The 71,441-nt window shown below is 40.9% G+C and overlaps 3 protein-coding genes across 6 annotated transcripts; 2 read left to right on the top strand and 1 right to left on the bottom strand.

Annotated features, from left to right (window-relative positions):
* The first annotated feature begins 20,508 nt into the window (after positions 1 to 20,508).
* Positions 20,509 to 29,260, top strand: LOC133557128 (phenylethanolamine N-methyltransferase). Its single transcript, XM_061907373.1, has 4 exons — positions 20,509 to 20,682; positions 26,957 to 27,167; positions 27,236 to 27,695; positions 27,781 to 29,260. The coding sequence occupies exons 1-3, from the start codon at positions 20,511 to 20,513 to the stop codon at positions 27,672 to 27,674; spliced, it is 822 nt and encodes a 273-aa protein (XP_061763357.1). The 5' UTR covers positions 20,509 to 20,510; the 3' UTR covers positions 27,675 to 27,695; positions 27,781 to 29,260.
* A 4,506-nt stretch (positions 29,261 to 33,766) lies between these two features.
* Positions 33,767 to 57,019, bottom strand: LOC133558371 (protein phosphatase 1 regulatory subunit 1B-like). Its single transcript, XM_061909691.1, has 5 exons — positions 56,732 to 57,019; positions 43,944 to 44,027; positions 43,777 to 43,849; positions 34,178 to 34,267; positions 33,767 to 34,118 (listed from the first exon to the last, which is right to left on the bottom strand). Exons 1-5 carry the CDS (start codon positions 56,846 to 56,848, stop codon positions 34,012 to 34,014), a joined length of 471 nt encoding a protein of 156 aa, XP_061765675.1. The 5' UTR covers positions 56,849 to 57,019; the 3' UTR covers positions 33,767 to 34,011.
* Positions 57,020 to 57,122: 103 nt separating this feature from the next.
* LOC133558369 (neurogenic differentiation factor 2-like) lies at positions 57,123 to 69,696 on the top strand. Of its 4 annotated transcripts, XM_061909687.1 has the most exons (5): positions 57,144 to 57,258; positions 58,077 to 58,133; positions 65,177 to 65,555; positions 68,279 to 68,362; positions 68,438 to 69,696. In XM_061909687.1, exons 4-5 carry the CDS (start codon positions 68,292 to 68,294, stop codon positions 69,423 to 69,425), a joined length of 1,059 nt encoding a protein of 352 aa, XP_061765671.1. In that variant the 5' UTR covers positions 57,144 to 57,258; positions 58,077 to 58,133; positions 65,177 to 65,555; positions 68,279 to 68,291; the 3' UTR covers positions 69,426 to 69,696. The 4 variants fall into 4 exon arrangements, 3 of the variants coding, with proteins under 3 accessions (XP_061765673.1, XP_061765671.1, XP_061765674.1); XM_061909689.1 differs by lacking the exon at positions 58,077 to 58,133 and having other exon boundaries at positions 57,123 to 57,258; XR_009807938.1 differs by lacking the exons at positions 68,279 to 68,362; positions 68,438 to 69,696 and adding an exon at positions 65,698 to 67,301 and having other exon boundaries at positions 57,131 to 57,258.
* Positions 69,697 to 71,441: the final 1,745 nt, after the last annotated feature.

Below are 71,441 nucleotides of genomic sequence, written 5' to 3'. Positions count from 1 at the left end.
CCGAACCACCTCATCTGGCTCCTCTCGATGTGGAGGAGCAGCGGCTTGTAGATGGCAGAGCTTCTCACCCTATCTCTAAGGGAGAGCCCCGCCACACGGCGGAGGAAACTCATTTCGGCCGCTTGTACCCGTGATCTTGTCCTTTCGGTCATGACCCAAAGCTCATGACCATAGGTGAGGATGGGAACGTAGATCGACCGGTAAATTGAGAGCTTTGCCTTCCGGCTCAGCTCCTTCTTCACCACAACGGATCGATAAACGTCCGCATTACTGAAGACGCCGCACCGATCCGCCTGTCGATCTCACGATCCACTCTTCCCTCACTCGTGAACAAGACTCCTAGGTACTTGAACTCCTCCACTTGGGGCAGGGTCTCCTCCCCAACCCGGAGATGGCACACCACCCGTTTCCGGGAGAGAACCATGGACTCGGACTTGGAGGTGCTGATTCTCATTCCGGTCGCTTCACACTCGGCTGCAAACCAATTCAGTGAGAGCTGAAGATCCCGGCCAGATGCAGCAATCGGGACCACATCATCTGCAAAAAGCAAAGACCTAATCCTGCGGTTACCAAACCGGAACCCCTCAACTCTTTGACTGCTGACTCTTATTGTGGCAGTCCGCTCCCTGTACGATCAGTGTCAGAGCTTGGTCCGCTTTACCGGCAGTAAGTCGGACACGTTTCCAGTGAGGGTTGAACTCCGCCAAGGCTGCCCTTTGTCACCGATTCTGTTCATAACTTTTATGGACAGAATTTCTAGGCTTTGCCACACATATTTCATTTAAAAAGTCAAAAACATGCTTAGTTTTCTCTTTCAAAACCAAACAGGTAAATCTGGTCATTGCTTGTTTCATTGACCGTTTGTGTTATGTTCTGGTATGTCGGCAGACGGCGTGACCCCAGGATGCAGAGACCAGCAGCGACATGCAGGTAAGAAGTCTTTTTTTTTTTTTGGTATGGAGTAATTTTCTGGGTGTAGTTTTAGTTCCTGTCTGGCGCTCTTATTTTGTGGCTTTTCACTTCCTGTTTTCCCATTTCCTGCAGCAGCTTTGCACCTCATCCCCTAACCTGTTTTTTTAGACTTAGACAAACTTTATTGATCCACAAGGGCAATTGTTCCACACAGTCGCTCAGTTACAAAGAATTGAAAGGATAATGCAGTTATAAAGGTATATTGATGTTTGTAATTAGCACCGTATAAGTTGAGCTTGCGACACCATTTGGTGGTCAGGACGTTATTCACTTGTCACTGTCGACGATTCTTTCGACGCTGAGCTCAGGTACGCACATACTTTGTGGACGCCCTCTACTCCACATTCCTTGTAAGTGTTTTTGCTGTGTTCCAGCATTTCATTTTGTTTCCTTCAAAGTCTGCAGTCCCTGTTGCTCTCGCTTTTTTTTTGTTTGTGTAATCATTAAATACCCTTTTTTTTTTTTTTTTTAATCGTTCGTCTGCATTTAAAATCACTACACCCTTTGTCGTCCCCACGACGCGACACTAAACACATCGCAAGCAGGATGTGGACGCAAAAGAACTAAACCAACAAACAAGACAATAATGAACCAAAGTCTTCCATGAGGCGGATAAACCCTCCTGATTAGGGAGGCAAGTGAGTCCCCTGATCACTAAACAGGAGCATTGATTGATTGATATAATATTTAATCACATTCTTTTGTTAGTCCACAAGTATCAAAACGGAGGAAAAACACAATTTTAATTTAGGTGCTATCACACCAGTAATAAACGTGGAGGCAGCTGTAGAAATATACTGTATTTAAAAAAAAATATGTTTAACAAGTAAATTCAATGCAAGTGCAAAGTAAATATAATTCAGTGGCTGTCTGATCAATTGGCGTATCCATCTAAATGTTATGTACTAAAATCTGAGTTAAACTTCTTAAAATAGGTATAATCTACTATGTCAGATTTAGTTTGTTGGTTATTTAGAATGACAAAATACCAAAAACATCAACTAGTTTGAACTTTAAAAAAATATACATTATGTAAACATGACTAAGACGAATTAAATATTTGAAATCAAGGTAAAGAAAATATATTTATTCTTTTTTGCTAACAGGATAAACCCAGAAGGCACAAGACATTGATACAACATTGATTATACATACATGTCCTTTATAACCGACCTTGAAACAACGTTGCAAAATAAAAGGGTGGAGTGCCATCTCCGGGTTGGGGAGGAGACCCTGCCCCAAGTGGAGGAGTTCAAGTACCTAGGAGTCTTGTTCACGAGTGAGGGAAGAGTGGATCGTGAGATCGACAGGCGGATCGGTGCGGCGTCTTCAGTAATGCGGACTTTGTACCGATCCGTTGTGGTGAAGAAGGAGCTGAGCCGGAAGGCAAAGCTCTCAATTTACCGGTCGATCTACGTTCCCATCCTCACCTATGGTCACGAGCTTTGGGTCATGACCGAAAGGATAAGATCACGGGTACAAGCGGCCGAAATGAGTTTCCTCCGCCGTGTGGCGGGGCTCTCCCTTAGAGATAGGGTGAGAAGCTCTGCCATCCGGGAGGAACTCAAAGTAAAGCCGCTGCTCCTTCACATCGAGAGGAGCCAGATGAGGTGGTTCGGGCATCTGGTCAGGATGCCACCCGAACGCCTCCCTAGGGAGGTGTTTAGGGCACTTCCAGCTGGTAGGAGGGCACGGGGAAGACCCAGGACACGTTGGGAAGACTATGTCTCTCGGCTGGCCTGGGAACGCCTCGGGATACCCCGGGAAGAGCGAGACGAAGTGGCTGGGGAGAGGAAAGTCTGGGCTTCCCTGCTTAGGCTGTTGCCCCCACGACCCGACCTCGGATAAGCGGAAGATGATGGATGGATGGATGGATGGATAAACTGAGACAACAAAGTTGTATTTGTAAACTGAGACAACGTTGATGTCTAACGTTGGATCCACATTGATGGTTGGGGAAATGACCAAATTTTAACAGTCAAATCAACGCCACAACCTGACGTTGAATAAAAGCCGTCAAAAAGCATGTTGTTTTCACTTTGTATTTGTGTTGTGGACTATTGGTTGGGATATGACTAAAATTCCGTGATAAAATCAACGTCGGAACCCAACATTGATTAAACATCGTCAAAAAGCATGTTGTTTCAACGTTATGTTTGAGTTACTCAACGTCAGGACCTAATTCAATAAGTTCTCAGCTTTGTTTTAATGTATTGTGCCTGTCCAGGGTGTACACCGCCTTCCGCCCGATTGTAGCTGAGATAGGCGCCAGCGCCCCCTGCAACCCCAAAAGGGAATAAGCGGTAGAAAATGGATGGATGGATACATATAAATTATACTATACATATTTACAATACTGTGATGAAAATGAAATCATGTTTAATTATTTTAATCCAAACAAATAAATGAAATATCTAAAATCATTTAGTTTTTTTAATTGACTAACAAGATATTTTTTAACCATGACCGAAGAAAGGTGGAGTGCCATTTGGGAAGGAGATCCTGACCCTAGTGGAGCAGTTCAAGTACCTCGGGTTAAAATTGGGTTCTTGTTCTTTATGAACAAGACCCAACTGCTGGTTCAGAAAAGGACGAACCGCTTACTTGGGTTATTTTAACAACATTTGGTAAAAGAATTTCAACCCAACTTTTGCATTGACTTATTGAACCAAAAAGTTGAGTTAAGATAACTCAATGTTGGCTGATTCACAACCCAACTATTGGGTTGAATTTATTCAACACAAAAGTTGAGTCATGCTAACTTAATATTGGTTGATTCATAACCCAACTATTGGGTTGAATTTATTAAACATAAAAGCTCACTACAATGTTGGGTTATTCCAAACCTAACTATTGGGTTGCGCAATTTAGCGCTCCTTGACCCACTAGTATAGTTGGTTAAAAATGATCAATTTTACTGCTGGTTTGTCCTACTCCTTCCCAATTACTGATCAAAATTATGTTTATTCCATGAAAATATACTCAAGAGCAAGATATGAGTCATTTTTTTTTTTTTTACAAGAATCGCCATGTATGGTCATAATAGTTTATGCTCAAATATTTTCATGTACATAAGATGTGTGATTGTAAATAATGTTTATGAGATTAATCCTTGATAAAATTCCCTTCAAGAAAAAAGTACCTTTTTAAATAAAAAAAAAGCCTTTTACCCAAAAATGCGCTCATAGTTTTGAAAATCCAGAAATGTAATTCAAATAATACCCTTATAACCGAAAATATTGATTGCTTTTCATAAAAATAACTCCAAAATTTAACCCAACACTCGCAACTCATAAATTGGGTTAGCAAAATAACCCAGCAGTTTTGAGTGTGTGAGATCGACAGGTGGATCGGTGCGGCGTCTGGTGTGATGCCGACCCTGTATCGGTCCGTCGTGGTGAAGAAGGAGCTGAGCCGGAAAGCAAAGCACTCAATTTACCGGTCGATGTATGTTCCCATCCTCACCTGTGGTCATGAGTTTTGGGTTATGACCGAAAGGACAAGATCACAGGTACAAGCGGCTGAAATTAGTTTCCACCGTTGGGTGGCAGGGTTCTCCCTTAGGGTGAGAAACTCTGTCGTCCAGAGCTCAGAGTAAAGCCGCTGCTCCACCACATCGAGAGGAGCCAGGTGAGGTGGTTCTGGCATTTAGTCAGAATGCCCCCGAAACGCCTCCCTCCCTTCTATCCTCCTTCAAAACCGCCCTAAAACAACTCCTCCAGGCAATTTCAACCCTTTACTAATACCCTCCTCCATTCACATCCCATCTCCCCGGATTTTAAATAACCCAATGTAAATAATCAAATGTATTTCTAATGTATATACTGGTTCTTATGCTATCTAAACTCACTATGTTCTATGCTCGCTGTCCATATCCTACTAAGTAAGATCTACACTGTTTCAATGTCCATTTCTCTGTTTATGCAATTGTTGATGACTGAAGTACTGATATCAACCAAAGCTCCTCATCCCACCCCCCAGATTGTAAATAATTTAACTAATTCAATGTATATACTATGATGATTAACTTGTGTGATGACTGTATTATGTTGATAGTATATATTTGTACCATGAATTGATTAACGTAGACCCCGACTTCAAAAAGTTGAAAAACTTATTCGGGTGTTACCATTTAGTGGTCAATTGTACGGAATATGTACTGTACTGTGCAATCTACTAATACAGGTTTCAAACAATCAATCAATCATTCAAAGCGTCCAATCGGTAGGAGACCACGGGAAAGATAAATATGACTATGTCTCCCAGCTGGCCTGGGAAAGCTTTGGATCACCTGCGGAATGCTAGACGAAGTAACTGGGGAAAGGAAAGTCTGGGCTTCTCTACTTACGCTGCTGCCCCCGCGACCGGATTTTGGATAAGCGGAAGAAGGGACCTTAAAATCCTCCACCGACATAATTCCTCAGGATTTAATTTTGTTGTAGCATCTACTGGTTGCCAAGCAACTTGGTTTGATCAAGAAAACTTGCCAGCGACCAGGTTGGATTACCTTGGTAACTGACTCTGAGTTTGACGTATCTGTCTTTTTTGGAAATGAAAACCGTGAATTTTCCTCACCTCAGCCTTCATTTTACCTAATCCGCTTTCTTGAATTCCCTCGTGATAATTTGAAGTGAATGTTGCACTCACAAGACCAACATGATTTCATATATTAGTTTATTTAACGGTTACATTGAGGTACACCACAATTTTACGCTTCAATTCATCATGAAAAGGAGTAGGAAGAACCAGAGCTTGGTAGTTACTGATAGAACGAATAACGCTATGAAATCAAACACTAATCAAACATTTCAACCCAGGAACCTCGACGACATCTTCATGGTGGTCTTAGTTTCCAACACTGGACTCATGTTGCTGCTGAACACTCCCTCCTGGACATGGTCGGCCGCTTTGCAGTTCTTTTGATGGACCTTCCTGCTGAGCTCTGGCAACTTCTGACCGATGGCCCCTGAGAGGATGCGCCGGAGGAGGCGTCTGGCTTCCGAATATTTCTCCGAGCGCTCCGCCTCAGTGAGTGTGGGTCTGGAAGATGACACAAGGCAGGTGCTGGGATTACTTTTTTACGCTTAATCCTAAAAGCGGGAGCTGGGCGCTAACCTCTGTGGGGCACACACACCCAGGCTGTGCCAATAAGCCGAGTAGCTCTGTCCACTCTGCCAGTCCTCCTCCGTCACGCTGCAGTCCAACGCTGTACTGCCAAAACTGCTCATTCTTGCTGCCTCTGTCAAGAACCATGTTTTCCTGCCTTAAGCATCTCTGTATCCTCCTGAAAACCAGCGTCCTCTGCAGTCGGCATTTGGTTTTTGTAAAACGGGGCATTTTTTCAATCTCTGACTGACGAAATAGACCGAAAACAAATGTTCACTACAGAGGACTATATTAAAAAAATCTAAGATTGGGTATGTATGCCTTTGCCTTTAATTTGGCCCGTGAGATGACAGGAGTTCATTGAAGAATGGCGGGAAGTAGAGATGCGCTGTTTGCGGTCTCATCCGCAGAGTCCGCGGATAAACCGGGGGTCGGGCGGGTGACATGACGAAAAAATAGAATTTAATTAGATTCGGGCGGGTGGCGGTTGAACCATCCGGAAATATTTGATATACATGGTTCTGGGATCGGTATCCTTTGCAATTCAAAGAGCCATTTAGGACCCATGTAACAAAGCGAAGATGTCGATAGGAGACGCTAATATTCTCTAGAATGACTGCCGGCAGTCGCCCAGATAATAAGTATTAGGGCGTGCTATGAAGCCATTGACTTTGTCGCCTTCTACAGCATCTACAGTCTGCTTGTCATTCCAGCATAATGTTTCTTCCGCAGCAACACGCACACGACTGCAAGGCATACTGGGTGACACAGAGTACACTAATGGTTGTGATATAAACAATTTTAACACTCTTAGTAATATGCGCCACGCTGTGAAGCCACACCAAACAAGATTGACAAACACATTTCGGGAGGACATCCTCTCTGTATCACAACATAAACGCAACTCCGTGCATCGGTAAGGTGGGCGGGGTTGGCGCGCGGGAGTGTAAAATATATTCAGGTGTGTCACGGATACAAAGGATTCTGGGTATTTGTTGTGTTGCGTTATGTTGTGTTACTGTGAGGATCTTCTCCCGAAATGTGTTTGTCAATCTTGTTTGGTGTGGCTTCACAGCATGGCGCATATTAGTAAGTGTTAAAGTTGTTTATATCACAACCATCAGTGTACTCGGTATCACCCAGTATGCCTTTCAATCTTGTACGTGTGATTGCGGAAGCTGCACACAGCATGTTGCCGAACTAACAATCGGTTCGTACATGTTTTTGAAGGTGTCAAAGGCAATGGCTTCACAGCACCCCCATATTTTTGTCATCAGGATGAACGCCAACTGGATATTCGCGAGAACGTTGGCGGTTCCAATTGTCTTCATTACTCTGTGAAACGGGTTTAAATAGCTCTGTGAGTGGCAAAGGTGGCCGACCTCTGATGTTTTCCAGCGGGCGGGTGGCGGGCGGTTGCGGTTCTGATAAAATGTTGGTGCGGGTGGATGACGACTTTGGTGATGCGGTTGCGGATGATATAATTGCCTATCCGTGCATCTCTAGCGGGAAGTATTCATATCTTATACAAATAGCTAGTGGTCTTAAAGCAGGGGTCCCCAAACCTTTTGACCTGGGGGCTGCTTTGGGTTATGTATACAGTATATATATATATATATATACAGTCGTGATCAAAAGTTTTGGCTGCTTATAACCGTGATGTTTTGAGTTTCCAATAATTTCTACAACTCTTATTTTTTTTGATAGAGTGATAGGAGCACATACTTGTTGGTCACAAAAAACATTCATGATGTTTGGTTCTTTTATGAATTTACAATGGGTTTGCTGAAAATGTGACCAAATCTGCTGGGTCAAAATTATACATACAGCAAAGTTAATATTTGGTTACATGTCCCATGGCAAGTTTCACTGGAATATGGAGCTTTTGGTAGCCATCCATAAGCTTCGGGTTGAATTTTTGACCACTCTTGTTTACAAAATTGGTGCAGTTCAACTAAATTTGTTGGTTTTCTGACATGGACTTGTTTTTTAAGCTTTGTCCACACATTTAAGTCAGGACTTTGGGAAGGCCATTCTAAAACCTTAATTCTAGCCTGATTTTGCCATTCCTTTACCACTTTTGATGTGTATTTAAGGTCATTGTCCTGTTGGAACACCCAACTTCTGGGCTGATGATTTTAGGTTTTACTGAAGAATTTGGAGGTAATCCTCCTTTTTCTTTGTCCCCTTTACTCTCTGTAAAGCACTAGTTGAATTGGCAGCAAAACAGGCCCAGAGCATAATACTACTACTACCGTGCTTGACGGTAGGAGGTGTTCCTGGGATTAAAAGCCTCACCTTTTCTCCTCCAAACATATTGCTGGGTATTGTGGCCAAACAGTTCAATATTTGTTTAATTTGACCACAGAAATTTCCTCCGGAAGGTCTTATCTTTGTCCATGTGATGTCAGATGAAAAAAAAATTGAGCTGTTATAGAATGGCCTTCCCAAAGTCCTGACTTAAACGTGTGGACAATGCTGAAGAAACAAGTCCATGTCAGAAAACCAACAAATTTAGCTGAATTGCACCAATTTTTTCAATAGTGGTCACAAATTCAACCAGAAGCTTGTGGATGGCTACCAAGAGCGCCGTATTGCAGTGAAACTTGCCAAAGGCCATGTAACCAAATATTAAATATTGCTGTAAGTACACTTTTGACCCAGCAGATTTGGTCACATTTTCAGTATCCCATAACAAATTCATAAAAGAACCAAACTTCATTAATGTTTTTTGGGAGAAACAGGTATGTGCTCCAATCACTCGATCACAAAAAAATAAAAGTTTTACAAATTATTACAAAATCAAGACAGCCATGACGATTAGACAAACTGCCTTTTTCTTACATTGAACAAAAACAAGTCATATGTCCACTGATGTTTAAAAACTTTACACTAGGAGTGTAATTTACGCTTCCCCAACGATTTCGCCATTTTTTTTCCCCTCGTGCACTAAGTGACTGAAAGAGTGCATACTTATCGCGCTCTCGCCCGACTGTGCCGCCCGAGTGTAATGTTATCGATGGAAAATCCATTTATAGACAACGTGATTTGCCTGAGCGGCTACGATACACAGTAACAAGCGGTAGAAAACGGATTGATGGATGGGCAAGAAAAGATAGATGAAAAAATTATAACTAAAAAAAAATATATACAGTATATATATATGTGCAGTATACTGTATATATTTTCATTTATTTATTTTTTTTACTCGACAACCCGCAGGCCGTAGTTTGGGACCCCAGTCCTAATGCTACCGTTTTGTTGCCATCTAGTGGACAACAAAATTACTTCAACCATTGACTGTTCTTGCTAGATCTGTGGCACAGCATTTACCTGCATGACACAAACTGAACAACCTTCCCTAGTCATCGTGCAGGAAAAAAAATCAACTAGCCAAAAAAATCAACTATCTGCTCATTGAACTTTGTTATAATTCTGAATATAATAAACAAAACAAAAACGTCCATTCAACAAAAAACAAAAAAAATCTAAATTACACCCATATAAATCCATTACAAGGGATGATGGGGAAAAATGCAAACCACTCTCTCCACATTTCTCCATGTTTGGCACATTTTAGCTGCTTGATATTTCTGATTGATTAAACAACTATAAGGAGGTTGTCACGGAAGTTAACAAGGTAGGAGTTGAATTTTCACTATAGCCAAGGTTACTGTGGTTTATTTTTTAGAAAGTGCTCAATATATAGCGGAATATTTGTTAGGTCGGGAAAAAACACAGTGGCTATTTCATCTTTACAATCTTGTTTTGCAGGTTTCCTTTCTCTTCGGGGGATTTTAGAAATATATAAGTTGTAAAAACTATATAATTATACAAACATAAATTATAAAATCCCCTGGAGAGCAGGGAAACCTGCTAAACAGGCTTGTAGGGATGAAATAGCCTCTGTGTTTTTTCCCGACCTAACGAATATATATATATATATATTTGTTACTTTACATGCAGTTGGCTTTCGGCCCCGGGCCAAATTTTTTGAGCGGCCCCCCCCTCAAAATGTTTGGACCCCCCTGATAAAGTGCATTATTTTGATGCCATTATCCGGCAGCTTCCTAAGCAATGGAAAAAGCGATTTAAAAAAGCGTGAGATGCAAGCGAGAACAACTTACTTGTCTTCTGTGTCCGTGGGTCCGGTTCGGCGGAATGGGACGGTATGAGAATTGGCCAGCGAGGGTGGACAAGAGGATTAGTGGCCGTGTTTACATAGTTGTGTGTCTGCAGTTATTTCGGTTACATGCTGCTGGTATGATGAGACGCAAGGAACACTTGTCTGCGCCATATGTTAACACTTTCGACACCTCTCGACGTGTAGAGCTAGAATTTTTAAGACAGGAGACGATACCATACAAAGTAAACTTGCATAGACTTAATAGTAGTCAGTGTAGAGGTAATATTGAAGTATAGATTCACTATCTACTGAAAATGACCTAACTATGGGGCAGAGTACTAATTCTCTGTTCCTGGGAATTAATACAGGTGCATAACAATACTATTTTTCAATATTTTTGTGCAAGTTTAAATACGTAAAAAAAAATTTAATTGTCAAAAAAATATATATAAATTGTTCTCAATTAACACTGTAGCTTTGTTATTTTTATCTTGTTTTGTTGTACTTCTGTGTCTCATTTGGAAGTACTGTACTGTATTATATAGTAGACTCTGCATGCTGTTGCAATGTCAAAACAATAAGCAGGAGTGTATAAGTATGAGTGTGTTGCCTTACCCTGGGAGTAGTAAAACTTGGTTGGTAGGGTGGCCGTGCCAGCAACTTGAGGGTTCCAGGTTCGATCCCCGCTTCCGCCATCCTAATCACTGCCGTTGTGTCCTTGGGCAAGATACTTTCCCCACCTGCTCCCAGTACCACCTACACTGGTTTAAATGTAACATAAATATTTCACTATGTAAGGTGCTTTGAGTCACTAGAGAAAAGCGCTATATAAATATAATTCACAAAAAAATAACTTTGCCATTAGGGTGAATGTGCCTGTCTTTTCCTTTGTTGACCCCTAAAATATTTTCATACTATTAGGGCCTGGTTGACTAAATTTCAAATACCACACGCTAGATAAAGTGGTTCTTAACCTGGGTTTGATCGAACCCTAAGGGTTCGATGAGTCGGGATCAGGGGTTCGGCGGAGGTCAAGACACACCCGACTCATCGTGTAAATAAAATCTTCTCCCTATCGGCGTATTACGGATACAGCAACAGCAGAAGTAATTTGTTGTGAGTTTATGCACTCTGTTGGTTTTGTTCTTTGAACAAGGTGATATTCATGCACGGTTCATTTTGTGCACCAGTAAAAAAAACATGGTAACACTTTAGTATGTGGAACATATTCACCATTAATCAGTTGCTTATTGACGTGCAAATTAGTAACATATTGGCTCTTAACTAGTCATTATTAATTACTTATTAATACCTTATTCGGCATGGCCTTGTTATAACCCTAACTCTCTAATCCTGGCCCTAACCCTAACCAAATAACTCTAAATTAAGTCTTTGTTACTTAGAATTAGGGCTGCAACAACTAATCGATAAAAATCGATTGTAAAAATAGTTGGCAATCAATTTAGTCATCAATTCGTTGGATCTATGCTATGCGCATGTGCGGAGGCTACTTTTTTTATTTAATAAAAAAATATATATATATTTTTTTAAATAAACCTTTATTTATAAACTGCAACATTTACAAACAGCTGAGAAAAAATAATCAAAATAAGTATGGTGCCAGTATGCTGTTTTTTAATAAAATACTGGAAAGGATAGAAATGCAGTTTGTCTCTTTTATCCGATTATTAATCGATTAATCGAAGTAATAATCGACAGATTAATCGATGATCAAATTAGTTGTTAGTTGCAGCCCTACTTAGAATATGTTCCCCTGGTGTCCAAAAAACTCTAAATTAAGTATTTGTTACTTAGAATATGTTCCCCATACTAAATTGTTACCAAAAACATACACCATATTTTTCGGACTATAAGTTGCTCCGGAGTATAAGTCGCACCCACGGCCAAACTATGAAAAAAACCTCGATTTATAGTCCGAAAAATACGGTAACTCTGTCTTGAATTTGAAAAAAACATTTCAATTGTATTTTTTCACTAAAGAAGGGTTCAGTGAATTCGCATATGAAACTGGTGGTGTTCGGTACCTCCAACAAGGTTAAGAAGCACTGCGCTAGATAAAAATAAAAATAATATAGCGGGTACTATTAGTGTGAGTGTTGCGTGTGATCTACTAACACTACATGTGCAATTGATAAGTGGTGCAGACTGCCTTATTTAAATGAGGATTTTTTGTGGCCACAGAGACACTTGATCCTTTCTCTGCTCCTACCTGATCTGCTGTGTTGAACCAGCAGCACACAGCTGTAATCTCTAACACCTGTTCTGAATTGCAATCTACAACAGAAACAAATGCACACTGACACTTCGCATGAGGCTGTGGATCGCATCACCAGTGCATTCGTGCGTCTGGAATGGCTTAAACGCTAAAAAAAAATGCATAACGAAGGACTAGTTTTCTTGTCGGAGATATAGGAGTAATATAATTCCTAATTAAAAAAACATACAACGTTTTAAAAACGCTAGTAAAACACCATAATGCATTATTTGAATTAGTTTTGATCAGCCCCTTAAGTCATCCAGCAGCAGTAAAATTATAAAATGAAATTGCTGAATAGACGATTAAAATTTGTAAAATTGCTAGTGTTAATCACTAGCATTTATTTGGCAAATCGATTATAAATGAGCATTGAGCGAGCACATTTTGAAAAGTGGAGCCATACTGTACCTTCTCCTTGCTTTGTTGGTATAAAAAATTGTAACATTGCCACAAAACAGTCCGAGTTAGTAAGCTCTGAGCGGTTGACTGCTTATTTCCTGGCCAAGTACCTGAGCCTGCAACCAGACGTGACGTCATGAGCATCAAAGGTATCCAAATATGGCCACGTTTTATTTTACGTATATCAAGTAGTACCGGCGGACTTTGATCAATGCCTATAAAACTACAGAATTCAGCCATTATTGTATTATTAGCTGGTATTTATAAAACCAATAGCGGGATGATGTCTGTGGCTGCATAAGTGCTGCGAGCACCGGGGAGCTGTGGTTCCCTGGGGGGAAAACATAAATCCCAACATGTACTGTCACATTGTGAAGCAGAACATGACCAACTCCAATATAATAAGGAACCCAAACACAGGTTAAGGCAGGCCTGGGCAATTATTTTGACTCAGAGGGCCAACTTTTGAGAAGAAAATGTATCTGGGGGCCGGTATGTCTAATTTTAGGAACACTAATACAAAACCTCACAATAATGTGTTATTGAATGCTAAAAATGTTTTGACAGACCGCCTTAAAAAACGGAATGGAATTTAAAATGTTTTCACTCAATGAGTCACCCAGAATGTACATGAAAATAAAGAATATGGGATTCACAATAGTAACTATGAATGATAAAACAGTGAATATTGACAACTTATGAACGTTATACCCCCTCTCGACAAACACAGCAAAATATGAATGCAAAGGGTAAAAAATAAACCCACCTACAATCTGATGTATCTGATATGTAACTAAGCATTAGAACGTTGTTGTAAAAATGTCCTTACTTGTCTGTCCCTGACACCCGCATTTCCAGGCTTGCTCTGGAAGTTTTTTGTGGAAACGCTCCCCACCCACACTGCTTGGTGCCTCGTCTGAGCTGCTGTGACTTAGATTACCATAGTAACAAGTATATCATGCAAAAGTGCAGACTCCAATCATTAAAATACTTTGTATAGTTCGGGGGTCGGCAAACCGCGGCTCTGGAGCCGCATGCAGCTCTTTAGCGCCGCCCAGGTGGCCTTCTCTGGGCTTTTTCAAAAATGTTTGAAAAATGTTTGAAAAATTTAAAAAGATGAGGCGGGAAAAAAGCATATTTTTTTGTCTTAATGTGGTTTCTGTAGGAGGAAAAACATGACAAAAACCTCCCTAATTGTTATAAAGCACACCATTTGTATTAGACATGCTTCACTGATTCGAGTATTTGGCGAGCACCGTTTTGTCCTACTAATTTTGGTGGTCCTGAACTCACCGTAGTTTGTTTACGTGTATAACTTCCTCCGACTTTTTGAGACGTCTCATTTTGTCCACCAAACTTTTAACATTGTGCATGAGTGCATAAAGGTGAGTTTTGTTGATGTTTTTGACTTGTGTGGAGTGTGTATGACTGCAAGCTAATCGGTGCTAACATGCTATTTAGTAGGGGTGTGGGAAAAAATCGATTCAACTACGAATCGAATACGTTGTGCGATTCCGAATCAATTCTCATTTTTAAAAAAATCTATTTTTTTATCTTTTCTTTTTTTATCAAGCCAACAAACTACTACACAGCAATACCATAACAATGCAATCCAATTCCAAAACCAAACCTGACCCAGCAACACTCAGAACTGCAATAAACAGAGCAATTGAGAGGAGACACAAGCGACACAGAACAAACCAAAAGTAGTGAAACAAAAATGAATATTATCAACAACAGTATCAATATTAGTTATAATTTCAGCATAGCAGTGATTAAAAATACCTCCATCCATCCATCCATCCATCATCTTCCGCTTATCCGAGGTCGGGTCGCGGGGGCAACAGCCTAAGCAGGGAAACCCAGACTTCCCTCTCCCCAGCCACTTCGTCTAGCTCTTCCCGGGGGATCCCGAGGCGTTCCCAGGCCAGCCGGGAGACATAGTCTTCCCAACGTGTCCTAGGTCTTCCCCGTGGCCTCCTACCGGTTGGACGTGCCCTAAACACCTCCCTAGGGAGGCGTTCGGGTGGCATCCTGACCAGATGCCCGAACCACCTCATCTGGCTCCTCTCGATGTGAAGGAGCAGCGGCTTTACTTTGAGTTCCTCCCGGATGGCAGAGCTTCTCACCCTATCTCTAAGGGAGAGCCCCGCCACACGGCGGAGGAAACTCATTTCGGCCGCTTGTACCCGTGATCTTATCCTTTCGGTCATGACCCAAAGCTCATGACCATAGGTGAGGATGGGAACGTAGATCGACCGGTAAATTGAGAGCTTTGCCTTCCGGCTCAGCTCCTTCTTCACCACAACGGACCGGTACAACGTCCGCATTACTGAAGACGCCGCACCGATCCGCCTGTCGATCTCACGATCCACTCTTCCCTCACTCGTGAACAAGACTCCTAGGTACTTGAACTCCTCCACTTGGGGCAGGGTCTCCTCCCCAACCCGGAGATGGCACTCCACCCTTTTCCGGGCGAGAACCATGGACTCGGACTTGGAGGTGCTGATTTTCATTCCGGTCGCTTCACACTCGGCTGCGAAACGATCCAGCGAGAGCTGAAGATCCCGGTCAGATGAAGCCATCAGGACCACATCATCTGCAAAAAGCAGAGACCTGATCCTGCGGTTACCAAACCGGAACCCCTCAACGCCTTGACTGCGCCTAGAAATTCTGTCCATAAAAGTTATGAACAGAATCGGTGACAAAGGACAGCCTTGGCGGAGTCCAACCCTCACTGGAAATGTGTTCGACTTACTGCCGGCAATGCGGACCAAGCTCTGGCACTGATCGTACAGGGAACGGACCGCCACAATAAGACAGTCCGATACCCCATACTCTCTGAGCACTCCCCACAGGACTTCCCGAGGGACACGGTCGAATGCCTTCTCCAAGTCCACAAAGCACATGTAGACTGGTTGGGCAAACTCCCATGCACCCTCAAGAACCCTGCCGAGAGTATAGAGCTGGTCCACAGTTCCACGACCAGGACGAAAACCACACTGTTCCTCCTGAATCCGAGGTTCGACTATCCGACGTAGCCTCCTCTCCAGTACACCTGAATAAACCTTACCGGGAAGGCTGAGGAGTGTGATCCCACGATAGTTGGAACACACCCTCCGGTCCCCCTTCTTAAAGAGAGGAACCACCACCCCGGTCTGCCAATCCAGAGGTACCGCCCCCGATGTCCACGCGATGCTGCAAAGTCTTGTCAACCAAGACAGCCCCACAGCATCCAGAGCCTTAAGGAACTCCGGGCGGATCTCGTCCACCCCTGGGGCCTTGCCACCGAGGAGCTTTTTAACTACCTCAGCGACCTCAGCCCCAGAAATAGGAGAGACCACCACAGATTCCCCAGGCACTGCTTCTTCATAGGAAGACGTGTTGGTGGGATTGAGGAGGTCTTCGAAGTATTCCTTCCACCTATCCACAACATCCGCAGTCGAGGTCAGCAGAACACCATCCGCACCATACACGGTGTTGATAGTGCACTGCTTCCCCTTTCTGAGGCGGCGGACGGTGGTCCAGAATCGCTTCGAAGCCGTCCGGAAGTCGTTTTCCATGGCTTCCCCGAACTCTTCCCATGTCCGAGTTTTTGCCTCCGCGACCGCTGAAGCTGCACACCGCTTGGCCCGTCGGTACCTGTCCACTGCCTCCGGAGTCCTATGAGCCAAAAGGACCCGATAGGACTCCTTCTTCAGCTTGACGGCATCCCTCACCGCTGGTGTCCACCAAGGGGTTTTAGGATTGCCGCCACGACAGGCACCAACTACCTTGCGGCCACAGCTCCGATCTGCCGCCTCGACAATAGAGGTGCGGAACATGGTCCACTCGGACTCAATGTCCAGCACCTCCCTCGTGACATGTTCAAAGTTCTTCCGGAGGTGGGAATTGAAACTTTGTCTGACAGGAGACTCTGCCAGACGTTCCCAGCAGACCCTCACAATGCGTTTGGGCCTCCCAGGTCTGTCCGGCATCCTCCCCCACCATCGCAGCCAACTCACCACCAGGTGGTGATCGGTAGAAAGCTCCGCCCCTCTCTTCACCCGAGTGTCCATAACATGAGGCCGCAAATCCGATGACACAACTACAAAGTCGATCATGGAACTGCGGCCTAGGGTGTCCTGGTGCCAAGTGCACATATGGACACCCTTATGTTTGAACATGGTGTTTGTTATGGACAAACTGTGACGAGCACAAAAGTCCAATAACAAAACACCACTCGGGTTCAGATCCGGGCGGCCATTCTTCCCAATCACGCCTCTCCAGGTTTCACTGTCGTTGCCAACGTGAGCGTTGAAGTCTCCCAGTAGGACAAGGGAATCACCCGGGGGAGCACTTTCCAGTACTCCCTCGAGCGTTCCCAAAAAGGGTGGGTACTCTGAACTGCTGTTTGGTGCATAAGCACAAACAACAGTCAGGACCCGTCCCCCCACCCGAAGGCGGAGGGAGGCTACCCTTTCGTCCACCGGGTTGAACTCCAACGTACAGGCTTTGAGCCGGGGGGAAACAAGAATTGCCACCCCAGCCCGTCGCCTCTCACTGCCGGCAACGCCAGAGTGGAAGAGGGTCCAATCCCTCTCGAGAGAAGTGGTTCCAGAGCCCTTGCTGTGCGTCGAAGTGAGTCCGACTATATCCAGCCGGAATTTCTCGACTTCGCGCACTAGCTCAGGCTCTTTCCCCCCCAGTGACGTGACGTTCCACGTCCCAAGAGCTAGCTTAAAAATACCTCATTTACATTATCATTAGACATTTATAAAAAAAATTTAAAAAAGAACTTAGTGTCACAGTGGCTTACACATGCATCGCATCTCATAAGCTTGACAACACATTGTGTCCAATGTTTTCACAAAGATAAAATAAGTCATATTTTTGGTTCGTTTAATAGTTAAAACAAATGTACATTATTGCAATCAGTTGATAAAACATTGTCCTTTATAATTAAAAAAGCCTTTTTTTTTTTTAAATCTACTACTCTGCTAGCATGTCAGCAGACTGGGGTAGATCCTGCTGAAATCCTATGTATTGAATGAATAGAGAATCGTTTTGAATCGAAAAAATATCGTTTTTGAATCAGGAATCGCGTTGAATCGAAAAAATCGATAGATTATCGAATCGCGACACCAAGAATCGATATTGAATCGAATCGTGGGACACCGAAAGATTCGCAACCCTACTATTTAGGCTAGCTATATGCACATATTGCATCATTATGCCTCATTTGTCGGTATATTTGAGCTCATTATAGTTTCCTTTACGTCCTCATAATTCAATTTATATCTCATGACACACTATCTGTATGTAAATCCAGACGGATTTGTTTTTGTATTTTTGGTCCAATATGGCTTTTTCAACATTTTGGGTTGCTGACCCCTGGTATAGTTCAAGACTTACGGTAATTTGAAAACATCACTGCACATCATAATGGCAGCTACAGTTTCGATCTTAAGGATCTAAAAAAATTATTTGGGAATGAAGGCGGGTCAGATTGAAAAGCTTAACGGGCCGGACCTTATTTTGCCCAGGTCTGGGTTAAGGTACTAGAATGGTCAAGTATGTCTCCTCAAGAACCGCAGCTCTCTAGTGTCGACAACACTCACCCTACATCATTATACACCCTACTAGCACCAAACCCTGCACCCCCCCAACCCCGACCACCTCAACCGGCGCGGGGGAAAGGGGGGGGGGGGGGTAGCGGGGGCTTTAATGTAACCTGAAAGAGTCAGGGTTGCATGGGATTCTGGGTATTTGTTATGTTGTGTTTATGTTGTGTTACAGTGCGGATGTTTTCCCGAAATGTGTTTGTCATTCTTGTTTGGTGTGGGTTCACAGTGTGGCGCATATTTGTAACAGTGTTAAAGTTGTTTAAACTGGCACCCTCAGTCTGACCTTTATGGCTGTTGAACAAGAATGCCTTGCAATCGCATATGTGCGTCTGCAGAAGCCACATACAACACGTGACCTGACTGGTAAGCTGTTTGTACAAGATATGTAGGGCATTAAAGACAGTGCCATCGTAGCACGCCCTTATATTTGTTGATTGAGTTTTACTCAGCAGACGTCCGAGGGAATAGTCACTCTGTAACCCGCGAGTCTCCCGGACAAATCGGGAGGAATTGTATGCGTGGTACTAATATGGGGCTTTCATGCAAAACTCACTGACCGCACTAATATCAAATCTTCATATTTAATTGCGGACCGCGTGTCTGAGACCCCTGGTTTATACATAGCACAAAAAATAAAAACCTCTGTATACAGTGTTATTTCATTATACATTTCAAGGTGGCAGTCCTGGGTTCAAATCCAGGCTCGGGATCTTTCTGTGTGGAGTTTGCATGTTCTCCCCGTGAATGCGTGGGTTCCCTCCGGGTACTCCGGCTTCCTCCCACCTCCAAAGACATGCACCTGGGGATAGGTTGATTGGCAACACTAAATTGGCCCTAGTGTGTGAATGTGAGTGTGAATGTTGTCTGTCTATCTGTGTTGGCCCTGCGATGAGGTGGCGACTTGTCCAGGGTGTACCCCGCCTTCCGCCCGATTGTAGCTGAGATAGGCGCCAGCGCCCCCCGCGACCCCAAAAGGGAATAAGCGGTAGAAAATGGATGGATGGATTTCAAGGTGGCTCCCATTATTTTCGTATAGCTCGATTGGTAGAGTGGCTATGCCAGCAACTTGAGGGTTGCAGGTTCGATTCCCGCTTCCGCCATCCTAGTCACTGCCGTTGTGTCCTTGGGCAAGACACTTTACCCACCTGCTCCCAGTGCCACCCCCACTGGTTTAAATGTAACTTAGATATTGGGTTTCACTGTGTAAAGCGCTTTGAGTCACTAGAGAAAAGCGCTATATAAGGGAGAAGAAAAAAAAGATGGGCGGCATAGCTCGGTTGGTAGAGTGGCCGTGCCAGCAACTTGAGGGTTGCGGGTTCAATTCCCGCTTGTGCCATCCTGGTTACTGCCGTTGTGTCCTTGGGCAAGACACTTTACCCACCTGCTCCCAGTGCCACCCACACTGGTTTAAATGTAACTTAGATATTGGGTGTCACTATGTAAAGCGCTTTGAGTCACTAGAGAAAAGCGCTATATAAATAAAATTCACTTCACAATTCACTTCACTTCTTTATTTCGTGAAACGGGTCAAAATGGCTCTTTGAGTGGTAAAGGTTGCCGACCCCTGGTCTACATTGTGACGCTACTACCACCGATAATGGCAATGGTGATGACAATAATGGCTGTGTGTTGGCTAATTCTCAGTGTATAGTGAACGTATACCTCTATACAAGTTGTACACTGACTACTATAAAGTTGACTCTATATGGTACTCTCCCTAAACTGAAATGTAAGGAAAAAAGCAGCAGTCTTTGAGAAGGACCTGTTTGTATGGGCAGGCAAAGACAAACAGGGGTAGTAGGATGGTGGAGATAGAGGCCTGGATGCAGGGCGAGGTTACCTGGAAAGCAATGAGGAGTCCATTAGTGTTGCTGAAAGCCCTCTAATCTGATGGCATCAGTGCTTGAGGGCAGAGAAAGAAAGCACAAACAAAGTTATCGCCCACAAAAAAGCACCCAGGCACCCCTGCAGATATGACTATATAAGGGGGCTCCTGATGCACCTGGAAGCTGAGAGGCGAACCATGGAAGGCAAGGCTACAGAAAATGGAGTGGCAGCCATGGCCGCCTGCTACCAGCGCTTTGACCCGTCGGCGTACCTGCAGTACAACTACACTCCACCGCGGGCTGACTTTGACCGGAAGGACAGCATTGTGCCCTGGAAACTGGCGTGCTTGCATAGAGCCTTCACAGAAGGTAAGAAAAGACAAGGCAAGAGTGCCTGGACACACGGGTCTTCTTGCAAGCAGAGTCTGTCGCCTTCAACACATACAAAGCATTATAGCTACAATCTCAGCGCATTTAGGAGGGGACAGAAAAAGAAAACAGAAAGAATAATAATGTCTGTTGGGACCTGGTTTGAGAACCTGTGACTAGATAGAACAAAACAAAAAAAGAGCACAAAAGGAAATGAAAAAGAACAACATACCTACTAGGGTGTAATATTGATTTGTTTGAGAGCGGACAAACGGAACAAAAGACAACAAGAATATAAATTCCGAGTTCTTGGTTGGGATTCATTCAAGAGGTAGACAGACAGCAATAATAGAGAATAAAACGGGATCAAATTCAACGAGAACTTCACCTGTAAGTGCTTGGTTTAGATTAATTCAAAAGGGGACATACAAAGACAGTAGAAAACAAAACACAAGAACGTCAACTGTGAGTTTTTGGTACTTTAGATTAGTTTAAGGGGGGACAGAGAGACGGACAATGAGAAAATAGAAAGCGAGAATAGTCAAGCACATCACCTGCAGGGCTTTGTTCAGCTTTAAGAGGGACAGACATAGAGAACAAAATGTCATCAAAGACAACTAGAACGTCACTGCAAGTGCTTGGTTTGAATAAATTTAAGAGGCAGACAGGCAGAGACAACGGAAAACAAAATGTGATTAACAAAAAACAAGAATGTCATCTGTGAGCGCTTGGTTTAAATAAACGTAAGAGGGGACAAGATGGACGATAGAGAACAGACAACTAGAACTTCACCTGTGAGTGCTTGGTTTAGATCAATTTAAGAGGTGGACATAGACAACAGAGATCAAAATATGATATCAAAAAACAGGAACGTCACCTGTAAGTGTTTTAAGAGGGGACAGACATACACTAGAGAAGAAAACGTTATAAAAGGCTACAAGCTGTAAGTGCTTGGTTTAGATCGATTTAAGAGGTGGAAAGTCAGACAATAGAACACAAAGTGATGAAAGACAACTTAAACGCCATCTGCAAGTGGTTGGTTTAGATCAATTTAAGAGGGGACAGACAGAGACAATAGAGGACAAAAGCAGATTAGTGGGAGAGTGGCCGTGCGCAACCTGAGGGTCCCTGGTTCAATCCCCACCTAGTACCAACCTTGTCACATCTGTTGTGTCGTCAGCAAGACACTTCACCCTTGCTCCTGATGGGTGCAGGTTTGCGCCTTGCATGGCAGCTCCCTCCATCAGTGTGTGAATGGGTAAATGTGGAAGTAGTGACAAAGCGCTTTGAGTACCTTGAAGGTAGAAAAGCGCTATACAAGTACAACCCATTTATCATTTAACATCACCTGTGAGTGCTTGGATCGATGAATAAGAGGGATCAGACAGACAGAAAGTAAGAGTAGGAGCTCTGTTTAGCTTCATTTAAGAGGGGACAGACATAGAGCTATCATTGGCTGTTTACATAGTGACTGTTGATGCATCGCCAAACAAAGTGTCAAGTGTTTTTTAAGGAATGCAAAAGTAGGCCTATAGCCTATTAAAGTATGTTAGTTAAATGTCCTACTTTGACATTTTAAAGTTATTTTATTCGCACATCCCATCACAAATCAAAGACTGTAATTCCAACAGTCCAGCTAAGTGCTTTTAAAAGCAGTAACCTTTGCCCCAATCTTGTGATTGTGTCTCATCCAGACTTGACTTTCCTTTGCTTTCTCATCGGTTTCAACATTCGTTAAGACAGTTTAGGTGCTAAACCAAAGGTGTCAAACTCATTTTTTAATTGAATGCCACTTGCAGTTAAGACTGCTCTTAGAGGGCCGCATCTGACTGTGAATTATATTATTACACAATTGTCTTAGCATTTGATTATTATATTTTTTTGTACGTACAATTTCCCCCCAAAAAAAGTTACATTTACGTTTTTTTTTACAGCATACTACTAAAAACAGTAACAATGGGTTTGTTTGTTTGTTTTTTCCGGTAAACTTCTACGTTTGTCATTTCCTCGATGTGTTACTGGAAGTGGAAAAACAGTACCGCAAAACTGTCCGCTCAGTTGCCAGATTTTTATCGTTAAAAGACACGGTAAAAAATCTGGGTATTATCTTCGACCCAACTCTCTCCTTTGAGTCACACATTAAAAGCGTTACTAAAACGGCCTTCTTTCATCTCCGTAATATCGCTAAAATTCGCTCCATTCTGTCCACTAAAGACGCTGAGATCATTATCCATGCGTTTGTTACGTCTCGCCTCGACTACTGTAACGTATTATTTTCGGGTCTCCCCATGTCTAGCATTAAAAGATTACAGTTGGTACAAAATGCGGCTGCTAGACTTTTGACAAGAACAAGAAAATTTGATCACATTACGCCTGTACTGGCTCACCTGCACTGGCTTCCTGTGCACTTAAGATGTGACTTTAAGGTTTTACTACTTACGTATAAAATACTACACGGTCTAGCTCCATCTTATCTTGCCGATTGTATTGTACCATATGTCCCGGCAAGAAATCTGCGTTCAAAGGACTCCGGCTTGTTAGTGATTCCCAAAGCCCAAAAAAAGTCTGCGGGCTATAGAGCGTTTTCCGTTCGGGCTCCAGTACTCTGGAATGCCCTCCCGGTAACAGTTCGAGATGCCACCTCAGTAGAAGCATTTAAGTCTCACCTTAAAACTCATTTGTATACTGTAGCCTTTAAATAGACTCCCTTTTTAGACCAGTTGATCTGCTGTTTCTTTTCTTTTTCTTCTATGTCCCACTCTCCCCTGTGGAGGGGGTCCGGTCCGATCCGGTGGCCATGTACTGCTTGCCTGTGTATCGGCTGGGGACATCTCTACGCTGCTGATCCGCCTCCGCTTGGGATGGTTTCCTGCTGGCTCCGCTGTGAACGGGACTCTCGCTGCTGAGTTGGACCCGCTTTGGACTGGACTCTCGCGACTGTGTTGGATCCATTGTGGATTGAACTTTCACAGTATCATGTTAGACCCGCTCGACATCCATTGCTTTCCTCCTCTCCAAGGTTCTCATAGTCATCATTGTCACAGACGTCCCACTGGGTGTGAGTTTTCCTTGCCCTTATGTGGGCCTACCGAGGATGTCGTGGTGGTTTGTGCAGCCCTTTGAGACACTAGTGATTTAGGGCTATATAAGTAAACATTGATTGATTGATTGATTGATTGATTGATTGAAAAAACAGTGATTCGATTTTTCCAATTTCATTTTCGATATGCTGTAAAAATATAATAATTTTAATCGCCACAATTTTACAGTGGCCCTTGATGTTGTTCTAGCTTGTGCAGCCCTTTAAGAAACTTGTGATTTATCCATCCATCCATCCATCATCTTCCGCTTATCCGAGGTCGGGTCGCGGGGGCAGCAGCCTAAGCAGGGAAACCCAGACTTCCCTCTCCCCAGCCACATCGTCTAGCTCTTCCCGGGGGATCCCGAGGCGTTCCCAGGCCAGCCGGGAGACATAGTCTTCCCAACGTGTCCTGGGTCTTCCCCGTGGCCTCCTACCGGTTGGACGTGCCCTAAACACCTCCCTAGGGAGGCGTTCGGGTGGCATCCTGACCAGATCCCCGAACCACCTCATCTGGCTCCTCTCGATGTGGAGGAGCAGCGGCTTTACTTTGAGTTCCTCCCGGATGGCAGAGCTTCTCACCCTATCTCTAAGGGAGAGCCCCGCCACACGGCGGAGGAAACTCATTTCGGCTGTTGTGATCTTATCCTTTCGGTCATGACCCACAGCTCATGACCATAGGTGAGGATGGGAACGTAGATCGACTTGTGATTTAGGGCTGTACAAATAAACACTGATTGATTGATTGATTGATTGAATATTACAGTCAAATTTACAAGGTTTTTTTTACAGCTTCCCAGCAGGCACGAGTCATTGATACAATGTTGATTACATATACTTGTCTTTTAAAACTGTCTTTGGGGGACGGCGTGGCGAAGTTGGGAGAGTGGCCGTTCCAGCAATCTGAGGGTTATTGGTTCAATCCCCACCTTCTAGCATCTTAGTCACGTCCGTTGTGTCCTTGGGCAAGACACTTCACCCTTGCTCCTGATGGGTCCTGGTTAGCGCCTTGCTTGGCAGCTCCCGCCATCAGTGTGTGAATGGGTGGATGTGGAAATACTGTCAAAGCGCTTTGGGCTCCTTAAAAAGGGGTAGAAAAGCGCTATACAGTACAAGTACAACCATTTACCATTTGAAACGACATTGCAAAATGTTTTGTATTTGTATACTGAGACAATGTGGGGTTGGTTGGGAAATGACCGAATTTCAACAGTCAAATCAACATCAGCACCCAACATTGGTTAAACGTCGTGAAAAAGTATGTTGTTCCATTGTTAGGTCTGAGCTGCTCAACGTCAGGACCTAATTCAAGAAGTTCTCAACAATGTTTTAATGTTGTGTGCCTGCTGGGTTATTACTGTAAATGTAACAAAAGTATCCTTGTTGTTTCTATTTTGAAATTCTATGGTTATTGTTCTTCCGGCGTGTTCCTGTATATAGAAAAACATACCCATAGTTTATTTTATGGTAAAAAAAAGCTAGGATTATAACTTAAAGGCCTACTAAAATCCACTACTACCGACCACGCAGTCTGATAGTTTATATATCAATGATTAAATCTTAACATTGCAACACATGCCAATACGGCCTTTTTAGTTTACTAAATTGCAATTTTAAATTTCGCGCAAAAGTATCCTGTTGAAAACGTCGCGTATGATGACGTCTCGGATTGTAGCGGACATTTTTTTCCAGCCCCATCCAAGCTATAAGTAGTCTGCTTTAATCGCATAATTACACAGTATTCTGGACATCTGTGTTGCTGTATTTTTTGCAATTTGTTCAATTAATAATGGAGAAGTCAAAGAAGAAAGATGTAAGTGGGAAGCGGTGTATTGCTGCTGCCTTTAGCAACACAAACACAGCCGGTGTTTCCTTGTTTACATTCCCGAAGGTGAAGCTTTACTATGGAACACAGTGGTCAAGCGAACATGGTTCCCGACCACATGTCAACCGAGAATATTGTGGAAATAAGTCGGCTCTTACCGTATACATGAGCGGAGCTTGCGTTCTCCTGCAGCTGCGGACTCTCTTACCTCCACCTACCGGAGACACTGGCGGTCACCACACCCGTGCCCACACCCCTCCGACTTTCAGGTATCATATAATCTCACTAAAACACTAGTAACACAATAAGCAGATAAGGGATTTTCCAGAATTATCCTAGTAAATATGTCTAATAATATCTGAATCGCTTTCGCTGCCCTCACCTTTTTTTTTCTAGTCCTTCACTCTCACTGTCCTTCTCCACGAATCTTTCATCCTCGCTCAAATTAATGGGGAAATTGTCGCTTTCTCCGTCCGAATCGCTCTCGCTGCTGGTGGCCATGATTGTAAACAATGTGAGGATGTGAGGAGCGCCACAACCCGTGACGTCATGCGCACATCGACTGCTACTTCCGTTTTTTTATTAGCAACCAAAAGTTGTGAACTTTATCGTCTGTTCTCTACTAAATCCTTTCAGCAAAAATATGGCAATATCGCGAAATGATCAAGTATGACACATAGAATGGACCTGCTATCCCTGTTTAAATAATAAAATCTCATTTCAGTAGGCCTTTTAAACCATACCTTATTTTAATTTTCCTGAGGGAACTCTCCTGAAGGAATCAATAAAGTACTATCTATCTATCTATCTATTACTATCATTTTTGCAGTGTACAATTTGATAGATAACTTTCTTTGAAACCACAAATCAAGCAAATATTCAATGATTTGTTTACAAAAAAATGAATGTATGATTATACATTTGTTGCATTATTAAATTATATTAAGGTTTTTAAAATACGCAATTGCACGTAGCACATGTATTTTTTTCTGTCGAAATGGAAAGACCGAATACTTTTAGTAGGAAAAGATAAAGTACTTTATCGACGCATATTTTTTTCTCAAGCGTTTGCGGGCCATAGCTCGGTTGGTGGAGCGGCCGTGCCAGCAACCTGAGGGTTGCAGGTTCGATTCCCGCTTCCGCCATCCTAGTCACTGCCGTTGTGTCCTTGGGCAAGACACTTTACCCACCTGCTCCCAGTGCCACCCACACTGGTTTAAATGTAACTTAGATGTTGGGTTTCACTATGTAAAGCGCTTTGAGTCACTAGAGAAAAGCGCTATATAAATATACTTCACTTCATATCTGGCTCCCGGGCCTTGAGTTTGACGCCTGTGTGCTAAACAGATGAATATGTTTGTGTTGCCAAGGTGACGTGAGCGGCAAGCTGCTGGTGGACATCGGATCGGGTCCCACCCTGTACCAGGTCCTGAGTGGCTGCGAGGTCTTCAACGAGGTGGTCCTCACAGACCTCCTGGAGGTCAACCGCAAAGAGTTGAGGCGCTGGTTGCAGGGCGAGGAAGGCTGCAGCCTGGACTGGACGCCATACCTGCAGCATGTCTGCAAGCTGGAGGGCCGACGGTATTTGGCGTGGCACTTTGATCCCTTTATTCAGTTTCTGTGATCAAATGATCACGTGGATGTTTCAGGCCCTCGGCATGGACAGAGAAAGCCGCCAAGCTCCGCCGGGCGATCACCGACATCCTCCCGGTGGACGTGCACCGTCCTCAGCCCCTGGACCCTCGAGTCCTGCCCCCGGCGGGGGCCGACTGCCTGGTGTCCTGCTTCTGCCTGGAGAGCGTGAGCCCAGACCTGGCCGCCTTCACCAAGGCCCTGGGCCACATTCAGAACCTGCTCCGGCCCGGCGGCCACCTCCTGCTCATCGGCGCCTTGGGAGAGAGCTTCTATTTCGGGGGGCCCGGGGTAAAGATACCCGTGGTCCCGCTGGATGAGTCGGAGGTGTGCGCCAGTCTTAAGGAGAGCGGCTACACCCTGATCAGACTGGAGGTGTACACCCTGCCTCAGGACATGAGAGTGGGGGTGGATGACGTCACCGGGGTGTTTTTTGCCAAGGCCAGGAAGGACTAAACGGTGTACTCTATTGTGAAAGTAAAAACACTCACAAAAGATTACATTTTACTTAAATATGTACGTTTTTATTTTTTGAATCCTTTTATATGCCTTTGCTTTTCAGGTGATGGACAAGACGCCAGCTGGTGTAGGAATGTGATCACACAGTGCCCCCTGCAGTCCAAACGACGTCGTTACAGCAGATGAGTCTTTTAAAAAATAGTATTTATTCTAGATCCGTGGTTCTCAAACCTTTTTTCAGTGATGTACCCCCTGTGAATTTTTTTTTTTTTTTAATTCAAGTACCCCCTAATCAGAGCAAAGCATTTTTTGTTGAAAAAAAAGGATAAAGAAGTAAAATACAGCACTATGTCAATAGTTTCTGATTTATTAAATTGTATAACAGTGCAAAATATTGCTCATTTGTAGTGGGCTTTTTTGGATTATTTGGAAAAAAAGATATAAAAATAACAAAAAAAACTTGCTGAAAAATAAACAAGTAATTCAATTATAAATAAAGATTACACATAGACGTAATCATCAACTTAAAGTGCCCTCTATGGGGATTGTAATAGAGATCCATATGGATTCATCAACTTTATTCAAAACATTTCTATACAAAAAAAAGAAATCTTTAACATCAATATTTATGGAACATGTCCACAAAAAATCTAGCTGTCATCACTTAATATTGCATTGTTGCATTTCTTTTCACAGTTTATGAACTTACATTCATATTTTGTTGAGGTATTATTCAATAAATATATTTATAAATGTTTTTTGAATTGTTGCTATTTTTAGAATATTTTTGAAAAATCTCACATACCCCTTGGCAAACCTTCAAGTACCCCCAGGGGTACACGTACCCCCATTTGAGAACCACTGTTCTAGATTACATGAAATATATAAGTGAATATTATTCAAAAAATATAAATAACATCATAGTAAATTTTAATGTGTTTAAAAAATGTTGTGAAAAAAGATCATATATTCTGTGACATATATTCTTCCTGGCCTTTTTTCACCAAAGTAACGTATACAGACGATATGGGAAGAAAAAGAAATTGCTAACTTAAGAATAAAAATTGGTGCACAAAAAATAATTATAAACTGGAAGTGTCCTCTTTTAGAATTATAACCAAAATGCGTTAATTGATACAAATTAATCTTTACACCATTACAAAATCAGCTGTGGGTCAAATATGTATTAATGTACGTACTGTATATGCATATATAATGCCTTTAGTAACACTATTTAAGAGCGTAGCTTAATAAAGTGTTTAAAACGCAGTGGTGGGTCGTCGAGACCAGCAAGGCCTTCTCTCCTGGCCTAACATAACCAGAAATCCATCCATCCATCCATCCATCTTCTTCCGCTTATCCGAGGTCGGGTCGCGGGGGCAGCAGCCTAAGCAGGGAAGCCCAGACTTCCCTCTCCCCAGCCACTTCGTCTAGCTCTTCCCGGGGGATCCCGAGGCGTTCCCAGGCCAGCCGGGAGACATAGTCTTCCCAACGTGTCCTGGGTCTTCCCCGTGGCCTCCTACCGCTTGGACGTGCCCTAAACACCTCCCTCGGGAGGCGTTCGAGTGGCATCCTGACCAGATGCCCGAACCACCTCATCTGGCTCCTCTCGATGTGAAGGAGCAGCGGCTTTACTTTGAGTTCCTCCCGGATGGCAGAGCTTCTCACCCTATCTCTAAGGGAAAGCCCCGCCACACGGCGGAGGAAACTCATTTCGGCCGCTTGTACACGTGATCTTAACCCTTTCGGTCATGACCCAAAGCTCATGACCATAGGTGAGGATGGGAACGTAGCTCGACCGGTAAATTCAGAGCTTTGCCTTCCGGCTCAGCTCCTTCTTCACCACAACAGATCGGTACAACGTCCGCATTAGTGAAGACGCCGCACCGCCGGCCAGAAATCATGATCATAATTAAAGATAAGAAAAAAAAATATTTGTACTTTCCCTTCATATGTTAAACTATTCATATTCTCTTCATGTCATATTATGATCCTTCCAGTGTTGTTGTTTTTAGGTTAGAGTTTGTATCCAATCAGAATTCAGCAAGCTTATGTTGTCATGCTGTACCAAATCTGCCCGGGGCCTTCAGAATCAACAATGCAGGCGTCTATGCACTGTAAGTGAACGGGCACATACAGTTGATAGACAGTTGCAACAGCCAATCAGATCGCAAGTTGTTGTCAGTTAGGGCTTCTAGCTGGCCTTACATTGAACTTGACATTTACACGTCCTGTGATTGGATACTCATCGGGGCCGTTAGTGGATTAATTTGGGAACACATAGAGTTGAGAGACAGTTGCGGTAGCCAATCATATCACAAGTTGTTGACCGTAGCCTGATGTTAACGAGACTGCGATTGGATACACACTTGTCATTCCAAAGTGAGTATCTAATCACAAGTTGCAACCTAGCAGGAAGCGGGAAGGGTTGACCCACAAAGAAGGAGAATAACACGTTGTTTAGGTGGCAGTTATATATTTGCAAGGCTATTTTCAAGAAGGATATTTCAAGAGAAACTACATCTTGTGACACGATGTCGGCGATGAAATGGGGAAATGCCCGCCATTTCCACTCGGATCATCCGACTACGAGGGGTACCACTGGCTTATACGGCGTCGAATGAGTTCTACAAATTGTGAGTTCAGATATTTAATTTCTTTATTTTTTCACGTGTAATATGTTTTTTGCTATTTTAATTTTGACAGTACCACATATGTTTTGATTGCTGTTGCGAGTTTATTGATTTTTAAATGTGCCAGAAAATAACCCGTTTTGTACACTGTTGATGTGTTTCAATTACCAGTAGGGCTTAAATGTGTTCCTGTATAATATTTCTGCAGCAATGATTATGTGGCGACATAAATGATGGTATTTTGAGAGGTAATCATGAAGTCGGACATCACATAAAGGCCCAGGTGTGAAACGCACAGCCCGCCACTGTTAAACGTTTCCCATGACTACAGAATTTTTTTTAAAATTTGGGGCTACTTTTATTTTCTTCACATTTTTGCATGCTAAAACCAATGAGATGTAGGTCAAACATATTTTAAAAGCAAATATCATACATCTGCTTCGTGTTATAGTTGTATTGGGTGTCCCAATACTACTTGTTCATGTTGCGATCCGCTGCTCGGATCGTTCCATTTTGTAGTTTTTGTTCCATTTTAGTACCACTCTCCGTCGTTTGACTCCTTAGTTCCTGTTTAGTCCGTCACCATGGTTACATATTAGTTCCACCTGCTACTCTCGGTTCCCGCACACCTGTTTATCTAATCACCTTCCTTATATAAGCCAGCCTTTTCTGTTTACTCATCCTCAGACTCTAGTTTGCTTTCAAGCAACTGTTGATGACCTACTTTCCATACTATTACTCAATAGCTCTCGCGCTGTGGTTTATTTTATTCGTAGCTTTCATGCTAGTAGTTTTTGTTTTCCTTTTTTGTGCCTTCGTGCCAATTTTAGTCTATCTGTTCGTTTTTCCTAGCTTCCATGCTAGCGCCATTTGTTTGCCTTTCTGTTTAGCTCCAGTGTTTCTGTTTGTAGTTTGTTTTATTAGTTCAATAAATCTTTAATTTTCTTACCTCACGCTGTGTTCTTGCCCGACGCATCCCTGGAGGAACAAATCCGGCATCGCTATGCCGCACAAACTTCACAGTTCACCTCCGATACAATATCGGTAACGGAGCGGTATCAATATTAATTCAATACGATGTCAGCAGGAAACATACATCCTTTTATCATTTCATAGTGTGGACTGTTAGAAAAGGTTTTATCAAGTGAAATTAGGTAAACAGAACAGTAATTAGCATTAAAAAAAACTTACCTATAAATCTTTTTATGTGTATATTTTGTAAAAGGAGAGTGGTAATTGGTAATGTTTTAGATTTAATATCAGAATCACTTTAATAATCTCCGAGGGGAAATTTAAATTTTCAGCGCAATCCCATTCAAGATCAGACAAATAATGCAGTCACTGTAATGATACGGACACGTTTGTTACTGGATACTTTCTAGCCCAGAGACTTTGTATGTGTAAGTAATATGAAACTATAATTTAAAAAAAAAAATTAAAATTACATTTACAAATATGCTGTTTAATACTGCAATGTGGTTCTTTTCAGGACACATTTTGTCTATCTAGCTTGTGTGCTATTGTGCGCTTAGCTGTTGCGCAGCTGCTCAATCCTTGTAGCCTGTTTATCTTTTTTAAGTGATCTGACTAAAATACTAGAAAAGACCAACTTGGTGTGCTTATTGGAGGACATTTAGATGTTAACTGGCCGTGCAGCTTTGCACAGGTAAACACGCTGCAGGACTGCTTGTATCGGAGCATTTCTATCGGTTATTTTCAATGCCAGCCGATATCATGAGATACTTGTTTTTTGCAGATATCAGATCCGACACGTTCAGTGGTTCTTAACCTTGTTGGAGGTTCCGAACCCCACCAGTTTCATACACGTATTCACCCTACCCTTCTTTTGTAATTTATTTGTATTTTAATTTTTTTTTCAATTTCAAGACAGTTATATGTTTTTTTCCTGGTGTACAATATGAACCGTGCATGAACTCCCCCAAAAAATTCCACACCTGCAAATCAGTGTGACTTCTGCTGTTGCCGTATCCATGATACGCCGATGTGGAAAAGTTTTTATTTACACGATGAGTCCATACTTGCCAACCGTCTTGATTTTTCCGGGAGAATCCAGAATTCCAGTGGCCCTCTCCAAAATCTCCCGGGGCAACCATTCTCCTTTAGCGCCCTCTACAACCTGTCGTCACATCCGATTTTTCTCCCTATAAACGGCGTGTCGGCACATTCACATAATTTATGTGGCTTTTACACACACATAAGTGAATGCAAGGCATAATTGGTCAACAGCCATACAGGTCACACTGAGGGTGGCCATATAAACAACTTTAACACTATTATCAATCAATCAATCAATGTTTACTTATATAGCCCTAAATCACTAGTGTCTCAAAGGGCTGCACAAACCACTACGACATCCTCGGGCAAGGAAAACTCACACCCAGTGGGACATCGGTGACAATAATGACTATGAGAACGTGATACTGTGATACTGATGACTATGAGAACATATGAGAACATGATAGTGTGAAAGATCAATCCATAATGGATCCAACACAGTCGCGAGAGTCCAGTCCAAAGCGGATCCAACACAGCAGCGAGAGTCCCGTTCACAGCGGAGCCAGCAGGAAACCATCCCAAGCGGAGGCTGATCAGCAGCGCAGAGATGTCCCCAGCCGATACACAGGCGAGCAGTACATGGCCACCGGATCGGACCGGACTCCCTCCACAAAGGAGAGTGGGACATAGAAGAAAAAGAAAAGAAACGGCAGATCAACTGGTCTAAAAAGGGAGTCTATTTAAAGGCTAGAGTATACAAATGAGTTTTAAGGTGAGACTTAAATGCTTCTACTGAGGTAGCATCTCGAACTGTTACCGGGAGGGCATTCCAGAGTACTGGAGCCCGAAATGAAAAAGCTCTACAGCCCGCAGACATTTTTTGGGCTTTGGGGATCACTAATAAGCCGGAGTCCTTTGAACGCAGATTTCTTGCCGGGACATATGGTACAATACAATCGGCAAGATAGGATGGAGCTAGACCGTGTAGTATTTTATACGTAAGTAGTAAAACCTTAAAGTTACAAATATGTGCCACACTGTGAACCCACACCAAACAAGAATGACAAACACATTTGGGGAGAACATCCGCACCGTAACATAAAACGTAACAAATACCCAGAATCCATTGCAGCACTAACTATTCCGGAATCTACAATATACACCCCCGCTACCACCAACCCCCACCTCAATTCCCCACCCCATCTCCCGAATTTGGAGGTCTCAAGGTTGGCAAGTATGGATGAGTCAGGTGTGTCTTGACTGGCTCCGCCGAAACCCTGAGGCCGACTCACCGAACCCCTAGGGTTCGATCGAACCAAGGTTAAAACCACTGCTCTGGTTATAGTTCTGATGTGAGGTTTCTTAAATAATATATAAAAATATATCTGCAAAACACGTCTTTAAACAAAGCTGCAACAGGGAAATAGCAATATACACAAATAACCTGCATGGTGGTTTTATTCACAACCAATAGAAAGCATATAGAATAATCATTTACAGTATACACACAAAAGCATGACATTCACAATCATATACAATGCATACTGTATAGTGCACTTTATTGTTGATAAAACTATGGTTGGCCTTTGTCCGTTAGCCATCCCTCAGGCACGCTCACACACACACATATTTACATGACATTCACAACCACGCACACACACAAGCGTCCGCATTAAGATGTTCTGTCATTCTCCGCCGTCACTCATCTTGGCGTTTTCCTCCATCTTTCCCTGATGGCAGGTGACGCTCCCCGAACACAAAGGCTCCGGAGACTTGTTTTCTATTCTCAGATCTGCAAAAAGTAATATATTTGATGAAGTAATTAAGAAAGACAGGAAGTATTTTCTGTACCGTTATCCTCCTCTCCAGAAGGCGGGTCATCCTGGTCCACAGAGCTCATGTCTATAGAGGACAGGTGCGCTTGGGCCATTCGTTGCACAGCTGAAATGCCCAAAAAATAAAATGGGATTTTACATCCTCCACAAACTCCTATAAGGACAAAAAGTGTTAACACACGCCTCTTAATTGATTAATTCATCAATCAGTACTGAGGTTAGAGCAAGGGGGTCGACAACCCAAAGCGTTGAAAGAGCCATATTGGACCAAAAATACAAAAGAATAATCCGTCTGGAGCCGCAAAAAAAATGAAAAGCCGTATATAAGTCTTATAATGAAGGCAACACGTGACGTCTATATTAGCAATAATAGCCTACTATCAAAATGACTATGTGTCGGAGGCTGAAGCAAATCTTTGTTGACAGAAATGTTGAAATTTCATATTTATTCTACACATTTTTCCAACATTAGAAACAATTAGTAAATCAGAGGCCACTCAGAAGGTGAAATAATTACTGGAGATGACTGTTTTTTAATGGCCAAAGGTATCGATGTGTGTGTCCAAGTTGAAGGAAACGGCAGGCTGTCTTCTTTTAATAGATTTATTCAAATTTTTGGCAAGCTAGGTATTGTTTGCTGTGGTCTGGAACAACATGGCACACAATCTGAAATGCAGTCAGTATTACATACAGATAATGTGTCATGAGACATGCAAAACTAAATTATATACAAAGAGGATAAAAGTAAAAAAAATTAAATGAACTCAAATATACCTACAAACGAGGCATAATGTGTAATGCATAATTAACGTTGACCCCGACTCGAACAAGTTGAAATACTTATTCGGGTCTCATCGTTTAGTGGTCAATAGTATGTACTATGTACTGTACTGTGTAAACTGTACTGTTTCATGTAATATTCTCTTCCTTTGCAATCTACTAATACATACAAGTTTCAATCAATCAATTAATTAATACAGCTAGCCTAAATAGCATGTAAGCATTGATTAGCTTGCAGTCATGCACTCACCAAATATGCCTGATAAGCACTCCAACAAGTCAATAACATCAACAAAGCGCACTTTTGTGCATTGTGGGGCGGTATAGCTCGGTTGGTAGAGTGGCCGTGTCAGCAACTTGAGGGTTGCAGGTTCGATTCCCGCTTCCGCCATCCTAGTCACTGCCGTTGTGTCCTTGGGCAAGACACTTCACCCACCTGCTCCCAGTGCCACCCACACTGCTTTAAAAAAAAATGTAACTTAGATATTGGGTTTCACTATGTAAAGCGCTTTGAGTCGCTAGAGAAACGCGCTATATAAATATAATTCACATTCACGCACAGCATAAAACTTTTGGTGGACAAAGGAGTTGAAGATTTTACATGTAAACAAACTGTTGCTTCACAGTCCACACTATGGTGAGTTCAAGAACTGCTCAAATTAGTTGGACAAAATGATGTTCACAAACATATTAAACAGTGGGCTTACTAACAATTGTGAAGGTTTGTGTCAGAACACACACTAAAACTGAAAAAATATTTTCCCCCATATTTTACCATTTTCAATCCTTTTTTAAAAATGCTCCAGGGAGCCACTAGGGTGGCACTAAAGAGCCGCAAGCGGGTTGCTGACCCCTGAATAGGCAAACCTAGCTTAGGCAAGGCAAGGCAACTTTATTTATATAGCACATTTACAGCATTTTTCAAATTGAACCGAAGTGCTTTGCAGGTTAAAAAGCATAGAGCAAAAAAAAAATTAAAAAAGCTTAGAACACTTCACTCAACACAGATGTCATAACGTCACCTTTAAGCATTCAAACACAGCACTTTGGAACAAGGATGAAGTGATAGAAGAAAAGTACCAATATTATAACTCTGTTCATTTCAGCATAGGAGGAAGTCATGTGCAAGTTTCACTATTGCACCTTGTTGCCCATAACTGTGGTGCATTCAAGGACCCTGGATGAAAGTTGGAAACAGAGGCATCATCTTAATATATGTTTTTTTTTTGTCGATATGAGAGTCCTAAATCCAGCCCAGAAGACACTTTCTACCCACAGCTTGTTTTTACTGCCATATTATCAAATTAAAGTGAGAACATTATATGCTAAATATAGTTTAAAGTTAAAGTTAAAGTACCAATGTTTGTCACACACACACACACTAGGTGTGGTGAAAATTGTCCTCTGCTTTTGACCCATCCCCTTGTTCACTCCCTGGGAGGTGAGGGGAGCAGTGGGCAGCAGCAGTGGCCGCGCCCAGGAATCATATATAAAGTATATGTTGACCTAAACATATAAAGAAGTTTAAAAATGTGAATAATTATATTCACATAACCTCCACATTCTCATTTCCCCCCTACAAAGAAAATGTTTGGTGGTGTCCTGATAATAATCCATTCCATTTTCTACCGCTTATTCCCTTTCGGGGTCGCGGGGGGCGCTGGCGCCTATCTCAGCTACAGTTGGGCGGAAGGCGGGGTACACCCTGGACAAGTCGCCACCTCATCGCAGGGCCAACACAGATAGACAGACAACATTCACACTCACATTCACACACTAAGGCCAATTTAGTGATAATGATATTAATTTTTAATGCAATGTTATACCTTGTTTTTATTCCTTTGAAGTTGTCGTGACAAGTCACAGCCTCTCAGCTACTCATAGCAAAAGCAGATAAAAATAATAAAAACTGTATAATGGTGGCAGAGGGGTTAGTGCGTCTGCCTCACAATACGAAGGTCCTGCAGTCCTGGGTTCAAATCCAGGCTCGGGATCTTTCTGTGTGGAGTTTGCATGTTCTCCCCGTGAATGCGTGGGTTCCCTCCGGGTACTCCGGCTTCCTCCCACTTCCAAAGACATGCACCTGGGGATAGGTTGATTGGCAACACTAAATTGGCCCTAGTGTGTGAATGTGAGTGTGAATGTTGTCTGTCTATCTGTGTTGGCCCTGCGATGAGGTGGCGACTTGTCCAGGGTGTACCCCGCCTTCCGCCCGATTGTAGCTGAGATAGGCGCCAGCGCCCCCTGCAACCCCGAAAGGGAATAAGCGGTAGGAAATGGATGGATGGATGGATATAATGGTAAAAATATCCCATTAAATTATAAGAACATTTAAAACAATCTCGGGCTTCACGGTGGCAGAGGGGTTAGTGCGTCTGCCTCACAATACGAAGGTCCTGCAGTCCTGGGTTCAAATCCAGGCTCGGGATCTTTCTATGTTGAGTTTGCATGTTCTCCCCGTGAATGCGTGGGTTCCCTCCGGGTACTCCGGCTTCCTCCCACTTCCAAAGACATGCACCTGGGGATAGGTTGATTGGCAACACTAAATTGGCCCTAGTGTGTGAATGTGAGTGTGAATGTTGTCTGTCTATCTGTGTTGGCCCTGCGATGAGGTGGCGACTTGTCCAGGGTGTACCCCGCCTTCCGCCCGATTGTAGCTGAGATAGGCGCCAGCGCCCCCCGCGACCCCGAAAGGGAATAAGCGGTAGAAAATGGATGGATGGATGGATATAATGGTAAAAATATCCCATTTAAATTTTAAGAACATTTAAAACAATCTCAATGTGCTGTTAAAAACTACACTATATTGCCAAAAGTATTTGGCCACCTGCCTTTACTCACATATGAACTTGAAGTGCCACCCCATGGAATTGTCCAAAATGTTTTGGTATCCTGGAGCATTCAAAGTTCCTTTCACTGGAAATAAGGGGCCAAGGCCAACTCCTGAAAAAACTATCCCACACCATAATTCCTCCTCCACTAAATTTCAGACTATGCACAATGCAGTCCGAAATGTAGCGTTTTCCTAGCAGCATCTAAACCCAGACTGGTACGTGCTTTACACCAATGCATCACACGCTTTGCATTGGACTTGGTAATGTATGGCTTAGATTCAGCTGCCCGGTCATGGAAACCCATTCCAAGAAGCTCTCTGCATACTGTATGTGGGCTAACTGGAAGGTCACATGAAGTTTGGAGCTCTGTAGCAATTGACTGTGCAGAAAGTCTTTGCCCTATGCACTTCAGCATCCGCTGACCCCTCTCTGTCAGTTTACGTGGCCAACCACTTGGTGGCTGACTTGCTGTTGTTCCCAAACTCTTCACTTTTCTTATGATAAAGTTGACTTTGGAATATTTAGGAGCGAGGAGATTTCACGACTGGATTTGTTGCACGGGTGGCATCCTCCGACAGTTCAACGCTGGAAATCATTGAGAGCGGACCATTCTTTCACAAATGTTTGTAGAAACAGTCTCCATGCCGAAGTGCTTGGTTTTATACACCGGGCACCTGATTCTCATCATTTGGATGGGTGGCCAAATACTTTTGGCAATATAGTGTATCTATTCATCCAAAATAAACGGCATGAAATTAATTAGCAGCCTTGCAAAATGCGTGCCCCAAACAAAAACTGGGCGCCATAAACTTAACTGTTAGGCCAGGCCTGGTCAATTCTTTTACTTTGGTGGGCCAAATTTAGAGGAAAAAAATTTGTTTTTAGGAACACTAATACAAAACCTCACAATAATGTCTGAATGCTAAAAACATTATGACAAACCGCCTTAAAAACGGAATGGAATTTTAATTTTTTTTACTGGATTAGACAGCCAGAATGTACATAAAAATTAAGAATGTGGGATTTACAATATTAACTACGAACGATAAAACACTGAATATTCGTCATGTGAACGTCACACTCCCTCTCGATCGTCATATTTTACAATCAAAAGAAACACAATAAAAATGCAATAAACACAGCAAAATATGAACGTGAAGGTTAAGAAATAAAAACACCTATGATAAAAAAGCGCTATACAAGTACAATCCATTTATTTATCTGATATATCAATCAATCAATGTTCATTTATATAGCCCTAAATCACTAGTGTCTCAAAGGGCTGCACAAACCACTACGACATCCTCGGTAGAGCCCACATAAGGGCAAGGAAAACTCACACCCAGTGGGACGTCGGTGACAATGATGACTATGAGAACCTTGGAAAGGACCACATATGTGGGCAACCCCCCCTCTCAAGCAGGTCTAACATGATACTGTGAAAGTTCAATCCATAGTGGATCTAACACAGCCGCGAGAGCCCAGTCCAAAATCTGATATTAGATAGTTTAGATTAGATAGTACTTTATTTATTCCGTCAGGAGAGGTCCTTCAGGAAAATTTAAATTTTCAGCACAATCCCATTCAATATCAGACAAACATTACAGGGAGACAGAACAGGATCGCTGACGGGTCTGCCGGCTTCCAGCGCCCCTTACAAAAACGATGACAAACAGGTAAACAAGGTGGGGGGCGGAGAAAAAAATAGAAGATTAAAATAAAATAAAATCGGTCTTAGCCTGGGCCCCGGAGAGGGGGTGCAGACTGAGGCCAAGGGAAAAAAACAACTCATAGCCATAGTACACATCCCTCTTACATGTGTGTAAGAGGGAAACATCAAACATCAAAGAACACAGAGGACATTAAAGACATTAAAGCAGCAGATACAACCAGACACTTCTACATACAGCTATGAATAAAAAGTAAAAGAAGCATATCCACTGTGGTGGCCTCTGCGGTGTTCCACGCAATCGTCCGCTGGGGTGGAGGGAGCATGGCCAGAGACAGGAGCAGACCCAACAAAGCAACCAAGACAGCCGACTCCACTCTCGGACAGTGTCCAGTCCGCATGGATGAGCGAGAATACGTCCAAGGTGACTGAGGTGTCCGACACCTGCTCACCCAGCCAAGACACCGCGAAGCCTCTCCGTCCCAGCGCTAGCTCCGCAGCCCTGTCCCCCTCATCCGCACCTCCTCCAATCCCTCCAAACTCTGCAGCCCTGTCCCCTCATCCGCATCTCCTCCAGTCCCTCCAATATCACTAAGCTTTAGAACTCTGTTGTAAAAATCTTCTTCCGCGTCTGTCTCTCTGTGGAAACGCTCCCCACCCACCCTGCTTGGTGCCTCGTCTGAGCTGCTGTGACTTAGATTACCATAGTACCGTTTTTTCCGCACTATAAGGCGCACCTAAAAACCTCAAATGTTTTCAATAGCTGACAGTGCGCCTTATAATCCGGTGCGCCTTATATATGGACCAATATTGAGCCACAATAAGCGGTAAAAATAGATGGATGGATGGATGGAGGTCTCGCAACTACGGTAAGCAGCCGCCAACCTTATTTTCCCCCGTAGAAGAAGAAGCGCGCGGTGCATGCTGGGATATATGACTGCGGGAGGCGTGCCGTTCCTGTGTGTTTAAGTAAAGACCCCAAAATGGCTCCTATTAAGAGACACGCTTACGACGCAGAGTTTAAACTCAAGGCGGTCAGTCACACAGTAGAAGACGGAAATAGAGCAGCAGCGAGAGAATTTAACATTAACAGCAGCGACATTGACTCGTTTAATGACGACTTCGACGAGACGGAGCCGGGCATGTTGGATGTCGTATTCGCCCAACTGTTTAATTCGGACACTGAAGAAGAACAATTTGAGGGATTCTTGGATGAGGAATAACTTAATAAAGTGAGCTTTAGATGTTTATTTTGTGTGTTGTGTGTGACATTATCGCTTGAGCAACGTTGAGTTATTGATATATTATTGCTTTGCACTATTTCGAGTGTTAGTATATTGTGATTGCACTAATATTTCATTTACCGTAACAGTATCAGACTGTTTTTTACGTGTTTATTGAATCGGGGAAAATAATAAAATAGCTGTTTATTCATTTTGGGAGTGATTGGCTCCTATGGCTCCTGTGCAGTTCAAGTACCTAGGAGTCTTGTTCATGAGTGGGGGAAGAGTGGATCGTGAGATCGACAGGCGGATCGGTGCGGCGTCTTCAGTAATGCGGACGTTGTATCGATCCGTTGTGGTGAAGAAGGAGCTGAGCCGGAAGGCAAAGCTCTCAATTTACCGGTCGATCTACGTTCCCATCCTCACCTATGGTCATGAGCTTTGGGTCATGACCGAAAGGATAAGATCACGGGTACAAGCGGCCCAAATGAGTTTCCTCCGCCGGGTGGCGGGGCTCTCCCTTAGAGATAGGGTGAGAAGCTCTGCCATCCGGGAGGAGCTCAACGTAAAGCCGCTGCTCCTCCACATCGAGAGGAGCCAGATGAGGTGGTTCGGGCATCTGGTCAGGATGCCACCCGAACGCCTCCCTAGGGAGGTGTTTAGGGCACGTCCAGCTGGTAGGAGGCCACAGGGAAGACCCAGGACACGTTGGGAAGACTATGTCTCCCGGCTGGCCTGGGAACGCCTCGGGATCCCCCGGGAAGAGCTAGACGAAGTGGCTGGAGATAGGGAAGTCTGGGCTTCCCTGCTTAGGCTGCTGCCCCCGCGACCCGACCTCGGATAAGCGGAAGATGATGGATGGATGGATGGATGGGAGTGATTGGAGTTGTCAGATCGCTGGTTTCTAATCTATTAATAAGGTTTGACTGACCTATCTGACTGTTTTGTTGACATTCCCTTTAGCGCAGCTCCATCCAAAGCAGGGGCGCTCACACTTTTTCTGCAGGCGAGCTACTTTTCAATTGACCAAGTCGAGGAGATCTACCTCATTCCTATTTATAATTTATATTTATTTATTTATGAAAGAGACATTTTTGTTGACAAGTTAATGGTGTTTAATGATAATACAAGCATGTTTAACACACATAGATTCCTTTCTTTCATGAAGACAAGAATATAAGTCGGTGTATTTGATTCTGATGACTTGCATTGATTGGAATTAGACAGTGGTGCTGATAACGTCCGCATTTTCAAATGGAGGAAAAAAAAAGTCCTCCTTTCTGTCCAATACCACATGAAAGTGGTTGGATTTGGCATCTCATTTGTCCAACTTGCATACTCGTTTTTAAACACTTTGTTATGAGAGTAGCATATGTGTGTGGCCCTTTAATGTCTGGCAGCAGGTGAGTGACGTCAGTGAGTGTGCGGGTGGGCAAGCAAGTGAGAAAGCGGTCGCTGAGGGCGGGGGAGAAATACATTGGCATCAAACTCCGTAGCTTGCTAGCTTGTGCACGCTAGCTTTCTGAGACTCTTATTTTGTTAGCACAGGCAGGATGAAACAGGTCTTTTATGGTGAAGACAGGAACTGTGCTGTCGGTCTTTAGAGTTTTGACAGTAGGTACGGAGTCTCTAGAAATAAAATGTGTTTCTCTGCGTCCGCCCTGTTAGTGATTTTTTTCTTAAATATGAGCTCGCAGCAGCCAGCGTCATCTCACAAGATCCTCGGGTGCCGAGAATGTCAAACAACTGACTAAAGTGAAGTCTTGGTATGATTGAGGATTGCTCATTTTTATGTCTATTTTTTAATGCCTGGCTTGAGATCGACTGACACACCCTCCGAGATCGACCAGTCGATCGCGATCGACGTAATGCCCACCCCTGATCTAAAGGATGCATAACGTAACCCCAGCCTCTACTGTGTCATGCCTGTAAGATTATGTTTTTTTTTTTGCCATGTTTGGTCAGGTTATGTTTTGTTGTTTGGACATTAAGTTCTGTCTTTGCACTTCCTGGTTTGTTTTCGTTTCCATGCCAACCCATTAGTTTCACCTGGTCTCCTAGTCACGTCCCTGTCCTCAGCCTCACACCTGTTCTCACTAATCATCACAGCTGCTATTTAAGTCATTCTTTTTCTGTCTTGGTCCTGGCATCTATACCCTACCCATGCTGTTCCTACCTTCATGCCCTCGTTCACAGTTCCATGTCGTGTAAGTTTTTGTTTATAGTTCATAGTTAATTGCCTTTGTGCTAAGTCTTTTGTTTACGTCCATAGTTTATGCCATAGTGCAAGTGTTTGTTTCCATAGCCAAGTTTTGTACCTCCATTGTGAGCGCTTTTTGTTCGTCTTTTGTTAGTTATAGTGTTAAAATAAAAAGATGTACTCACATTCACGTCTCGCTCGTGCTAAATTTCCTCTGCGTCAACGAAAAGATGACATACTGTAGCATCTATTCTATGTGCCTCATATAGGCCTTATATATGAACAAAGTTTTAAAATAGGTCATTCATTGAAGGTGCGCCTTATGATCCGGTGCGGAAAATACAGTAACTAATTTGGTTACCATAGTAACTAGTACGTCATGCAAAAGCACAGATTCCAACCATTGAAGTACTTTGTATAGTTCAAGACTAAGGGTCATTTGAAAACATCACTGCACATCATAATGGCGGCTATGGTTTCCATCTAAAAAATAAAAATAAAAAATTGAGGGGAATGTCCGACGGGCCAGATTGAAAAACTTAACGGGCCTTGATTGGGCCATTTGAACCAATCAGGAGCTTGTTTTTTGGCAATACCCATGCATACATCATAGCTATGTATTGTAAAATAAACATCTGGAGTCAGGAATTCACATGTGTAATATTCATATCTGAGTGAATGAGCTTGTGTTTGTGACAGCGCAGGTCCAGTTGTGTGTCTATCCCATAATCCAGGATGATCCAGAACACACAGTCACAGCTGTCCTCACTTCTAATCTCTCTCACACACACACACACAATATAAACATTTTTTGGACGCACTGACAGATCCAGAGCACATGTACAGTGTTCCCAAATTGTTATGCAACACAAATGTGGACCAGGCAGGTCACTTCCAGAGCACACTGACCTTTAAGTGAGGGCGGCTGGTACGTGTGGGCCATCATTTTGGCTTTCAGGGCGCCCTTTTCTCCCAGAACCCACTGCAACACCACACGTAAGAACAACATTAAAGTACCTGTCATGTTAATTTGACTGACCGTTTAAGATTGTTGTTTTCATTGAAGTCCAGTTCACCTGAGGAGACCCGCAGTCCTCTTCCGGCGATGGCGGGTCAGTCAGTCTGAAGAGGGTGGCGGGCGTCGGCCTCCGACGTCGAATCTGAACACCAACGACGTTAAGCCACTTTGAAGCACATCAGGTCACGCAAGAACCCCCTATTGTAAGTTTGGTGCAGATCTGGATAAAGGTGCTGATCCAATATTGAGGCACAGTGTTTTTGCAAACCCTGTTTCCATATGAGTTGGGAAATTGTGTTAGATGTAAATACAAAAGGAATACAATAATTTGCAAATCCTTTTCAACCCATATTCAGTTGAATGCACTACAAAGACAAGATATTTAATGTTCAAAATCATAAACTTTTTTTTTTTTTGCAAATAATAATAAACTTAGAATTTCATGGCTGCAACACATGCCAAAGTAGTTGGGAAAGGGCATGTTCACCACTGTGTTACATCACCTTTTCTTTTAACAACACTCAATAAACGTTTGGGAACTGAGGAAACTAATTGTTGAAGCCTTGAAAGTGGAATTCTTTCCAATTCTTGTTTTATGTAGAGCTTCAGTCGTTCAACAGTCCAGGGTCTCAGCTGTCATATTTTACGCTTCATAATGCATCACACATTTTCGATGGGAGACACGCCTGACTGCAGGCAGGCCAGGAAAGTACCCGCACTCTTTTTTTTACGAAGCCACGCTGTTGTAACACGTGCTGAATGTGGCTTGGCATTGTCTTGCTGAAATAAGCAGAGGCGTCCATGAAAAAGACTGCGCTTAGACAGCAGCATATGTTGTTCCAAAACCTGTATGTACCTTTCAGTATTAATGGTGCCTTCACAGATGTGTAAGTTACCCATGCCTTGGGCACTAATGCACCCCCATACCATCACACATGCTGGCTTTTGAACTTTGCGTCGATAACAGTCTGGATGGTTCGCTTTCCCTTTGGTCTGGATGACACGATGTCGAATATTTCCAAAAACAATTTGAAATGTGAACTCGTCAGACCACAGAACACTTTTCCACTTTGCATCAGTCCATCTTAGATGATCTCGGGCCCAGAGAAGCCAGCGGCGTTTCTGGATGTTGTTGATAAATGGCTTTTGCTTTGCATAGTAGAGCTTTAACTTGCACTTACAGATGTAGCGACAAACTATATTTAGTGACAGTGGTTTTCTGAAGTGTACCTGAGCCTATGTGGTGATATCCTTTAGAGATTGATGTTGGTTTTTGATACAGTGCCGTCTGAGGGATTGAAGGTCATGGTCATTCAATGTTGGTTTCCGGCCATGCCGCTTACGTGGAGGGATTTCTCCAGATTCTCTGAACCTTTAGATTATATTCTGGACCGTAGATGTTGAAATCCCTAAATGTCTTGACATTGCACTTTGAGAAACGTTGTTCTTAAACTGTTTGACTATTTGCTCACACATTTGTGGATAAAGGGGTGTACGTCACCCCATCCTTTCTTGTGAAAGACTGAGCATTTTTTGGGAAGCTGTTTTTATACCCAATCATGGCACCCACCTGTTCCCAATTAGCCTGCACACCTGTGGGATGTTCCAAATAAGTGTTTGATGAGCATTCCTCATTTTTATCAGTATTCATTGCCACCTTTCCCAACTTCTTTGTCACGTGTTGCTGGCATCAAAATCTAAAGTTAATTATTATTTGCACCAAAAAAAATGTTTATCAGTTTGAACATCAAATATGTTGTCTTTGTAGCATATTCAACTGAATATGGGTTGAAAAGGATTTGCAAATCATTGTATTCCGTTTATATTTACATCTAACACAATTTCCCAACTCATATGGAAACAGGGTTTGTATTTGCCCCCTCTGTTTCCACCATTCAGCTCCCTCCTGACCCCTCTGTGCCGCATTCTGTCGTCTAATCTTGGGTCTTTTCCTCTTGTCATTCAAAAATGTTGACCTTTTTGTGCAGATCAGGATAAAAGTGCAACTTTTACTTTTGTTCACATTCGGAAAAGTCTCACTCTCGCCTGTTGCGTTACTTTAAGTTGGCATCATTTCTTGTTACCACTATTCACAAATAAAAAATAAAAAGGGCCAATTGAATGGGTACATACCGTTTTAATGGATGATTGAATGGCAAAAAGACACGATAGCCTCCTCTTGTAGCTCAGCCATTCTTTTTACGCCACTCATGATATTTTTTGCGCTACATTGGCTTCTGTTTACCCCAGAGTCAAATAACTTGGTACGTGACACTTGTTAACTCGCTAACTAATAAAATTCACATCGACGTCCCACTGGGGTGAGTTTTTCCTTGCCCGTGTTTGGGCTCTGTACCGCAGATGTCGTTGAGGCTTGTGCAGCCCTTTGAGACACTTGTGTTTTAGGGCTATATCAATAAAAATTGATTGATTGATTGATATGATCTCCTCTCTGAGCTGCAACCTTATCGTGGTAGAGGAGTTTGCATGTCCCAATGATCCTGGGAGCAGTCTACATGTGCTTTGTGGACTTGGAGAAGGCATTCGACCGTGTCCCTCGGGAAGTCCTGTGGGGAGTGCTCAGAGAGTATGGGGTACCGGACTGTCTTATTGTGGCGGTCCGCTCCCTGTACGATCAGTGCCAGAGCTTGGTCCGCATTGCCGGCAGTAAGTGGAACACATTTCCAGTGAGAGTTGGACTCCGCCAAGGTTGTCCTTTGTCACCGATTCTGTTCATAACTTTTATGGACAGAATTTCTAGGCGCAGTCAAGGCGTTGAGGGGTTCCGGTTTGGTGGCCGCGGGATTAGGTCTCTGCTTTTTGCAGATGATGTGGTCCTGATGGCTTCATCTGACCGGGATCTTCAGCTGGAGCTGGATCGGTTTGCAGCCGAGTGTGAAGCGACCGGAATGAGAATCAGCACCTCCAAGTCCGAGTCCATGGTTCTCGCCCGGAAAAGGGTGGAATGCCATCTCCGGGTTGGGGAGGAGACCCTGCCCCAAGTGGAGGAGTTCAAGTACCTAGGAGTCTTGTTCACGAGTGAGGGAAGAGTGGATCGTGAGATCGACAGGCGGATCGGTGCGGCGTCTTCAGTAATGCGGACGTTGTACCGATCCGTTGTGGTAAAGAAGGAGCTGAGCCGGAAGGCAAAGCTCTCAATTTACCGGTCGATCTACGTTCCCATCCTCACCTATGGTCATGAGCTTTGGGTCATGACCGAAAGGATAAGATCACGGGTACAAGCGGCCGAAATGAGTTTCCTCCGCCGTGTGGCGGGGCTCTCCCTTAGAGATAGGGTGAGAAGCTCTGCCATCCGGGAGGAACTCAAAGTAAAGCCGCTGCTCCTTCACATCGAGAGGAGCCAGATGAGGTGGTTCGGGCATCTGGTCAGGATGCCACCCGAACCCCTCCCTAGGGAGGTGTTTAGGGCATGTCCAACCGGTAGGAGGCCACGGGGAAGACCCAGGACACGTTGGGAAGACTATGTCTCCCGGCTCAGCCTGGGAACGCCTCGGGATCCCCCGGGAAGAGCTAGACGAAGTGGCTGGGGAGAGGGAAGTCTGGGTTTCCCTGCTTAGGCTGTTGCCCCCGCGACCCGACCTCGGATAAGCGGAAGATGATGGATGGATGATTGATTGATTGATTAACTGCTAGCATGCTATCAAGCTAATATTAACATGCAAATGTTAGCATGCTATCAAGCTAATATTGGCACGCAAACTTTTACATGCTATCAAGCTAATATTGGCATTCTAACTTTTTTTTTTGCGTTTTTTTTAACTTTTTTCTCTAACTGCGCCGCCATACACCTTACAGCCGTATTACTTATACCAAAATGGATACGTGGATGATACAGCAGAGGATTGGGAGAATATCATGTGGTCAGATGAAACCAAAATAGAACTTTTTGGTATAAACTCAACTAGTCGTGTTTGGAGGAAGAAGAATACTGAGTTGCATCCCAAGAACACCATACCTACTGTGAAGCATGGGGGTGGAAACATCATGCTTTGGGGCTGTTTTTCTGCTAAGGGGACAGGACGATGGATCCGTGTTAAGGAAAGAATGAATGGGGCCATGAATCGTGAGATTTTGAGCCAAAACCTCCTTCCATCAGTGAAGCTTTGAAATTATTTTCCACCATAATTTACAAATACATTCTTTAAAATTCCTACAATGTGAATTCCTGGATTTTTTTTTTCACATTCTGTCTCTCACAGTTGAAGTGTACCTATGATGAAAATTACAGACCTCCGTCATCATTTTAAGGGGGAGAACTTGCACAATCGGTGGCTGACTAAATACTTTTTTGCCCCACTGTAACTGTAGTGCATTCAAGTACCCTCAATGCTACCCTACTGCGTTGACTCCAAACCGTATCCAAGTTTCATTTCTATAGTTCTGTCCTCTTGAGAAGACATTACAACATGTGAGGGAGAAGGATCTACAGTACTCACTTTTGTAATGGCTATCCCGCCCTATTTATAAAACTACGCCAGCCATTTAGGTACTAACTGTAAGGAATGATTCACCTTGGTGCAAAGTAGGTATTTAACATCGCCCAAAGCCCAATAAGCACAAACTTCAAGCGAGCAGCAACATGATGGTGATGTTCATGCGCTCTCCTGCAAAGGAGAGTGAGTCATTGACCCCATTGAGTTACGCAACAAAGTAAATGCAATAATGTGGAATAGTAAATGCTATGAAATGCACTTCCTGTATTGTCTTCATTGCATTGGTGACCTAAACAGGAACTGTGGAGGAAAAGATACCATATATTAATCTGTTTTGAAGCATCATGTAAATAATAGGCGCTACATGAGGACTTGTCAGCCAATCGGGGTGAAGAGCGTGGGTTTGAAATGTGGGCGGCATCTACGCTTCTGCTTCCCGCGCATGTAGGACGTGGATTTGTTTTAGCGTGCAGAGGTCAAACCAAGAATGGCGGAGTGGTTTTGAGAAAAAAGCTGCCAAATGAAACAAGAAATCTTGCCATCAGGCTTCTGGCCTACTGAGATTATCTCAGTTTGTTTTTTTTTCCTTAAAAACTATCAAAAGGGGAAATGCTCTCCCGCAATTTAAGTGGGACTTTACATAACTCCTTCCAAAATGACCTCTTTTTGACCTGCGTAATCTCATTTTTAATATTGCTAACAGCGCTTTGTGTGCCATTTCTGCTCCTTCGCTTGGTTTTGTGTCTCATCGCTTTTGAAAGAAAACTGCAGCTTAATCCCGGCGCTGGCCATAACCTGCTGCCAACGCAGTAAGACTTAAAAAAAAAAGAAAAAAAATGCAGAATTGCAAAGTCCTGCCACTGGTGTTACATAACTGTCAGTTGAGTGGGAAAAAGGTCAAAAAGTTGGGCGATGATTCTTTAATCATAACCAAAATAGACGTTTGTTCAGTGAGTTTCAGTGCAGATTGGTAATGTGCATTAATGGGAATATACTCTAGTGCTATACTACTATTATTACTTTGAATAGTAATAAAAATAATATGTATTTTTTTAAAGTAGGATTAATATGTTTCAGGAGCAAAAAAAAAGTCCAAAAGTAAAAGCTTGTAATTACACAACTTTAACCTTTGGGGACCAAGCATGTCAGTTGTATTCATTGTAATGTTTACATTCTCACAATATTGATCAATTTAGGGTTGATTTGATTAAATATGGCCAGAATTTTTTTTATTGATTTTATTATTTAGACATTTCTATAATCTCCTTGCAAGCCGTGTTTGGTTCCATTGACTCCCATTACAGTATACAAACATACTTTTATTAAATTCGTCCCACCGAAAATAATTATAGGATCTTATGACAAAAAGGTCATATAACCACACACACACACACACACATATAATGTATATCCATCCATCCATTTCCTACCGCTTATTCCCTTTGGGGTCGCTAGTGCCTATATCAGCTGCAATCGGGTGGAAGGCGGTTTACACTCTGGACAAGTCGCCACCTCATCGCAGGGCCAACACAGATAGACAGACAACATTCACACTCACATTCACACACTAGGGCCAATTTAATGTTGCCAATCAACCTATTCCCAGGTGCATATATATATATATATATATGTATATATATATATATATATATTATATATATATATATATATATATATATATATATATATATATCCATCCATTTTCTACCGCGTATTCCCTTTTGGGGTCACGGGGGTCGCTGGCGCCTATCTCAGCTATATATATAATATATGTGTGTGTGTTTTTTTGGGGGGGGACATACATATATATATATATATATATATGTATATATATATATATATATATGTTTTTTTGGGGGGGGGAAACAAAAAAAAACATATATATATATTGCGATGATAAAAATGTACTATACATCTTTTTAGTGTTGCATTTCTATCATGAGTAAATTAAATAATAATATTTAAAATATATATATATATATATATATTTTTTTTTTTTTAAATATTATATATATATGTTTTTTTTTATATTATTATTTAATTTAATCATGATAGAAATGCAACACTAAAAAGATGTATAGTACATTTTTATCATCGTAATAATTATTTTTAAAACACTGTTAGAATTGGGATAGTTACTAGTTTTAGGGCACGTCCAACCGGTAGGAGGCCACGGGGAAGACCCAGGACACGTTGGGAAGACTATGTCTCCCGGCTGGCCTGGGAGCGCCTCGGGATCCCCCGGGAAGAGCTAGACGAAGTGGCTGGGGAGAGGGAAGTCTGGGTTTCCCTGCTTAGGCTGTTGCCCCCGCGACCCGACCTCGGATAAGCGGAAGATGATGGATGGAAGTAAAAATTCAAAATCAAAAAAATATGTTTTATGCTGCATTGTTATTATTTAAAAACGATTATAATTTTAAGAATTATTGAAATACATCTACACCATTTAAAGATGTACAATTATCAATTTGATTATTTTTACATTTTTCATAAATATATATAATATACGATATAATACTCTGATAATTAATTATTATTAACAGAATCATTTTTAAATTATATAATAACAGGTAAAATGCAGCATAAAAACTATGTACAGTATATGTTTTTTGTTAATATTTTATTATAATAAATTGAACCAATTAATCCCCCCACCTCCAGTAATTTCCTCATTTATTTTCTTCACAGGAAAAAATAAATAACAGGTAGTTGTCATTAGGGGGCATTAGTTGCGGCTCTTATGGCATCTGTAAAGCTTCGGTTTGCAGTCAGGTTTAAAGAGAAAGTGTTGACAGCTGCTAAACACTGTCATATATTTTGGGGATCATGGACATACTTATTTGCAGAATGTCCTTAAAAATAGTTAAGCGCTCCAGTTATATAGTGGATCTTTGACTGCCGCTTAAAAACAGCATTGCTTTCTTGTCACATGGAGGGTCTTAGACTTGTGCTTTTTTGCTTAGAGGCAGAGAGCTTCTGTTGTATAGAGCAGTGGTTCTCAACCTTTTTTCAGAGATGTACGCCCTGTGAACATTTTTTTAATTCAAGTACCCCCTAATCAGAGCAAATCATTTTTGGTTGAATAAAAAGAGATGAAGAAGTAAAATACAGCACTATGTCATCAGTTTATGATTTATTAAATTGTATAACAGTGCAAAATATTGCTCATTTGTAGTGGTCTTTCTTGAACTATTTGGAAAAAAAAGATATAAAAATAACTAAAAACTTGTTGAAAAATAAACAAGCGATTCAATTATAAATAAAGATTTCTACACATAGAAGTAATCATCAACTTAAAGTGCCCTCTTTGGGGATTGTAATAGAGATCCATCTGGATTCATGAACTTAATTCTAAACATTTCTTCACAAAAAAGAAATCTTGAACATCAATATTTATGGAACATGTCCACAAAAAATCTAGCTGTCAACACTGAATATTTCATTGTTTTATTTTTCTTTTCACAGTTTATGAACTTACATTCATATTTTGTTGAAGTATTATTCAATAAATATATTTATAAAGGATTTTTGAATTGTTGCTATTTTTAGAATATTTTTTAAAAATCTCACGTACCCCTTGGCATACCTTCAAGTACCCCCTGGTATAGAGGATCTTTGACCATCATTTTTACAATAAATCCGTAAAATCATAGAGAATATTTGACCAGCATTTTTGTAGTTAGTGCATGGGTCTGCAACCCAAAACGTTGAAAGAGCCATATCGGACTTAAAATACAAAAAACAAATCAGTCTAGAGCCACAAAAAATGAGAAGTCTTATAATGAAGGCAACATATGACATAAGTGCCTGTATTAGCTATAATAGCCTACTATCAAAATGACTGTGTCGCAGGCTGAAGCAAATCTTCGTTGAGAGAAATTTTGAAATTAAAAAAGGATTCTACACATTTTTACAACCTTAGAAACCATTAGTAAATCAGAGGCTATTTAGAAGGTGAGATAACTCCCTGAAATTACTGTCTTTTGACGGCTAAAAGTATAGATGTGTGTGTCCAAGTTTAAAGAAATGGCAGGCTGTCTTCTTTTAATAGATTTATTATAATCTACGGCAAACTAGGTAATGTTTGCTGTAGTCTGGAACAACATGGGACACCAACTATCTGATATGCAGCCAATATTACATGCAGATAATGTTTCATGAGTATGCAAAACCTAAATTATATACAAAGAGGATAAATGGCAGGCTGTCTTCTTTTAATAGATTTATTATAATCTATGGCAAGCTAGGTAATGTTTGCTGTAGTCTGGAACAACATGGGACACCAACTATCTGATATGCAGCCAATATTACATACAGATAATGTTTCATGAGTATGCAGAACCTAAATTATATACAAAGAGGATAAAAGTAAAGGAAATAAAATGATCTCAAATATACCTGCAAACGAGGCACAATGATGCAATATGTACATTGAGCTAGCCTAAATAGCATCTCTGACCAAATATGCCTGATTAGCACTCCACACAAGTCAATAACATCAACAAATCTCACCTTTCTGCGTTCACGCACAGCATAAAACTTGTGGTGGACAAAATGAGACAAAGAAGGAGTGGCAGATTTTATATGTTAACAAACTGTTGCAATTGTTTGTATTTTTCCCCCCATCTTTTTCCATTTGCAATCCTTTTTTAAAAATGCTCCAGGAAGCCACTAGGGCAGTACTGAAGAGCCGCGGGTTGCTGACCACCGAGTTAGTGCTTAAAAATAGTAGAGCACTCCTGTCATATAGAGCAGTAGTCCCAAACCAGCGGTCCAGGGACTTTGTACCGGTCCGTGAAGCATTTTCTACCGGGTCGGAGAGAAACATTAAATAATTTATAAAGGACAGCATTTTCTCTGACTTAACATTGGCCTGTCCCACGAGACCAGGGGTGTCAAACTTGTTTTCATTGAGGGCCACACCGCAGTCATGTCTGCCAATAAAGGGCCACTTGTAACAGTAAACAATTAATTAATTTGCCGTTGATTTTAAATAAATTAAAAAATATATATGTATAGAGTAAAAAAAATATGTGGATTTGACCACTGTTTTTTTACATGGAAAAAAACTGACAGCTTAGTTGCCAGACTTTTACTGTAAAATATATGGTGATATTTTATTATTATTTTGACAACATATTACTGTAAATATAAATACAGTATCGCTGTTTAATTTTTTTGGCAACTTAATTGCCAATTTTTTACCATTATAAAATATGGTACCACAAAATAATCAACTGTAGATTTAAAAAAAGACAAAACTGACAGCTCAGTAGACAGAATTTTACTGTAAAAAAAAAAAAAAACATTGCTTGTTTTTTTTCAACTTACAGTAATTTGCTGTAAAAAAAAAACTCCCTAAATTTTACAGTAAGATCTATCGGTCATTTTTATAGTGTACAATTTGATGGATAACTTGCTTCAAAACCATAAGTTAAGCAGATATTTAAGTATTTATTTGGATTTTGACCAACAAAGTTAGATAACATAATAATTGTTGCAATATTGGACACAATTTTTTTTCCCTGTCAAACTAGAAAAAAACCCTAATACCTTTTAGTAAGAAAATAAGAAAGTAAAGAAAGACAATATAAGGTATTTTACAGACACATTATTTCTAGGCTTTTGCAGGCCATATAAAATGACGTGAAGGGCCACATCTGTAAATGTGACCGATTGTAGCCAAAGGCTGATTTCCATCAGCATCTCATTGCAAAGAAACAAGCCCAGGGCTCCCACTAATTCAGCGTTATAGTGAGTTGTATTTTCTACAAGTGGGAATTAAGCCGGTTCTTGAAAATATTGCCTACATTAAACCGATCTTTGGTGGAAAAAAGGTTGGGATCACTGATCTAGAGGATCTTTGACTAGTGTGTTTTGCAGTGTGTCCTTAAAAACAGCAGAGTGCTCCTGTCGTTGAGAGGATATTTGACCAGAGTTTTTGAAGGACTTATTTAGGTATTTCCAAACAGAGCGCAACGCTGTCATCCTTGACCAGCGTTTATGATGCATGTCTAAAAACAGCACAGTGCTCCTGTCCTACAGTATAAGGATCTTTAGCACATCAGTATTGTTTCTGTTTTAATGAGACCTGGTTTTTGATTGCCCATTTTCCGTGAACATATACTACAGCAGGGGTCAGCAACCTTTTTGAAACCAAGAGCTACTTCTTGGGTACTGATTAATGCGAAGGGCTACCAGTTTGATACACACTTAAATAAATTGCCAGAAATAGCCAATTTGCTCAATTTACCTTTTATATATATATATATATATATATATATATATATATATATATATATATATATATATATATATATATATATATATATATATATATATATATATATGATTAGATTAGATTAGATTAGATAGTACTTTATTCATTCCGTCAGGAGAGTTCCTTCAGGAAAATTACAATTTTCAGCACAATCCCATTCAAGATCAGACAAACATTAAAGGGAGACAGAACAGGATCGCTGACGGGTCTGCCGGCTTCCAGCGCCCCTTACAAAAAAAGATGAGATACAGGTAAACAAGAGGGGGGGGAATAGAAGATTAAAATAAAAATAAAAATAAAAAAAAATCGGTCTTAGCCTGGGCCTTGGAGAGGGGGTGCAGACTGAGGCCAAGGGGAAAAAAAAATATATATATATATATATATATACACACACATATACATATATATACATACACACATATACATACATATATATATATATATATATATATATATATATATATATATATACATATATATGTATATATATATATGTATATTTGTGTATGTATATATATGTATATGTATAAAATTGGTATTTCTGTCTGTCATTCCATCGTACATTTTTTTTCCTTATACGGAAGGTTTTTTGTAGAGAATAAATGATGAAAAAAACACTTAACTGAACGGTTTAAAAGAGTAGAAAACAGGGAAAAAAATTAAAATTAAATTTTGAAACATAGTTCATCTTCAATTTCAACTCTTTAAAATTCTAAATTCAACTGAAAAAAAGAAAAGAAAAACTAGCTAATTCGAATCTTTTTTAAATAATAAAAAAAAAAATTCTGGAACATCATTAGTGATTTTTCCTGATTAAGATTAATTTTAGAATTTTGATGACATGTTTTAAATAGGTTAAAATCCAATCTGCACTTTGTTAGAATATATAACAAATTGGACCAAGCTATATTTCTAACAAAAACAAATATTTTTTTTTTCTAGACTTTCCAGAACAAAATTTTTAAAAGAAATTCAAAAGACTTTGAAATAAGATTTAAATTTGATTCTAAAGATTTTCTAGATTTGCCAGAATATTTTTTTTGAATGTTAATCATAATAAGTTTGAAGAAATGTTTCACATATTCTTCATCGAAAAAACAGAAGTTAAAATGAATAATTAAATTAAAATGTATTTATTATTCTTTACAATAACATTTTTTTTTTACTTGAAGATTGATTTAAATTGTCAGGAAAAAAGAGGAAGAAATTTAAAAGGTAAAAAGGTATGTGTGTTTGAAAATCCTAAAATAATTTTATAATAGACTCCCTTTTTAGACCAGTTGATCTGCCGTTTCTTTTCTTTTTCTTCTATGTCCCACTCTCCCTTGTGGAGGGGGTCCGGTCCGATCCGGTGGCCATGTACTGCTTGCCTGTGTATCGGCTGGGGACATCTCTGTGCTGCTGATCCGCCTCCGCTTGGGATGGTTTCCTGCTGGCTCCGCTGTGAACGGGACACTCGCTGCTGTGTTGGATCCGCTTTGGACTGGACTCTCGCGACTGTGTTGGATCCATTATGGATTGAACTTTCACAGTATCATGTTAGACCCGCTCGACATCCATTGCTTTCCTCCTCTCCAAGGTTCTCATAGTGATCATTGTCACTGACGTCCCACTGGGTGTGAGTTTTCCTTGCCCTTATGTGGGCCTACCGAGGACGTCGTAGTGGTTTGTGCAGCCCTTTGAGACACTAGTGATTTAGGGCCATATAAGTAAACATTGATTGATTGATTGATTGAAGGTTGTATTTTTTCTCTGAAATTGTTTTTTTGAAAGAAGCAAAGTAAAAAAAATTAACGAATGTATTTAAACAAGTGAAGACCAAGTCTTTAAAATATTTTGTTGGATTTTCAAATTCTATTCGAGTTTTGTCTCCCTTAGAATTAAAAATGTCGAGCAAAGCGAGACCAGCTTGGTAGTAAATAAATACAATTTAAAAAGTAGAGGCAGCTCACTGGTAAGTGCTGCTATTTGAGCTATTTTTAGAACAGGCCAGCGGGCGACTCATCTGGTCCCGCGGGCACTGTGTTGGTGACCCCTGTACTACACATACATACATACATACATACACACATACATACATACACTAACAACAACACAATGCATAATCCTCACCAGCTCCACCTGCCCTGGGTCCAGCTGTGTTGGTATTGCTGAAGGCACTGAGAACTGGATCTTCCTTCTTGCATCATTGTCTGCATTGTCAATCTTTGGTGGCAGAACTGGCTCCATGGCAACGCTCAACCTTCAAGGCTCTAATATGAGACTACCCAATTTGTAACAAAATATCCAAAATCCCTCACCGGGCTGTCCGTCCCACTGCTACTCCCACATCAACACTCTTTCCACGGTCGTGATGAGGATTATAATGTTGTCTGTTGTTGCCGGAAATATCGCGATATATGGACTCACAAATGATATGCTGCAGCTGCTGACGTCATACAGAATATGGCAGCGGCTGCTCTTTAAACCGGCGGACTCTAGGACCCAGAAGCAAGCTGTGCGTAGCGGTTAAGAAATTATATTAATTTAGAGGGCGGTAGGACCCTGGGGGTGCTTATTTGAGGGGATGCCTTCACCTGTCCTGTCGATGAAAGTATAACACAAGCAATGGTGGAAAAAGTGTGATTTTTTTTTGTAAGGTAAGAGTGTCTGTATAAACATTATTTATATCTAAACGTGTCATACACTACTTTAATGCACAAGAGAAACATTGTGGTTTGAAGTGTTCGAAGGAGTGACGCCCCAACGACTTATAGTAAACGAGAGTACCTGTAATACTAATTGAGTCGATAATGGTGTATTTTTACGTTCAGTTATCTTTCAACAACAACGTATTCAACAACACAGACCACTCAAAAGCAAGGTTTTGTTTCAAAACATTTTTTTTTTTTTTTAAACGCTAGCGAGTGAGCCAAGTTTAATACTTGAGATTCGTTTCCGGGTTAGGGTTTGCGCGCCATTTTTGCGTCCCTTTGCTGTTGTTTCTAAATATAGAAAATGTCTGTTCCTGTTAAAATATTTGATAAACATCAAGAAACGAATCCAATTTTTTTTACCATGACATTTGAAGATAAATATGGCATTTTTTGTTTCGCCACCAGAGGTCGCCATTTTATACTGTCAGACTAAAGACACCGCTTCACATTAATCTGCACTAACTTTCTGTCACCGCTAGATGTCACCCACCACTAAAAGGAATTTCAAATAAATCACCTAAAATAAAGTGAATTCATGGTAATGTTACGATATTAAATACATTCTGCGATGAGGTGGCGACTTGTCCAGAGTGTATCCGCCTTCCACCCAGTTGTAGCTGAGATACCCGCGACCTCAAAGGGAATAGGCGGTAGGAAATGGATGGATGGATTATATACAATTGTGACTACTCTTGTTGTTTTAGCTACTTTTGATACTTATTTGGATGCCAACTGTTCTGTCTCATATGCCGCTTTATTAGGTACACCCATTATCTCCTGTGCAAGGAGCTGCAACAGCCAAGTATGCCCCTGCAAAGGTAATATAACATTTTATTATGCAGACCTGTAACACAAAATGCAAATATAAAAGATGGTGTTAGAAAGGTGCCGATTTAGCAATGTGATTATACAAACCCCGTTTCCATATGAGTTGGGAAATTGTGTTAGATGTAAATATAAATGGAATACAATGATTTGCAAATCATTTTCAACCCATATTCAGTTGAATATGCTACAAAGACAACGTATTTGATGTTCAAACTGATAAACATTTTTTTTTGTGGCAAATAATCACTAATTTTAGAATTTGATGACAGCAACACGTGACAAAGAAGTTGGGAAAGGTGGCAGAAAATACTAATAAAGTTCAGGAATGCTCATCAAACACTTATTTGAAACATCCCACAGGTGTGCAGGCTAATTGGGAACAGGTGGGTGCCATGATTGGGTATAAAAGCAGCTTCCATGAAATGCTGAGTAATTCACAAACAAGGATAGAGTGAAGATCACCAATTTGTAAGCAAACAGTCGAACAGTTTTAGAAGAACATTTCTCAACGAGCTATTGCAAGGAATTTAGGGATTTTACCATCTATGGTCTGTAAAATCATCAAAAGGTTCAGAGAATTTGGAGAAATCACTGCACGTAAGCGATGATATTACGGATTGTTGAACCCTCAGGCGGTACTGTATCAAAAACAGATATCGGTGTGTAAAAGATATCACCACATGGGCTCAGGAACACTTCATGAAACCACTGTCGGTAACTACAGTTGGTTGCCACATCTGTAAGTGCAAGTTAAAACTCTGCTATGCAAAGCAAAACCCATTTATCAACAACACCAAGGAACGCCGCTGGCTTCGCTGGGCCCGAGCTCATCTAAGATGGACTGATGAAAAGTTGAAAGGTGTTCTGTGGTCTGACGAGTCCACATTTCAAATTATATTTGGAAACTGTGGACGTGGTGTCCTCTGGAACAAAGACAAAAACAACCATCCGGATTGTTTTAGGCGCGAAGTTCAAAAGCCAGCATCAGTGATGGTATGGGGGTGTATTAGTGCCCAAGGCATGTGTAACTTACACATCTGTGAAGGCACCATTAATGCTGAATGGTCCGTACAGGTTTTGGAGCAACATATGTTGTCATCCAAGAAACGTTATCATGGACGCCCCTGCTTATTTCAGCAAGACAATGTCAAGCCACATGTTACAACAGCGTTGTTTCGGAGTAAAAGAGTGCGGGTACTTTCCTGGCCCGCCTGTAGTCCAGACCTGTCTCCCATCGAAAATGTGTAGCGCATTATGAAGCGTAAAATACAACAGCAGAGACCCCGGACTGTTGAACGACTGAAGCTCTACATAAAACAAGAATAGGAAAAAATTACATTTTCAAAGCTTCAACAATCATTTTCCTCAGTTCCCAAACGTTTATTGAGTGTTGTTAAAAGAAAAGGTGATGTAACACAGTGGTGAACATGCCATTTCCCAACTACTTTGGCAGGTGTTGCAGCCATGAATTTCTAAGTTTATTATTATTTGCAGAAAAAAATAGTTTATGAGTTTGAACATCAAATATCTTGTCTTTGTAGTGCATTCAGCTGAATATGGGTTGAAAGGGATTTGCAAATAATTGTATTCCGTTTGTATTTACATCTAACACAATTTCCCAACTCATATGGAAACGGGGTTTGTAACTGTGGTTAGTGTAAATTCTGCAGTGGCATGGAGATTGTGTGCAAAGATGGCATATTTAATGTACTAAATATAAACGTCAAGCTGTCCTTTGTGTGAATGATTCCTTCTGTGTCTATTTGGTATTCCTCTCCCTTCTGTCTTGTGCCTGCAATCTGTGCCCGTGCCACTTTCGGCCCCAGCCAGCTCACCCCAAGGCAGCCGTGCCAGGCTTGGCAAGTTCCGAAGCGCAAAAGGGCGGAGAGCTTTACCTCGGTTCAATTGAGTCGTTTAGGCAATTGCACCCTGACATCCCATCTTTAGGGCGGTTGCCTTATTGTGTGCATTTCCTGTTCTTGTCAAGGCAACTTGTCATCACCTCCGTGGGGATCGTTCCAGAATAATCACTAACTTCTCATTCAAACCTTGTATTCATCATCTTTAAATCTCATTAACACGGTCATAGAAATATTCATTGCACTAATGCGGTGGTACTTTTGTGTTTGACAATATAAACACATAGTGTACGTGTATATTTCTGTGTATTTATGCCATAACAAGGTGTGTAGAGGAATTTACAGTATCATACTTAACTGTTTCTAATATTTTGGTTGCTTTGCTTAGCTGCTAAATGTAGAAAAATATTAGAAACACCTCCCAGATATACTATATTATAGTACAGTACAATACCATGCTATGGCAATAATTGTTTTATACTATAACAGACTACCTTGTGCTAGCACTACACCATGGGTCACCAACGCGGTGCCCACGGGCACCAGGTAGCCCGTAAGGACCAGATGAGTTGCCCGCTCGCCTGTTCTAAAAATAGCTCAAATAGCAGCACTTACCAGTGAGCTGCCTCTATTTTTTTAAATTTTATTTATTTACTAGCAAGGATTTTTATACCTTTTTACCTTTTAAATTCATTCCTCTTCTTTCCTGACAATTTAAATCAATGTTCAAGTATTTATTTTTTTATTGTAAAGAATATTAAATACATTTTAATTTAATTCTTCATTTTAGCTTCTGTTTTTTCGACGAAGAATATTTGCGAAATATTTCTTCAAATTTATGATTAAAATTCAAAAAAATTATTCTGGCAAATCTAAAAAATCGGTGGAATCAAATTAAAATCTTATTTCAAAGTCTTTTGAATTTCTTTTAAAAGTGTTGTTCTGGAAAATCTAGAAGACATAATGATTTGTCTTTGTTAGAAATATAGCTTGGTCCAATTTATAACAAAGTGCAGATTGGATTTCGACCTATTTAAAACATGTCATCAAAATTATAAAATTAATCTTAATCAGGAAAAATTACTATTGATGTTCCATAAATTATTTTTTTTATTTTTTCTAAAAGATTCGAATTAGCTACTCTTTCCCTTCATTTTTTTTCGGTTGAATTTTGAATTTTAAAGAGTCGAAATTGAAGATAAACTATGTTTCAAAATTAAATTTTCATTTTTTTCGTGTTTTCCCCTCTTTTAAACCGTTCAATTAAGTGTTTTTTCATCATTTATGCTCTACAAACAACCTTCCGTAAAAGGAAAAAAAATGTACAACTGCATGACGGACAGAAATACCCTTTTTTTTAATATATATATATTGATTTATTTATTAAAGGTAAATTGAGCAAATTGGCTATTTCTGGCAATTTCTTTAAGTGTGTATCAAACTGGTAGCCCTTCGCATTAATCAGTACCCAAGAAGTAGCCCTTGGTTTCAAAAAGGTTGGTGACGCCTGCACTAGACTATACAACACTGTTATATTAGTGAAGTGAAGTGAATTATATTTATATAGCGCTTTTCTCTAATGACTCAAAGCGCTTTACATAGTGAAACCCAATATCTAAGTTACATTTAAACCAGTGTGGGTGGCACTGGGAGCACGTGGGTAAAGTGTCTTGCCCAAGGACACAACGGCAGTGACTAGGATGGCGTAAGCGGGAATCGAACCTGCAACCCTCAAATTGCTGGCACGGCCACTCTACCAACCGGGCTATACCGCCCCATATTATACCACTAAACTGTATTGTCCTATACTTTATTTCAATATTCTTTACAGTTCTATCCTGTACTATATTATGTTCTGCTTCAGTTGTTAATACTACAATAATTGAACGCGACTGCCAACTAATGATCTTCTGCAAAGTAGGAACTATTAATTATAAACCAAATATTTTCATAGCTAAAGTATTAAAACCTGACCTTCTAAATACAGGTTTTAACATTGTTAGAGACCTTCGGACATAACCTAGCACCGCTATAGTTTCATTTATACTCATTTCACACAATATCATAATAACAGAAAAAAATACATACTGTACTTTACATTAATACAAACTCTACCACTAACCTGTGAACATATTGAAATGTGTTCAATACTGATGATGATCTGCTGTGCAATATAGCACAGTATCTTAGATTTGTTATTTGAAGTTTAATTATACTTTTTTTATTCTAGAAAAAGCTAAAGTTAGGCCCAAAATATGAAACATTTTCTTAAATATCCCCATTTTGACTAATAAAATGGCACCATCCAATCTATAATCGCGAGGAACCATGATATGATTTCAATAAACGTATTTTGAAAATATATAAAGTAAAGCCGTAAAATTCGAAGTGTGCTACACTACGCTAAACAATATTATTTCATACTTTACTGTGCTAAACTATACCAATAATAAGTACTTCTCTAAACTATACTATACCACAGGGGTTCTTAACCTTTTTGACCTCGGGGCCCGACTTTTCCTCGACAGTGGGGCTTGGGGTCCACTCAATTATGAACTGAGTTAGTAATCTAACTCTTGATTTAAATCATATTTATTAATTATATCCAACCTACTTACAGTTTAACAGAATGCACCTTGTCAAATGATATGACAATGTGTTGTTCACAAAGATGAATATCAATGCTTAGGTCAGGCAGATTACAAAAATAAATACAATCAAATATACTGCAACAGAAGGAACTCGGGAAAAATGACGATAAAATGAATGCACATACAATTACGCAAATAATAAATTGTTAACTGCTAATAATGTGTCTTAAATAAACTGTCCATAAAAGACTTCTAATATAAAACTTCTATTTGACTTTAGCTCTAGACTTCTTCTGTTCGTTTGAAATTGGCATTACTGCCACAAGTGGTGGAAAAGTGTATTTCAACAATGGGCCCCAGCCCTATGGTTAAGAAACACTGCTACACCATACTGTGCTAAACTATACAACACTAAACTATACTATACCATAAATATACTTTGCAAAATTATGCTCTAGCAGTGTATTTTACCATAGGCCCATTGTAGGGCCTATGGTAAATACACTGGTAATACACTATTCCACCACTTGTAGCAGTAATGACATTATCAAACAAACAGAAGAAGCCTGGAGCTAGAGTCATAGAAAAGTTTCGAGTGTGCAACAATTAGGACTAAAGTAGTGAAGCTGTATTTTCATGTGCACTTTAATTTTATTATTAATTGTGTGTGAATGTATTTATTTTAGCCCCGCATAATTGCATGTTCATTTATTTGTCATAGTTTTTATGAGTTCTTTCTTTTGCACCACATTTGATTTGTATTTATTTTTGTAATCAGCCTGATTTAAGCCTTGGTAATAATCTTTGTAATGAACACATGGTTTCATATTACTTGACAAGTTTTACCCAATTTAAGTAAGATAAAGAATAAGATTAAGTGTTAGATTACTAATTCAGTGTTAATATTTGAGTGGGCCCTCTGTAATGGAAAAGTTGGGCCCCAAAGTCAAAAAGGCTAAGAACCCCTGTGCTTTACCATACTTACTGTGCAAAATTATACCACTAAAAAGTACTTCACTAAACTATACAATGCCACACTTTACAGTTTTAAACTATACTACTAAAAAGTACTTTACTAAACCAGTGATTCTTAACCCTTCAAGGGCCACAGAAAAAATATCTTTAGTCAGCTGTGGTCCGTATGGGCCGCGGCAATACTCAGTTGTAGTACATTTTTCCACCACTTGTGGCAATAATGACACTCTCAAACAGATGTAGTCTGGAGCTAAAGTCATCGTGAAATTTCTTGGGCGCAAAAACAATGACTTAAGTGGTGAAGTTGTACTTTTTTTTTACACTCAAATTTTATTGACAGTTCTTAATGGGTATTATGAATTTGGTTAGAATGTATTTAATTTAGCACTGCTTAATTCTGTGTAATTATTTTGCTGTATATTTGATTAGTATTTTAGTTTTGTAATCAGCCTGACCTAAGCCTTGATAATACTCATTGTGATTAACACATTGTTTCATAAAATTTGTAAATTTAGTTAAATATATGTACTGAATAAATTCAAGAGTAAGATTGCTAATTCAGTGTTAATATTTGAGTGGGCCAGACCCTTCTGAAGTGAAAAAGTTGGTTCCGAGGTCAAAAAGATTAATAACCCTTTCACTAAACTATATTACATCATCCCTTACGGTGCTAAACTATGCTATACCTCTAAACTTTACTACTCTAAACAATACTAAACCATACCTTACTGTGCTAAACTGCTACACAAAACTATACTATAACAAGCTTTACTGTACTATACCTTGTCCTATTGATTGATTGATTGATTGCAACTTTTATTAATAGATTGCACAGTACAGTACATATTCCGTACAATTGACCACTAAATGGTAACACCCGAATAAGTTTCTCAACTTGTTTAAGTCGGGTCCACGTTAATCAATTCATGGTATTTCAGTACTATATATCTATACAGCATCCTATAATGTACCTGTAATTACCACAATGCATTATGTAGTTCTATACTTCACTATTATACTTTACCACTAACTTGCAATGCACTAGGCTGTACTATACAGAATATTTCAGTGTGCTACACTAAATAATGTTGTACTATAGCACTGAACTGTATCGTGCTGTACTATACCCTATTTTGATAAATCATTCACTGTACTTTAACATGTTCTGTTTTACTCAACCATACAGTCCTATAGTACACTATATCATAGTATACCCCTAAAATGTTCTGTGCTATATCAAACTTCAATATACAATAAAAAACAACATCTAAGAAACAGACATATGATACTGTACTGTGATATTAGACTATTATCTAGGACTAATAAACATGAGGTGCAAATGTGTATCAAACACTGATTGCTGCATAAGCAAAACATGAGAGACAGTTCACAGTATGATGCAGTACAGTTCCAGTACTGTGACATTAATACCTTATGATAGTGTAAATTAGTCTTATTCAATCTTGTACAGTGCAAGTAGCATAATCCCTATTGAAATGGATTACTATACATTCTGTATTAAGAAGATCCTCCTCAAACAGAAGCAGTATTTATTTTTTTTAACGTGCGTGTTTGTCATTTACCGCTTATTTCATTTTTCTCTTTCAGCGCCCGGTGACAGATGGCGAGTTCTTCTCTCCCCCACCACCGCCGCCACCACCACCCCACCCACCCCAGGGGGAAAGCCAGTCTCTGTGAATGCGGCCGCATGTCAATCACGGGCTCTCATGTGATGGCTCTTGCCAATGACGTGCCAGCCATATGGGCCTGGCATCACAGCCTGCTATGCAAGTCACCCGTGCAGTCCTCCCTCCACGCGTCTGGGTCTGCAGACAGAGGCAGGGTGGCCGCAGAGGAGGAGGAGGAGGAGGAGGAAAGAGTAGAGGGAGGGAAGGTAGGCGAGAGCGGAACACACACACAGCAAAGATCCGCCTCGCAGAACGCATCGCCACCGCGCCCGGAGAGAGATGGTGTAAACAAACCTCAGGTAGGCTTCCAAATCTCACACAAGTTTCTTTGTTGCGATGCCACCGTCAGCGATATTTTACCTGTTTTCTCTTTGCTCAACATATGTCCTCTTTTTACCTCTTCTCCGTCTCCGCTCTTCATCACTTCCTCACCGCTGTCAGTCATGCACATTTTGCAGGAACAAAAGCGGATTTATTTGTGAAATAGAGAAATATGAGTGTAACAGCAGGTCTGTGGGGGTTGAACTCTCCTCTGGGATGCATGCATGATAATTGACAAGATATATGCTGGCATTAATTACTTTATGCTGAGGATATCAGGTAGCGGGGGGGATGGAAGTGCACACTGGAGAGCATCTCTTCAGAGAGTTGGCTTTATATTAATTTAATTTAAATGAAATGATGTCAGATGATTTGTTTGCTAATTGCGCAGACAAACAACTTGTGTTCCTCATTCCTGCTTTTGAGGCACAAATGACCTTCAGGATTAATATTTTAAACACATCCTCTAAGTCATGGGTGTCCAAACTTTCCACCCAGAATATATTTTTATTTTATTTTATAATTGTTTTATTTTTTTCTAATTACATATAAAGACCAAGCTTCATGTTACTATTATTATTAGAAGCAACATTTAAGCTTTTTTGTTCTATATCTTTTGTTTGATTTTATTTCTGTACAATGTGCCTTGAGCCAATAATAAAAAAGAACTCCCTGGGCCACTCTTTGGACACCCCTGTTTCAAAAGTTCCCCTCATTTATGGCATATTCTCAAGTATCATGTGGTCCACTTTTGTGGCTGTGGGCAACAGACTCATTTATTTGTCGCCACCCTAAACTACCACCAGGGACCTTTTCTCAGCGGCCCGGCGGCGCTCCTGCACGGGCCACACGGAACCAAACTGTTAAAAGGTTTAGATTAAAAACGATATGGATACGCACCAGCAAAAACATCAGGTACATCTGTAAAAGGCAAGTGTGCCCCATTTGTCTACCTGCAGTGAGAATGTGTGAGTTTATTGAAAAAGGGGTTCAAATTAATTAAATATGATAATAAATTACATATATTTCAAGAAAAATACTTTTTTTTCTCTCTGTATATTATATTTTGTTGCTCTTTTACCCCTTTTTTTAATATTTGCTTTAATCAGTTATTTTTAATAGTGATGTAATCTTTCAAATGTGCTGCTAGGCAATAAAAAATGAGCTGCAAGCCTAAAATGGCCCCTGTGCTACACTTTGGAGCACCCCTTTAAATTCAAACTTTATTTCTATAGCACATAAAAAAATACAAGTACAGAAACAGTTAATAATCAATACAGCAAAATGCAAAAATAAAAGTGTTTTCTTTATCTGTGTTATATGGGTGTGAATCTTTGGACACTTAATGGTTTGATCTGATTCCTGGGATGGTGATTCGATTCATAATCGATTCACGAGTCAACACGAGTTTCGATTCAAATAGACTCTCGAAATATAATGACATTTTTAAAAACAGGTTACAGGTAAGAAATACTCCTGGTTGCTTAAAAATGGTCAAAAAACTTTTTTTTTAAAAAGGGATTCTGTAAGCTAAAGAAATATATATTTATTTTTTTAAATCAATTTTTTTAAACGTATGAAATATTTCAATCAAATTTTTTGTGCACCACATGTTGAAATCCAGCAAAGTTTGGAGCTGCATCAAAATGCCACCTCCGATGATTTGCATTTTTGTTGACATATCTAAAATATTCCGATCACTCATTAGGTCAGTGGTTCTCAAATGGGGGTACGCGTACCCCTGGGGGTACTTGAAGGTATGCCAAGGGGTACATGAGATTTTTTTTAAATATTCTAAAAATAGCAACAATTCAAAAATCCTTTATAAATATGTTTATTGAATAATACTTCAACAAAATATGAATGTAGGCTCATAAACTGTGAAAAGAAATGCAACAATGCAATTCACTGTCAACACTGTCAATATTCAGTCTTGACAGCTAGATTTTTTGTGGTCATGTTCCATAAAAATTGATGTTAAATTTCTTTTTTTGTGAAGAAATATTTAGAAGTAAGTTAATGAATCCAGATGGAATTATGATTACTTCTATGTGTAGAAATCTATGTTTATAATTGAATCACTTGTTTATTTTTCGACAAGTTTTTAGTTATTTTTATATCTTTTTTTCCAAATAGTTCAAGAAAGACCACTACAAATGAGAAAAATATTTCTATATATTATACAATTTAATAAATCAGAAAATTTCAACATAGTGCTGTATTTTACTCCTTTATCTCTTTTTTTTCCAACCAAAAATGCTTTGCTCTGATTAGGGGGTACTTGAATTAAAATTTTTTTTACAGGGGGTACATTACTGAAAAAAGTTTGAGAACTACTGCATTAGGGGTCCAAACTTGTTCCATTGAGGGCCACATACTGGAATATCAAAGGATGGAGGGGCCAATTTTATGTTTTCATTTTTTTTTTTTAACCAAAGCGATACATTCCAGCGTGTTGTGACAACACCTGCTTGCTCTTTTATACCACTTTAAATGTGGTTTTTTTTTTATTGTTTTTAATTGATATTTATAGAATGTGCCTCGACCAGTTAACAAATAAGCTGCGAGCCGTAAATGGGCCCCTGGTCACACTTTGGACACCCCTATAACAAATAATACTGCATTTTTGCATCAAAATGAGGTCATTATCTATGTGAAAAGGCAGATTTTGGGATTGGTTTTTTTTAATGGAATTGTGCAGGTGTACCTAATAAATGTGCCGGAACCATCTCATCCTCATCCGCATCCTCATCATCCTCATTCTCATTTCAAAGGCAACACAGACGTGAGTAAAAAAGACTGCGTGGACCGCCTCTCTTTGCAGGTGTGAACCCACGACAATGTTGAGCCGTCTGTTCAGTGAGGTCCTGCCGGACGTCCAGAGGCTGGCGGCGGACTGGGCCGAGGCGGACAGCCAGGACGGCAAAGTCAAGTCCGGTCATCACCTGGCAGGGGAGGACGATCTGGACGAGCCGCGGGGGGGCAGCAGTCGAGCCGAGTCCGAGATGGCGGACGACGACGAGGATGATGAGGAGGAAGAGGAGGAGGAGGAGGAGGAGGGGGATGCTGAGGAAGCGGGTGAGGATGAGGAGGGGGGCGGGGACAAGCCCAAGAAGCGCGGCCCAAAGAAGCGCAAGATGAACCCCGCCCGGGTGGAGCGCTCCCGGGTGCGCAGAGTCAAGGCCAACGCCCGGGAGCGCACGCGCATGCACGACCTGAACTCGGCCCTGGACAACCTGCGCAAGGTGGTCCCGTGCTACTCCAAGACCCAGAAACTGTCCAAGATCGAGACGCTGCGCCTGGCCAAGAACTACATCCTGGCCTTAGGCGAGATCCTGCGCAACGGGAAGCGTCCCGACGTGGTGAACTACGTGCAGATGTTGTGCAAAGGCCTCTCCCAGCCCACCACCAACCTGGTGGCCGGCTGTCTGCAGCTCAACACCCGCAACTTCCTCACCGAGCCGGACTCTGCTCGCTTCCACATGCCGGGATCCCCGTTCTCCGTGCACCCGTACGGCTCTTACCGGTGCCGCCTGTCCAGCCCCAGCTACCAAGCCGCCGGTGCCAACCCGCGGGCGCACTCGTACGGCCCCGGCTACGAGGCGCCGTACCCCCCTGGAGGCACGTCCCCGGACTACATCAGCCCGGACTACGAGGGCCAGCACAGCCCTGCAGCACCAGGCTGCATGAAGCAACAGGAGTGCGACACGGAGCGGAACTATCACTACCCCATGCATTACTCCAGACCCGGGCGAGGTTTACCCTTTGGCCCCTCGGGGTCTCGGGAGAACATCCCCCCCTTTCACGAGGGGCCCTACGAGGACCTGGGCGCCTTTTTCCACAACTGAAAAAAAAAAACCTGCAATCATTGATGAACTCCATTGAATTTGAACACGTCTCCTCCTGTAATCTGATTACTATAATACTGTTATGCATTTCTTCATTGTGCAGTTTTGTGTGTGCAACCAAATGACAACACATGTAATATGACGACATACACAAATAAAACTAAGAAATGCCTAATAATTGTCTGATATGATCAGCTGTAGTGCGCATTCTCCCATTAATAACATTCAATAACACACACATATATATACGTGGATATATATATATATATATATGTGTGTGTGTGTGTCTATATATATATATATATATATATATATATATATATATATATATATATACATATATATATATGTATGTGTGTGTATATATACATATATATGCGTATATATACAAATATATGTATATACATATATATATGTATGTGTGTGTATATATGCATATATATGCGTATATATACAAATATATGTATATATATACGTGCATGTGTGTATATATACATATATGTATATATACTTGTATGTGAGTATATATATATATACACACATATTTATATATGTATATATGCTTTATATATATATGCTGTATTGTAATCGATTTACTCGATTTTGCAACTCATTAAGAAATGCAAACATCATTGGATATTAAAAATGAGCATTGTTTTATGCCCAAATGAACAATTCCATGTGTGAAATGAATTATGCATGCATGGAGTTACCTGGAATAAATTGAACACAAAAAAAAACTTTTATAATGTGCGTTCACGTTTCTATCGAACATTTATGTTTTCCTTTTTTTTTTTTTAATGTTGGGACCTAAAATGCACATTTAAAAACAGCCTAGAATTACTACAAAGTGTCGGTGAACTTGGCCTGGTAAAAATGTCATTTATTTATTTATTTATTTTTACAAAAGCCAAGTCACTCATTTTTGTTATTTCAATTCTTTATGTCTTCTTGTTTTTAATGAAAGTTTTTTCTTTTGCTCGTTAAATAATTCTTAAACTGTTGGGAAAATATGATTGCATTTATTATTGCATTTATTATTTCCTTTTAAAGGTAAGGACATCATTAGTATAATTTGAATACACTATAGAGGCCTATCCTTTCATATGTGTACTTATTTTATATTTTAATATGAATATTAGTTATCCTATTGCTTTAAAAATAATTAAAGAAAGCATGCAGGTTATCAATCTTGGACATTTTTTTTACAATGCCTTTACAGAGGCTAGTTTTTATTATTATTATGATCATAATATTCCTCATTTTGAGACCTGTGCCATTAGTGCTGATTTCTCCAATCAATAATGTTGGACCACTGCCTTTGGTCCCATGTGTTACTGGTGGTCTGCGGGTGCAAAATGTCCAATAGAAACATACGAAACAGCCGCATAAACGTCTAGAACGTGCTTTACAATTTATTGCATGTTCATAATTCAACTCCAAATGGTCATATTAATCGTGCATTTGAATTTTTTAAATGTAATAAATAGATTCCAATTTTTCCATAAAAGGATGCATGACATTTAGGACGTTTTACAATGTATTAATTAGTGTGTTCAAATTTAAATTTAAAAAAGGCAACTTTATGGATTCAATTCCTGTATAATTGAAAATTAAATATGTTCAGCTATTCCACATTAGAAACATAGCAGATGACAACATGGCCATATGTTTTAAAATGTTCCAAATTCTGGTAACTGATAATACATTTGAATTTCAGAAGGGTTTAAAAAAAAGTTTTTACATTACATCAGTAAAAGTAAAAAAAAAAAAGTAAAAAATGGTGCAATTTAATTTATTTCCTTTTACTAAAAATATTGAATGATAAAAAAAAAACATAAAAAATGTTGACGTTTTGTTATAACCCAACTATAATAATCTTTTTACATTCAAAAACATGCCAAAAGAACGTCATAAATAATCAACAATTATTTATTTTTTCCCCGCTCATTACACATCACTTAACTCTTGCCTAAGGTGCGTGTTTTGGGATTTATGAAGTTTGCATTGATGTAA

Source organism: Nerophis ophidion, linkage group LG08, assembly GCF_033978795.1.
Source record: "Nerophis ophidion isolate RoL-2023_Sa linkage group LG08, RoL_Noph_v1.0, whole genome shotgun sequence".
NCBI lineage: Eukaryota > Metazoa > Chordata > Actinopteri > Syngnathiformes > Syngnathidae > Nerophis > Nerophis ophidion.
The sequence above is the reverse complement of the archived record's forward strand: the minus strand, read 5'-3'. Positions and strand labels throughout refer to the sequence as shown.

What these genes read in the sequence shown, in the direction of transcription:
- LOC133557128 (XM_061907373.1), top strand. Translation starts at nt 20,511, where the DNA reads ATGGAAGGCAAGGCTACAGAAAATGGAGTGGCAGCCATGGCCGCCTGC. An exon ending in GCATAGAGCCTTCACAGAAG is followed by an intron (nt 20,683 to 26,956) that starts GTAAGAAAAGAC and finishes TGTGTTGCCAAG; the next exon opens with GTGACGTGAGCGGCAAGCTG. An exon ending in TGCAAGCTGGAGGGCCGACG is followed by an intron (nt 27,168 to 27,235) that starts GTATTTGGCGTG and finishes TGGATGTTTCAG; the next exon opens with GCCCTCGGCATGGACAGAGA.
- LOC133558371 (XM_061909691.1), bottom strand. Translation starts at nt 56,848, where the DNA reads ATGGAGCCAGTTCTGCCACCAAAGATTGACAATGCAGACAATGATGCA. An exon ending in AGGACTGCGGGTCTCCTCAG is followed by an intron (nt 43,850 to 43,943) that starts GTGAACTGGACT and finishes GTGGTGTTGCAG; the next exon opens with TGGGTTCTGGGAGAAAAGGG. An exon ending in TTCTGGAGAGGAGGATAACG is followed by an intron (nt 34,119 to 34,177) that starts GTACAGAAAATA and finishes TACTTTTTGCAG; the next exon opens with ATCTGAGAATAGAAAACAAG.
- LOC133558369 (XM_061909689.1), top strand. Translation starts at nt 68,292, where the DNA reads ATGTGCCGGAACCATCTCATCCTCATCCGCATCCTCATCATCCTCATT. An exon ending in ATTTCAAAGGCAACACAGAC is followed by an intron (nt 68,363 to 68,437) that starts GTGAGTAAAAAA and finishes CCGTCTGTTCAG; the next exon opens with TGAGGTCCTGCCGGACGTCC.